The sequence below is a fragment of the Esox lucius genome, chromosome 24 (genome assembly GCF_011004845.1).
Source record: "Esox lucius isolate fEsoLuc1 chromosome 24, fEsoLuc1.pri, whole genome shotgun sequence".
NCBI classification, from domain to species: Eukaryota; Metazoa; Chordata; class Actinopteri; order Esociformes; family Esocidae; genus Esox; species Esox lucius.
The window spans coordinates 22,230,422-22,301,205 of record NC_047592.1 but is presented as its reverse complement, the minus strand read 5'-3'; the positions used below and the strand labels follow the sequence as shown (position 1 = coordinate 22,301,205).

At 43.2% G+C, this 70,784-nt stretch overlaps 5 protein-coding genes across 7 annotated transcripts in view; 3 read left to right on the top strand and 2 right to left on the bottom strand.

Annotated features, from left to right (window-relative positions):
• arhgef40 (Rho guanine nucleotide exchange factor (GEF) 40) overlaps positions 1-24,707 on the bottom strand; it is a 31,403-nt gene extending 6,696 nt beyond the window's left edge. Inside the window, exons 1-22 of the mRNA XM_013131590.4 lie at positions 24,439-24,707; positions 16,811-16,900; positions 16,552-16,659; positions 14,336-14,621; positions 12,878-14,183; positions 12,370-12,593; positions 12,049-12,243; positions 11,790-11,904; positions 9,903-9,996; positions 9,717-9,806; positions 9,122-9,238; positions 8,554-8,652; positions 8,193-8,344; positions 7,859-7,997; positions 6,305-6,424; positions 4,852-5,043; positions 4,534-4,719; positions 3,423-3,731; positions 2,686-3,101; positions 1,737-1,986; positions 1,522-1,611; positions 637-843 (exon numbers count right to left, since the gene is read on the bottom strand). Of these exons, the coding sequence (XP_012987044.3) occupies positions 637-843; positions 1,522-1,611; positions 1,737-1,986; positions 2,686-3,101; positions 3,423-3,731; positions 4,534-4,719; positions 4,852-5,043; positions 6,305-6,424; positions 7,859-7,997; positions 8,193-8,344; positions 8,554-8,652; positions 9,122-9,238; positions 9,717-9,806; positions 9,903-9,996; positions 11,790-11,904; positions 12,049-12,243; positions 12,370-12,593; positions 12,878-14,183; positions 14,336-14,621; positions 16,552-16,659; positions 16,811-16,900; positions 24,439-24,507 (4,854 nt within the window). The 5' untranslated portion in view covers positions 24,508-24,707. The remainder of the gene's footprint in view (positions 1-636; positions 844-1,521; positions 1,612-1,736; positions 1,987-2,685; positions 3,102-3,422; positions 3,732-4,533; positions 4,720-4,851; positions 5,044-6,304; positions 6,425-7,858; positions 7,998-8,192; positions 8,345-8,553; positions 8,653-9,121; positions 9,239-9,716; positions 9,807-9,902; positions 9,997-11,789; positions 11,905-12,048; positions 12,244-12,369; positions 12,594-12,877; positions 14,184-14,335; positions 14,622-16,551; positions 16,660-16,810; positions 16,901-24,438) is intronic.
• A 13,385-nt stretch (positions 24,708-38,092) lies between these two features.
• LOC105006142 lies at positions 38,093-41,013 on the top strand. The gene is made up of 5 exons (XM_034290680.1): positions 38,093-38,382; positions 38,681-38,755; positions 39,649-39,753; positions 39,971-40,099; positions 40,396-41,013. The coding sequence occupies exons 1-5, from the start codon at positions 38,172-38,174 to the stop codon at positions 40,677-40,679; spliced, it is 804 nt and encodes a 267-aa protein (XP_034146571.1). The 5' UTR covers positions 38,093-38,171; the 3' UTR covers positions 40,680-41,013.
• A 1,972-nt stretch (positions 41,014-42,985) lies between these two features.
• LOC105007130 (complement C1q-like protein 2) lies at positions 42,986-70,090 on the top strand. Of its 3 annotated transcripts, none has more exons than XM_034290295.1 (5): positions 42,986-43,051; positions 67,960-68,179; positions 68,955-69,059; positions 69,239-69,355; positions 69,578-70,090. In XM_034290295.1, exons 2-5 carry the CDS (start codon positions 67,969-67,971, stop codon positions 69,859-69,861), a joined length of 717 nt encoding a protein of 238 aa, XP_034146186.1. In that variant the 5' UTR covers positions 42,986-43,051; positions 67,960-67,968; the 3' UTR covers positions 69,862-70,090. The 3 variants fall into 3 exon arrangements, with proteins under 3 accessions (XP_034146186.1, XP_034146185.1, XP_019898909.2); XM_034290294.1 differs by lacking the exon at positions 42,986-43,051 and adding an exon at positions 67,375-67,469; XM_020043350.3 differs by lacking the exon at positions 42,986-43,051 and having other exon boundaries at positions 67,481-68,179; positions 68,960-69,059.
• Positions 43,062-44,200, top strand: LOC117593855 (complement C1q and tumor necrosis factor-related protein 9-like). The gene is made up of 3 exons (XM_034290296.1): positions 43,062-43,161; positions 43,379-43,507; positions 43,805-44,200. The coding sequence occupies exons 2-3, from the start codon at positions 43,474-43,476 to the stop codon at positions 44,086-44,088; spliced, it is 318 nt and encodes a 105-aa protein (XP_034146187.1). The 5' UTR covers positions 43,062-43,161; positions 43,379-43,473; the 3' UTR covers positions 44,089-44,200.
• Positions 49,469-51,442, bottom strand: LOC106023790 (complement C1q and tumor necrosis factor-related protein 9A-like). Its single transcript, XM_013131597.4, has 4 exons — positions 51,122-51,442; positions 50,468-50,572; positions 50,219-50,347; positions 49,469-49,903 (listed from the first exon to the last, which is right to left on the bottom strand). Exons 1-4 carry the CDS (start codon positions 51,330-51,332, stop codon positions 49,620-49,622), a joined length of 729 nt encoding a protein of 242 aa, XP_012987051.1. The 5' UTR covers positions 51,333-51,442; the 3' UTR covers positions 49,469-49,619.
• Positions 70,091-70,784: the final 694 nt, after the last annotated feature.

The following is a 70,784-nucleotide window of genomic DNA, read 5'->3' as shown; positions in this document are numbered from 1 at the left end:
TGGTCCCTACACTATTTCTACCCAATCTCCTGGGCAGAATTGCTTTATCTCTCAAGTTGAACGGACAATGTTTGCTAACAGAAACTTCCAATGTCTCCCCACAGCTTGTGGAAACAGCAAGTTCTCTTTTACACAAATGCTTTTTCCATCTACAACTGTCCTAAATTTGGTTTCTTCTTGACAGGTTTCACAGTACCTGCTGAGGAAAAGCATCCCCATAATATGATGCTGCCACCATCACGCTAAACTGTGGAGATGGTATTGTCAGGGACATAAGCAGTGTTGGCTTTGTGCCACACATTTAGGTTAAAACCTGACTTAAACTTCCATGCAACATTTCTCTATAACACATTTCCATTCCTAGGGAATGTTCAACATTTGGGATTTTGTTTTGGCCGCAATACATATTTGTAAAGGCTCTTTGGTCTTCATGTTTTGGTGGTTTGTAGAGTTATGAGGACAGTAATGATATTTCATTTAACGGCTGTGGTCCAGATTCAAACCCATGCTGCAGAAGTACATGTGCACTGCAGGCAGTGGCTTACATGACTGGACCTCATTAAACCACCAAACGGATATTTCTTTAAGCAAATGTACATGTATGCAGATGCACTTGGTAAACTGTTTGTTTCTAACCGGACATCCGATGATGAGATCACTGGCCCGGAGGTCCTCGCCATGGCGCTGGACCTGTCTCAGGACAGAGAGGGAGGAGTCGGAGGCAGGGTTGAGTCCTCCTAGCTCCTCCAGGGCATCGCAGTACTGCTCCAGTCTCAGTATAGGAGCCTGGAGGCAGTGAGGAAATGACAGGGGGGATTGGGGAGGGCTGGCGGGGAGTCTGAGCTGGGGAGTAGAGAGGGGAGAGGAAGAGAGAGAGAGCACTTCAGTCTCATTACCGTCAACAGCATGGCCATTACCGTCATCATTACTATGGCCATCAATGTTTTCTCCATCATTTTCGTGACCATCTGAAGAATTGAGTCATCTGCTGCCACCCTGTGGCCGTTTTTAAATATTGCCCCTGCTGGCATTAAACAGTGTTCCAAACTACAGTGAATATTCAACCCTCAGATCTGTATAATAATATCTATTTGATAATACTCCTTTCATGTTTCTCACTCTAAGCTGTGTTCAAACCTTTCCCTATGAGTGTGTATGTATTGTGGTATATTAAAAGACTGGTGATTGGTTTTTCATTTCATCCCACACTAATGGCTTACATGAGTATACATTATACAACTTATAATAAGAGCTTTAGAGTCAATACAATGCAGGCCTAATTGCCTATGTGGAACAACTGCAATCTGCCTTTATTTGTATACAATTATGTTGTTGCAATGGGCTAATGAACATGAGGCTTTCCAGCGGCGGCTGGTGGTAGTTTAAAAATGGGAGGACGTGCTTATAGTCATGGCCGGAATGGAATGAATTGAACTGTGCCAACATTAACCATTCACTCCTAGACGACACTCTGAGCTCTCCTCCACTCAAGGTTTGCTGTTGTACGGTACTGTTTCTTACTTTGAAAAAGTCTGCAGCTTGAGTGACCAACAGGGAGTCCTCTTCTGGTTTAGTCCTTATGTAGTGAGAGTACTGAAGAAACTCCTCCCGCTGTTCGTCGGATAGAGAGAGAGAGAAAGAGAGGACGAAGGGGTGGTACTCAATGTCTTCTTCAACTTCTACAATGCACTGCTCATGCTAAAACAGGCCTCTATCCAACTATGTGACTCACTCACGTATTTACTGAAAAGGTCCTGTTGGAGAAGGCTTTGCAGTAGAGCGCCCTCCATGGCTGGGAGGAGGAACTGTGAGTGGAAGGTGCTGAAGCTGGCCCAGTTGGGGAAGAGAAGGTCAGCTTTACCGCGGAGGGAGGAAGGAGTGTCTGGGCCCTCCAGAAGGGGAAGGTAGGTCTCCTCCACCCCCTTCAACATGGCTACATACTGCCTCTCTGAACTCAGCATCCTGCACCATAACAGGTAGAGCTTACTGAATGGAGGGAGACAGACAGAGACAGGTTTAAGGGGAAAAGAAAGAGAAACAGATAGGCAGGTTTTGGGGAATAAGTCAGAAAGACAGAGAAAGAGAGACAGAAAGGTTTAGGGGAAACAGACATAAACACCAGACAGGTTCAGGGGGAAAAAACAGAGAAACAGAGAGAGACAGACAGACAGGCAGACAGGGTTAGGGGGGAAAAACAGAGAGATGGGTAAATGGAAGGGAAGGTGGAGGGGAGGCAGAACCCGAAAAAAAGAGGGGGAAGTGGGAGAATGAAGGAGGCGATGAAGATCAAAGTCAGTAATGGGAAATGTATCTGTGATCAAATATTGACTTGCTAAATTATCTGAAAATTCACTTAAACCACCCAAACACAGACAACTTTTCACTTTCATGTCAGTATATATATTATTATATGATAATTAGTGCCGCTGGCTGAATTTCACAGACTGACTTTCTCTCTCTCTCTCTCTCTCTTGCGCACACAAAGTGTTTTCCTCTCACACAACCATACACACAGCCTCAAATGTACCCTCTCTCGCACACACACACACACACACACATACACACACTCACTCAATCCATTTTCCATACAGTATAATCTTGGTTATATTTCTCTCACTCTCTCCATCCCACGCTGTGTCTCAACAACACAGCCAACATGACGAACCCCCCCCCCCCGACACACACCTCTGTGCGGTGGTCGCCCCCTGCCTCTCCCCGCCCGTCTCCCTCTCGGCTCGGCTCAGGAGCACGTGTTGCCGTGGAGTCCCGGTGTAGTCCACCACCTCCTTGCTGCTCACCTCCACCCCTCTGATAAGCACTCCTCCTCCCCCCTGGACCCCGCCGCCTCCCACTCCTCCCGCCGCCCCCCCCACCCCTTCCCGCCAGCCCGGGACGGCGGTCGCCATCCCGGCGGTGATGACGGGTTCTGCGAGGGCCCGGCGGCCCAGCCAGTGGAGGGGGGAGCTGCGGCTGGCCGGCCCCCCCGGGGACTCCACGGGCCGGGGGACGGCTTGGCTGCGGCGGGGGGCGAGCAGGGCCTGGAGGTCAAAGCTGGGGTGGCGTTTCCTAGGGGGCTTGGGTGGTAGAGGGGCCTCCGTGGGCTGGAGGAGGAAGAAGGACAGGGAGAGAGACGGAGTGGGACAGGGAGAGAGACGGAGTGGGACAGGGAGAGAGACGGAGTGGGACAGGGAGAGAGACGGAGTGGGACAGGGAGAGAGACGGAGTGGGACAGGGAGAGAGACGGAGTGGGACAGGGAGAGAGACGGAGTGGGACAGGGAGAGAGACGGAGTGGGACAGGGAGAGAGACGGAGTGGGACAGGGAGAGACATCGCCATGGACAGTGAGACAGGGCTGGGGTGTGTTGTACATGTAGGGTTGTACAATGCTACAGAAGAGACACGGTGAGTCAACACACACTTACACTTTTCTTCACCGGATGCAGCAGATTCTGAAGAAACTTCCCTCCTGCTCCGCCTCCACCTCCACCTGTTCCCTCCTTTTTATTCCCTTTCTCCTCCCCGATCTTCAGTGTGGAACACGTCTGGGGCCGGAACAGAGAGGCCAGGGACCCCCATGACTGGAGGCCACCCTCACCTCCCCCCGCCCCCACACCCCAGTCCCCCTCTCCCTCAGGGCCCATCAGGTCCCACAGGCTGGAGGAGGAGGGGGTCTTGGGCCGGGCCTGGCCCTGGTTCTGGCCTCTCTCGGCCTGCAGCAACCTCGGTTTGACCTAAAGAAGGGGAACAGAGAGTTCAAGGTTCTACAACTTAATGTTAGATTGTTAGACAGGCCAACTGACTGATTAACTGACTGGATAACTATATGACTGACTGATTAACTGACTGGATAACTGTACGACTGACTGATTAACTGACTGGATAACTGTACGACTGACTGATTAACTGACTGAATAACTGTACGGCTGACTGATTAACTGACTGGATAACTGTACGACTGACTGATTAACTGACTGAATAACTGTACGGCTGACTGATTAACTGACTGGATAACTGTACGACTGACTGATTAACTGACTGAATAACTGTACGGCTGACTGATTAACTGACTGAATAACTGTACGACTGACTGATTAACTGACTGGATAACTGTACGACTGACTGATTAACTGACTAGATAACTGTACGACGGACTGATTAACTGACTGAATAACTGTACGGCTGACTGATTAACTGACTGGATAACTGTACGACTGACTGATTAACTGACTGGATAACTGTATGGCTGACTGATTAACTGACTGGATAACTATATGACTGACTGATTAACTGACTGGATAACTATATGACTGACTGATTAACTGACTGGATAACTATACGACTGACTGATTAACTGACTGGATAACTTTACGACTGACTGACTAACTGACTGGATAACTATATGACTGACTGATTAACTGACTGGATAAATGTACGACTGACTAACTGACTGGATAACTGTACGACTGACTGACTGGATAACTGTACGACTGACTGATTAATTGACTGATTCCCTTACCGACTTGACAGACTGACCTGGGCTACGGTACGTTGGTATCTCTCCAGGGTCTGGGACCACAGGTCCAGCAGAGCTCCCCCTCCCAGCTCAAGCGCCAAGGCCCGGGCGTCCTGGAAACGGGATGGAGGGATGGGAGGGAGGGAGGAAAGAGGAGAGGAGGGGGAGGGCGAGGTGGAGGAGATGATGTCGCACCACTGGTTGGCCTGGAGAGGGAAGAGATGAAGAGGGAGCGGTCGGTGAACAACAGTGTCCTGGATTATCCTGTCACTGCGCTCATTCAGGGTTTGCAGGTTAGGTTTAGGGTTGGTCCAAAATGTCCATGTGAATACATTTACCTCGGTCAGTGTGGACAGAAGCCTCTGTGTGTTGTCCAGGGTGGTCCAGCAGTCGGACAGACAGTGAGACATGTCTCGTAGTTTCTCTCGGACCGGAGGCACCCTAATATGTACCTCTCTCAGTCCCCCCCAGTCCAGCTCACACCAGCCCTCTAGATCTCCCAGGACAGCCAGGGTCTCCGCGTGCAGCTCCTACACACACACACACACACACACACGTACACAAATGCACACACACGTACACACACGCACACACGTATACACACGCACTCACACACACACACACACACACACACGTACACAAACGCACACACACATACACACACACAATTACTTAGCGATCCAAAGGGGGACAGCAAAGCTGACCTTAAAAAAAAAACTACCTTAACCAATGCTAAACCTCAACAGCCTAACAATAATGCCTAAACATAACCTAGCCCTTATGAGTAACCCTAGTGTCATGCCGGCCTCCCGAGGGGTGGCAGTGCCAATCTCTCAGCTGCGCTCCTCCTCGCCTGTGTATTAACCACTGGCAAGGGAACTATGGCAACAACACCCCTTTCCCGCACCTGTGTCTCGACGTGTTGATTACCTGTGATTTAAAATGCCTCGTTTCGGTTCACCCCTCGGGGGTTATTGTGTTTGTGGTTCATGTTCTTTCGGTTCACCCCTGGTGGGCTATTGTGTTTGTGGTTCATGTTGTTTCGGTAAAACGTCAGAAATGGTCAATCTTTTCTGATTCAAACACAGTTCGGGACATTTATGTCTGTTATATATGCGTCAGAAACTCTCACACAAAGGGAAATATACAGCAACACTACAGACTGCATGAGCATCCCTTCCTCTTAGAGAATATTAGTTTGGGTTAGCGCTAATCCGAAGTATGGAAAAGAACCTTAATAGAAACACTACTGACCTCCAAAATGAGGCCCGGTTCGCTTTGCGGCTCTAGACAAGACATTAAAGAAGCGTCCCTCTTCCTGTTCTCATAAAACTAGGATAGCTCCGGTGTCCAAGTCAATTCAATGGATGCCCATTCATGTGGTAGGATTACTATTTGTACAACAGGCAGTTGTATTGTTACATTATTAGATTCTTAAAAGTGCCTTAATTTCTTCACTCAGCCTGTCTGCCTTTCTTTCTATTTGTATTTTGCTATGGCTAGTGAACTTGGAACGATGTTTTGACATGGGTCTGGCTAAAGCTGTTGCTAGGGAATGTGCAACAGTGGTCAAGCTAAATGTTTCTCTCCGCTGGCGAAGTGGACATGTGGTGATATCGGCTCGGTCTTTAATAGCCCATATGCCACTCTTGGTCAGTTCATCTCTCGCCAAATCAGATGCCTTCGGCAATCTGCCGCGCTGGGGACCAGCCTAATCCTAGCTATTGGGCAAGCCGGCCCTGAGCGCACACGCACACACATATACACACACACACACACACACACACTTACGTTGGCCGACTCTCTGAAGGTCTTGAACTTCTGCTGTTTGAGCGAAAGTCTGCTGAGAGAGATGGGAGGTTCCTTGTAGTCCTCTAACTGATCCTGGATCTGCTCTATCTCCCTCTCACACTAATGGGGAGGGAGGGGGAGTCGTTAGGGAGGAGAGGGTGAATGAGGGATGATGAATAGTTGATCTTATTATTATTACGGTGTCAAACAACTTCCACGCTGTACAAACTAATCCTTCATACATAAACAAACATACAGTATCTGTATACACACAGTTGAACTCCTAAACTCCCTCTCTCTATGGACTGACTCATTCCGAAATAACAGTTAATCTGTACTTTAAGATACCCGGGACCCGTGGATCAATATTTGATGGTTATGTGACTGGCTTATGATTGATCTGTACCGAATGGAAGGGTTTATACCTTTGCCAGACTAAATCTGTGAGTATGGGCGACTAAATAACGTGTGAGTCAAAAGAAGGATCCAACATTCTGGATCAATCTCCTGTTCCAGCTGCATTGGTGTTGGAGTCGACACGTGGGATTTGAACGAACGCAGCGTCCATGCATCCATGCGTCCACATGCAGTATCCACCCAGGTCACCAGGGCTCTGTGGTCCGCATGTTAGAAACCACAAACCCAACGAGACTTCAGGGCCTCATTTGGAAGCGCCTCCGTTCCTATTCCCAGGGCTCCTTCCTAACTCTCTCCAAAGTCCGCTTGGCAATCGGATTCCACCCTTTCATCTACATTCCCAGCCCACGGATAACTTAAGACGGGGTCTAAAAACGCAGATGGGATGCTGTTGCCTGAAAGAAGTCATGTAACACAGGAATCTGATACACAACACATGTTAGGTTCAAGTTCACAATTCTCCAGCGTGATTTCCATGGGAAATGTCACAACTGTCACGGACCCAGCTGATTTCTTTCCAAGATTGCAGAGGGCTGCTGCTCTGCAGTTCCGTCAGCGGTGTTTGCCAACTCCCGAGTCTCCTCGTAAAACCTCAGCCTTTTGTCAAAGAAATCATAACACTGCTAATACATTATTAATGCTCCCACTTTAGATTTACAAAATGGGGTGAATTTCTGAAGCTCTCATCGCAGACCACGCATAACTCAACGCTTCCAATAGGGTTCGCCAATTTGTTGAGGTCTCGCGTTCCTCACAGCAGGACTTTATTTTCTAGGCTGCCTCACAAACTACATCAAAGAACTGGATATATCACTGGTCAATATTATATAGCATACATTTGAATTTTTTAAAGAGGGAACTATCCACCTATTCATGCTCTGCACTTCCCTCTGTTATACATCATACTGCTCAGCATATTAGCGTGGCCAGGAGCAGAGTCGCAGATATTTCAATGAGCGCCTTTCAAGACCGCGGTCTCACCCCAGCACAGGTTTTCTTCACGGTTCAGTATGGTCACCACGGGACCGACACAGCTTAGGGTTTTGGCAATATGCATGAACGCTTAACTGTTGTGGTGGAGCTGCACCCTATCACTGAATCCACCTTTAAATATATGCTGTATTGTCTCTCTCCCACCTTTTCCAGTTTGTCCACCATAGCAGCCAATCGGCTGAGGGCTTCCAGGTCGCTACCCCTCTGATTGGACACCCGGACAAGACGGTGGAGGGCGTCATCAACGCTGTCATAGAGGTTAGAGGTTGCAGCCAACGCAGCCCTGATGGGGCAAATTGTGCATAATTCATTTAGAAGGTCCAAATTTAAGACAATGTTTCACAACATTTAGCGTCCTACTAATATCAATGCAGGACTATGTTATTATGTTACGCGTTAGCATTCGCCCATAACATTTTAATTAAAAGTGTGCAGATTAAGAAATTGTAAGATGACAAAAAAGGGTAGATGGTGGTACCTGCAGTCCGGGGACTTCTGTGCTAATCCCGATGTGCCGTTGGTCAGCCCTGCCAGCCAGGCCCCGCCCCTCTGCTGCAGCTCAGTCAGCCGTTGGTCGATCAGGACGCTCGTCATTAACTGTCTGTGTTTTTCCACACACAGAGGAACAGACTGGAGAAGAGAGAGATGACACAGTTAACGTTCCCCATAACGTAAATAGCTCTTCCTCAGAACATATTGCATTTACTCCAAAGTTCCTCAAGTTCATGCAAATGTTCTCAAGGTTAATTCAAATCAAGGGTAAGAGGGCACAACAGCTTACTTAGTGGGCTATAACAGTGATAAAACACACAAATGTACCAGTACAGTAACTAGCGTACCTTGATAAAGTCTGGTAGTGGCGCTGTCTCCATAGATTGTAGTGCATCCATCAACAGTGAGAGGGCGCTCTCACAACATTCAGTCAGACTCTCCAAACTCTAACAGCAGGGAAGGCATGGGGGTAACACAGTAGAGTTAGTGTCCATTGAGTGGGCTGATTTTGGATTTAGAAAGCAATAAGGTTAATCGCAAGTTCAGTCCGTCCTTTTCATTTAGTCATATGATTTGCGTGTGTGTGTGTGTGTGTGTGTGTGTTTGTCTGTCTCTGTGTACGTGGGCACACGCGTGACATTAAATTCATTTGAGATCCGTGCGAAGAAGAGGGCAGTCATTCTGGCTCCTATTCCAAATGTCAGTAGTGGCATATTGATTTAGCCGCTTGTGGAATTTTAATGATTTACAACAAAAAGAAGAAGAAAAAAAAGTGGGCTACACTATATGATTGGAGGTCTTGGCATTCAAAGTGCTAAACTTGACATTCTGAGTGATTGACACATGCAGTGAACAGACCGCCACCTCCCTCCCTCACCCCTCCCTCACCCCTCCCTCCCACAATCACTCCCTCACCAGTCTGAAGGCCAGCCATTCAGAGTGGCAGTGTTTGTAGTCTCCGTCCATCTCCAGAGGCAGCTGCTGCCTGTCTAAATACTGCTGAAGGACCCCAGTCCCTCGCACGGTATGCGCCTGGAAAGGGAGGAAATAGAGGAAAGATCAGGAGACTCTTTCCTCATGAGCACTTTGATTCCGACAGCACTGTAGCTTCTGATACTGGGTCAAAAGCTACCGTGCATATCACAGCAGTAAGCTCACAGCAGTAAGCTCACAGCAGTAAGCTCACAGAGTCCAACTGAGCCGAGACAAACCAAGCCCTGGGAGTCGGTGACAAGCACGTCATAGTTTCTGGAACTGGATGTAGTGAATAGATAATATCCAAGCCACCCCAGCTTGGGTCAGCAGCGGTTCGTAAAATGTTGCCCTTCACCTCCTCTTTATATAGGCCATAGGAACACTTGTCTGTTAAGCACCCTGAATGTAGGAGATAATATGATAATATCTTCTATAAAAGCGTATGACAGTGCTCCTGTGAAGTAACAGGGTCAGAGGTCAAACTGAAGGATAACAATGATGAATGAGAGGACAGTGTGTGTGTGTGTGTTGTTACCTCTACTCCCTCCAGAGTGTGTGGAGATGACTCCTGTTGTTGCTCCTCCACCAGAATAAGGACAGAGCCAAGACCTCCTGGGACCACAGCCTAAAACGCACACACATTCATCACAAAACAACGTCAGCATACTAACCCACGTGTGTATGAACGTTCTCAGAACTTCAGCGTGTAACTCTTTCTCACCTGGAAGTGCTTCAGTGCAGCGAGGCAGAGAGGCGAGGGAGGAGACTGTCTGCTGTCTACTATAACAGTTAGGCCGCGCTCTTTAGCGGAAGGGCTAAATAAGCACGAGAGAGAGAGACGGGGGAGAGATGAGGGGGAGAGAGAGAGACGGGGGAGAGATGAGGGGAGAGAGAGAGAGACGGGGGAGAGATGAGGGGGAGAGAGAGAGAGACAGGGGAGAGAGAGAGACGGGGGAGAGAGAGAGACGGGGGAGAGAGGAGGGGAAGAGAGAGATGGGGGAGAGAGGAGGGGGAGAGAGAGAGACGGGGGAGAGATGAGGGGGAGAGAGAGAGACGGGGAGAGATGAGGGGGAGAGAGAGAGACAGGGGAGAGAGAGAGACGGGGGAGAGAGGAGGGGGAGAGAGAGACGGGGGAGAGAGGAGGGGGAAAGAGAGAGACAGGGGAGAGAGGAGGGGGAAAGAGAGAGACGGGGGAGAGAGAGAGAGACGGGGGAGAGATGAGGGGGAGAGAGAGACAGGGGAGAGAGAGAGACGGGGGAGAGAGGAGGGGGACAGAGGAGGGGGAGAGATGAGGGGGAGAGAGAGGAAGAGAGAGGAGGAGTGAATAACTTTGCTTCCATTTGCAGTCTCAATGATGAACTATAAAATCACTGTTATTAAAACCGCAATATAGAGTTTGTTACCCTGCCATTGAGTGTTAGATTTTTAAGTGCCCCCCTGACCAGACTGCCCATGGATCCCAACCCGACCCAGATCCATAGCCAACTTCCTGTCAGTGCCCTTCCATGGTCACATTCTGCTGACATAACTCAGACAATGACTTCCACATCAACTTGTGAAGTAAATTATACAATTTGTGGTCCAATTGGCACAAATTGTCACAAAATGGCCACGACACTCAAACATACAAATCCCTCAGATTGGTTTTGAAGAAATGAACCTCATTAACAACTGCACATTAAATTGATCTGTTTTTTCTTTTTGTATACAGTATGTGACAAGTCTCGAAACCAGAAATAAACAAATGCATTATCGTTTGGCTCTCCTATCCATTCTTTTGCGTCAAATTGCGCAAACTCCAAAATAACGTGGGATTCCACTTTACTTTCGGAGGATTGCTTGCTGCACACTTGTTGAATGGGGACACAGAGGGGTCACACCCTCAATCATTTCCACTCCCTCAGCTTTGGATAATGTGAATGTGCAAATGAAGGGCCGGGGTCAAAGGTCGGGTACGGAGAGGTCCGTTTGGGATTTAGCCTGTGATATGGTCCTCAGACTGTAGCGTTGTTGTTACATTAAATGGTCCTCAGACTGTAGCGTTGCTGTTACATTAAATGGTCCTCAGACTGTAGCGTTGTTGTTACATTAAATGGTGCTCAGACTGTAGCGTTGTTGTTACATTAAATGGTCCTCAGACTGTAGCGTTGTTGTTACATTAAATGGTCCTCAGACTGTAACGTTGTTGTTACTTTAAATGGTCCTCAGACTGTAGCGTTGTTGTTACATTAAATGGTCCTCAGACTGTAGCGTTGCTGTTACATTAAATGGTCCTCAGACTGTAATGTTGTTGTTACATTAAATGGTCCTCAGACTGTAGCGTTGTTGTTACATTAAATGGTCCTCAGACTGTAATGTTGTTGTTACTTTAAATGGTCCTCAGACTGTAGCGTTGTTGTTACATTAAATGGTCCTCAGACTGTAGCGTTGTTGTTACATTAAATGGTCCTCAGACTGTAACGTTGTTGTTACTTTAAATGGTCCTCAGACTGTAGCGTTGTTGTTACATTAAATGGTCCTCAGACTGTAGCGTTGTTGTTACATTAAATGGTCCTCAGACTGTAGCGTTGTTGTTACATGAAATGGTTCGACAGTGATGAAATGTTACCGTGTGATCCGGTGGTAGCAGGCCAAGACACAGCTCATCTCGACCTCGTGGTAACCATCCTCGGGGAGGTGCGCTTCCGTGACAACCACACCCCGGCCCAGCCGGTCAACCGTACCTACAGACAGCATGAGACAGAATGGTATAACAAGGAAGCCGGCACGACTCACGAGTAAAGAAAATCTGGTGTTATTTGGATGAAAGAAATGTAAGGATGGATGGATGAAGTGATGTAAAAGAGATGCAGAAAAAACAAGCTCACCTGTCAGCATCAGCTTCCCTGATTGGAGGAGCTCCGTGTCTAACTCCCTTAAAAGGGGCGGGACTTTAGATGATAGGCCGTTCGATAGCTCAGGAGCTGTCTCTGGCCCTGCCTCCTCTGTAGAGTGGTTAGATAAGGATGTGCCTGACTGGATCATTGCGTCAGGGGAGACTTCTGGTTGGGCAACCTCTATTTCTGTTGATAAGAGTAAGAATAGAAATGAGAGTAGTCTTGCCATCTACTTTTTATCAATATTGACTAAAGAAGGAAAATAATAGCAGAGACAAAGTCCAACCTGCACTTCTTTTCTCAGTTCCTTACCCTCACTGGTGGCTGTGACTTCTTGTTTCGGCTCCTCTGGCCTTTGAGCTAGCTCTGATTGGCTATCTGTCATGACTGGCAGGTTGGTTGATGGGGAGGGACCAAGGTCAGTACCACGCTGCTGTGTTTTATTTGTTTTGGCAGTTGCCGGGTCTCGTGCCTTCTGGTTGCTACGGCCACCAGATTTAGACTTCCCCTTTCCCCCTCGCCCTTTCCTCTTCCTCCTGAGCAAGTAGACAATGATGTCACTGTGATGTCACTCAATGATGTCACACTGTATCTTACTTAATGAGAGGGCGATTGTGGTCAGAAAAAGATTATCACTATTATTATCATTAAGATTATCATTATTAACATAAATGATGTTGTTACCTAGAAGGAAATTGGGTTGATGTGACCGTTCTTTGTGTGTGGATGTCAAATAAACCCCTTATAGACTGTAAAGGAATCGTACCAGCATGACAAGGTATAGTACAGCATTTAAAAGAGTGATGTGTTTACACTATACCTAGGTGCCCTGAAGCCCCCTGTTTTTACATCCTTTCCTCTGGAAGTCACTCCTGTCTTTCCATCTTCCCTCTCTCCATCCCTCTCTCCTGAAGCTGGGGCAGCCTTTGGGTCAGCATCAGTACCGGGTCGAGTGACGCAGCGTTCTGTCTCCCTCTGTTCTGATGTGTCAGCCGTTTGGTCTGTTACACAAGAGTCTTTAGTGGAATGTGACCTTATTTGGGTTTCAGATCCAACCACCAGTGGGTTGTCTGCATTCAAACCACTCCCTGGAAGATCAACCAATGGCTTTGTGACGTTATCCCCACTTCCGCGTTTGTCTAAAGTTGGAATGGTGTTGCTGTCTCCACTCAGTGGCTTGTCAGCGTCTTCGAACACAGAGTCGGAGTGAGAGCCACGATCCGATTCGCCTTCTAGAACGTGCGCTGTTTTGTGACTGGATCTGTCGGTCGCGACCAAACTGTCACTACTTCCTGAGCCCTTACTTTCACAGCTGTCCCTGCATGGCTGTGTTACCTTACCCCTACTGCCCTCGTTCTCTCTGCCCACTCCGGGCCTCCTCTCCTTGGATGGACCTTCAAAATACAGCCCCCGGCTTCCTGGGCATTCCAGATCTATTCCCAGTCCCTGTTTATCCCCTTCGTCCGAGTCCTGGAGTGATGGGGGGTATGACCCCGACTGTCTACTTTGGCCTAGGCTGTTGACCCTAGAAAGGGGGCGCGGTGGCAACCAGTCACCACGGGGGGGCACCGTATCGGTGTTTCTCTTACTCCCCAGGATGGCCCTACCGCCCCCGGTCGAGTCCAGGCGGCCGTAACCCCACACCTTCCCCCGGCGGAGCTTGATGGCCTTGCTTTTCCTGCACAGCGGCAGCGTCTTGGTCTTACAGATGCCGTGCATCTCCAGGTACCTCTGCCTGGGGTCGGCGCCCCCGTCAGGGCCGCCCCTCGGCTCCCGGAGCTCCGCGTAATCCCCGTCTCCGCCGGCCTGCCGTCGCCTCACCGACCCGTCCTCGCTGCACCGTCGGCGGGGCGCGGCCACCTCGGCGTCCACCCCGTCCGGAGGCAGGTCGTCGTCTTCCTCGTCCCAAGACAAGGAGTCCGGTTCCCCCGAGGAGGAGCCCCCCCAGCGGCCAGGCGCGGGAGCGCCGTCGGCGGGGCGGTCGGGGGCAGAGCCTGGGCGGTCGGCCATGGAGGGCAGGTCGTCCAGGGGGTTGTGGATGAACTTGGGGTACACCACCTCCTCCCAGGATATGCGGACCACCCCGTCGCAAGTACTGACGAGACACGTGTCTAAGCCTCCCCCTCCTGAGACAGAGAGGTGGGAGAGAAACACAGATAGGAGAGGGAGGCCCAGAAAAATCACACATTCTTTCTCAAATCTCCCCTCTCCATCTTTCCCCACATAAATCTATTACTCCCCTCAGACGCTTTCTTACGCCAACCCCTCCTTCCCTTACCATCTCTCTTGTAGCCCCTCTCTTTGTTCACACTGTGCAGCCACTCTGTAGTGAACACCAGGGGGTGCTGTGACTCGGGCACCAGGACCTCCTGGACGTTGCGGCCCCCGGGGGCCAAACACTTGAGGGCCAGACGGGGGCAGCGTGTGGAGAAGGGCACCACCTGCAGGTAGAAGTCGGTACTGCGCAGCAGCCTCCAGTCCAGGGTGGAGAGCTGAACGACCACCTTTTCTTCGAGACACAGGGGCCAGCCAGAGTGTAGGAACAGGCAGCCCAGATACTGGGACTGGTAGAGAGAGTGAGAGACGACGGAGATAGGTATGGAATAAGAAAAGGAAAAAGAAAAGGAGAGAGAAATGGAGAGAGGGAGAAGACAAAAATAATGAAAAACATAGAAAGAAGGTGAGGGATTAGAAAACCGAAAGGAAGGAGAGAAAATACATCCGCATCATATGGTTTTTGTCAGGATGTCTCTCTATTGGTGTTTGAAATGAGAGATACTGTACGACACGGTGGATGGTGTAATATAAAGACAATGAACCACAGCTGCTGAGACACCGAGACGCGGTCGAGCAGGCATGACAGAATCACAGGGGTCTCACACACAGGAACTCTCATTACATGGACGTTGCACGTAGGTCATTTGGCAGGCGCTCTTATCTGGCGAGACTTACAGTTAAGAGTCCGTGCGTTTGAGTACTTTCACGTGCTCGCCAACATAATGGCCTGAACCCTTACAGCCTCCCACGGGACGGTCAAAACCCCTTCACATGCACCGCAAACGGTCGTGTCTGAACCCCTACAGCCTCCCACGGGACGGTCAAAACCCCTTCACCTGCACCGCAAATCATGTCAGCTTGCCCCGTACGTACCTTATGTAAATGCCAGGGCCCACGTACCTTTCCATCTCAGCCCACTGCTTAGTTCTGAGACTGCGGACGGAATTCTGTCAGAATCTCCTGGCTGTTCTCATCCCCCAGTTAGCCCTCTCCCTCCTCCTCCGCTCGGATTCGCCCCACGATTCACAGGACTATTATCAAATGATTCCCGGTCGTGCTGCCCCGCTCGCTCTCCAAAACCATCTCTTTTGACATCACTCTCTCCCTCTCACTCTCTCCCTCTCACTCCTCTGTCTCCCTCTCTCTCTTCGCCCTGTTGTCATCAACTCCTTCTCACTCTCTCCATCTCTCCATTTATTTCTGTTTAGAATCCCTCCCATGCTGTTTGTTGACCCAATGAACTCCTAATGGTAACTCTAAGCCTGAATGTGGCCGTACTTACTGTAACCTAACTCCTGCATTCCTCACCGGGCCTGTCCATCCTCCTCTTCCCTTTTTCAACCTCTCTATCGACCCCCCTCCAATGACTCCATCAATGTACCCCAGTGTTCCCTCTCTCCTTCCCTCTCTACTTCCCTCTCTCCTTCCCTCCCTCCTTCCCTCCCTCCTTCCCTTCCTCCTTCCTTCCTTCCTTCCCTCCCTCCTTCCCTCCCTCCCTCCCTCCCTCCCTCCCTCCCTCCCTCCCTCCCTCCCTCCCTCCCTCCCTCCCTCCCTCCCTCCCTCTCTCCTTCCCTCTCTCCTTCCTTCCCTCCCTCCTTCCTTCCCTCCCTCCTTCCCTCTCTCATTCCCTCCCTCCCTCCCTCCCTCCTTCCCTGCCTCCTTCCCTCCCTCCCTCCCTCCCACCCACGTGTTCCAATCAGTCCTCCACAGAGTACAACACTCTCTCTCTCTCTCTCTCCCACTCTCTCTGGTCCACGTTTTCCCATTCAGGCAGTGAAATGACTCCAACACCCTGGACCTGCTCCCAACCCCCTCTCTCCTCCTCTTCACTCCGCTCCTCCTCCTTTACTCCCTCTCCCTTCTCCTCCCTACCTCCAGAGCACAGCAGTCACATATGGAAGGAATTATTGCCATGACTCACACTCCGACTCCCGTCCCCGGGTGCTACGCTAGCGACAATGAAAACAGAGACCACTCTGAGAGTGTGTGTGTGTGTGTGTGTGAGAGAGAGAAAGTAAAAATGTGGTGGATTGCTGGTGAGGTTCCTTAATTTGTGTGTGAAAGAATGTGTGCTTTGAGGTCTGTTTATTTGTGTGTGCGTGTGTGTGTGTATGTGTTGTTACGTAGTTTGGAGTGTCATATTTGTGTGTGCGTATGTGTTTTAATGTTGCTGGGAGTGGTAAGTGTATGTGTGTGTGTGTGTGTGTGTGTACTCACACATGCATGTTGCTGTAATTTATGTAGAAGGTGCTTAGCTGGGATGAAGTAGTCCAGTAGATATCTCAGACTGTCATGCTGATAAGTGGACTCCAATACAGAAAAAACCTATGAACACACAGACACACACAAACACACACACAAACACACACACACATGTGTACCAACACACCCAATCCAAATTTGAAAAGAACCATTTAGAAATAAGGACTTTAAGAAGGACTTTCTGTGTGTGTGTTTGTGCAATATAAGCACTGACCTGAGAGAGCAGAGGTGGGGCGGTACTCTCAAACGGGGGGTAGAGGGACGACAGAGCCCCTTGTACACAATCCTCCACTGCCTCCGAGCCCTGAGAGAGAGAGAGTTGTTGGAGTGTTACTGTTGCTGAAACATTGCAATTAATGTAACACCTCATACTCATTGCGTCGGCAATGATGGGCACATCTACTCACTGCAATAAGTCAAGTATTGAAACAAGCAACTTTTCAGTGAGAGGCGTTTAACCCGAATCCCAGAACTGTCTGGAGTGGCAACGATGAGTGACCCTGGAAGCAATTCGATGCTAACTGGTCCAATCTCAAGTGCTCTAACTGCTAACAGTCCCCACAGACCACCAGCATGGCTGAACAGTTAGTCTTAAGTCATGAGAAAACAAAAAGACTCTGAAAGGATTCAAATGAAATCGGAGCTCTACCTTGCTCTAAACATGGAGTATACAGTAGCAGAATAACTGACCACAGTGACTGAGTCAAGACGACCTGTGAACAGACTCAGTGAGCATGGCCTTTGTTGCTAAGACGACCTGTGAACAGACTCAGTGAGCATGGCCTTTGTTGCTAAGACGACCTGTGAACAGACTCAGTGAGCATGGCCTTTGTTGTCAAGACAACCTGTGAACAGACTCAGTGAGCATGGCCTTTGTTGCTAAGACGACCTGTGAACAGACTCAGATAGCATGGCCTTTGTTGCTAAGACGACCTGTGAACAGACTCAGTGAGCATGGCCTTTGTTGTCAAGAGGGGATGCATATACAGACCTGGCTCTGCAAACTGCCAATGACAAGGAAGCAGAGCTGCACTTCCTAATCTCAAGTCAAATATGACCTCCTTGAAGACCCAAACTTCCCACAGACCACACAGATCCGCAAAATATTTGATTTAGGAGATATTATACCCAAAACGTGCAATCCCAGCAGCAAGATCTGTGGCCTGTTGCCATGAGGGGCAACCAGTAGAGCACAAACATAACTAATAGTTATCTCTTCATTTATTTTCAAGGTTTAACTACTTTTACATAGTTACAGCATTGTACATAACTAACAGAACATTTGAAGTATCTTTACTCTTCCGACCGACTGGCTGACTGACTGACTGACTGGCTGAACGGCTAGGTTGACTGACTGGCTGACTGGTGTAGTCATGGTTTTCATTATAGGTACTGTATAGCAATTAGCTAGCCATCTGCAGTCTGTTGAATGTAGTGTTGCGATCCTATTTGACTTGTTGTTAGTTAGTAAAACTGTATATTGCGATGGACAAACTATACCTACAAGGACCATCTCTAATTACATAATGTAGTACACATAGCGTAGTGGTACTGTATCGCTATTATAGCCATCTACAGTAATCTCTTTCTAATTTAATGTATTGAATGTAGTGTAGCGATCCTGTTATACCTGTTGTTGGTTTGGATGTTAACTAATGTAGGGAACTAGTTTTGAGAACCGTGGAGTTTGACTAATTCGTCAATGCAGGAAACACAGACACCACATCTCTACAAACATATCATGTGCAACACCACCTGCTGTTTAAATAGCGTAGTGGTTAAAGACACAGTCTGTCACATAGGTCACCGCGGATCAAATCCAGCCAGGGCAACAGCATTCATCCCTTCTAATCGCAGGCCGGCTGAACTAGGCTTGTCTGGTTTCTTGTTTTTTTATAAACTTTTGTTAATAATTGGGCTTGTTTTGGCAACATTAATAAAGAAAGATGAAAATGTATCTTTGTAATAATTGAGAGGGCGCATAAGAGAGGCAGAGAGAGATAAAGCTAACGACAAACAGAGAGAGTGAAGGGTTAGCTCATATCCTGACAATGAAAGGCTGCTACATCTGTGCTTCTGTAAGAAAAAAAGCAGAAAATAAATTCCTTGTCTCGCTCACGTTGGTACGGACACGCGGGCTCACACACAGACACAACTTCCTGTTGCAATGTCTGGGGAGTGTCAGGCAATTCCTAGAGTTAGTGGGGACCCGAGGACTGCATTCCAAATGAACCTTACTCCCTCTGTAGGCCACTACTTTTCATCAGAGACCTATGGACCGTATCAAAACCTAGCAAAAGTAGTGCACTAGATTGGGAATAGGGAGCATTTCGAAAACGACCTTTGACCCCTGCATATCAGGCTAATTTACTGAGTCCGGCACATACCCAAAGACACACACACACACATTTTATACCAGGGGTGTAAATGTACACAAATTCGTATTGAACCACGATATGGGGGCTCCTCGTTTCCGTCTACACTGAGAACCCAAATATGTAGGAAAAAAAGAATAAAAAAGAATAAATACAATTTAAAAAAATAACATTACAAGAGGGATCGGAACGCTGGTTACGTTTTCGTTGCGGTGGATACTGTACACTCAAGCCACACTCTGATATTATCTCTCAACCCTGTTTCACATACACACTGAACAGTTGCCGCTATTCACACACACATTAGGTCTGCCATGGAGCTGGAGGGTGACAGAGCAACACACACTGTTTATTTTTGTACAGGCCTGTCGGCATGGCAACTTGCAACCTTCTATTTTCTCCTCCAGATCCCACACTCCCTCTCTTCTCTCTTTTCCTTTATCCGTGGTTCTTTTTTCACAATCTCTCAGTTCAACATTTCCCGCCGCTGTCCAAACTCCCATGCTCTTGCAGACGTTCTTTCTCTCCGACCCTTTCCCGCTCATCTGATAATAATTATAGTGTGATCCCCCTCACAGAAAGCATATTGTGAAGAGAGCTTAGAAGAAATACCAATTTTAATGGGTAGAGACAGACAGACACAGACAGTGAGTAAGGGATGGTCAAACCAGAATGTGGAAAAAGAGAGAAGAATGGCTGGCCAAAGAGCTTCTGCATGGAGAGAATGAAACGAGTAGAAAAAGGGAGGAGTAGGGAAAGAAAAACAATCTAAGAACGATGGTGAATATAGAGAAAGTACTGGAAATGGACCTTCTGCCCAGTGAAATGGACCTTCTGCCTTGTAAAATGGACCTTCTGCCCAGTGAAATTGCCCTTCTGCCTTGTAAAATGGACCTTCTGCCCAGTGAAATGGCCCTTCTGCCTTGTAAAATGGACCTTCTTCTTACTGAAATGGCCCGTCTGCCTACTGAAATTGACCTTCTGCCTAGTGAAATGGCCCTTCTGCCTTGTAAAATGCCCATTCTACCCAGTGAAATGGTTCTTCTGCCCAGTTAAATGGTTCTTCTGCCCAGTGAAATGGTTCTTCTGCCCAGTGAAATGGTTCTTCTGCCCAGTGAAATGGCCCTTCTGCCTTGTAAATGGACCTTCTGCCCAGTGTAAGGGCTCATCTGCCTTGTAAAATGGACCTTCTGCCCAGTGAAATGGCCCTTCTGCCTAGTGAAATGGCCCTTCTGCCTTGTAAAATGGACCTTCTGCCTTGTAAAATGGACCTTCTGCCTAGTGAAATAGCCCTTCTGCCTTGTATAATGGACCTTCGTCCTGCTGAAATGGCCCTTCTGCCCAGTGAAATGGACCTTCTGCCCAGTGAAATGGACCTTCTGCCCAATGAAATGGACCTTCTGCCCATTGATCTCTCTACAACTTAAACAGGCTGTCCAAGAGGTCAGCTGACAAAGGCTGTCAGGGGGAACAACTAGAATGGATGAGAGAGAAAATCAGAGAAAGAAAGAGAGACAGGGGGAGAAAGAGAGCTTTGGAAAACTCACACAAAAAAACTCTGTTGTACAAAATGACAGCTGCAAAACACTAGTCCTGAAACGAATTTAGCTGAGAGGTCAGCAGAGGTTGTCTGCGGTCAGATGCACAGAAGATCCTGTCCTGTCTGGACTCAATAAGATACAGAACCCCAATTCACTCTCTAAGCTGCAGAGCAAAAATCATTTGCCAAAGTGATTCTCTGTTTACCACTTTAACTAAAGTTCATGAATCGATAGTACAGCCTTACACTGGAGCAACTAGTCATCAATCCTAACCTGGTTCTAGATTGGCTGGTGCTGTCTTGCATGATGTCGCACACATTTTCAAAACAAGACAAACCAATCCGTCACCAGGCTTGGTCAGGTAGATTTTTTAGCAACACAATGGTGACTGAGAGAATATAATAAATGTTTAACAATCCCACAGCCAATAAGGCCGAACTACTTACACTCTGAGCAGAGGTAAATTGTATAGAATTGCAGCTGTATTACGAGGGCCACTGTGTTTACTCCAAAGTGATGTTGACTCTGGAGAAGCACCTTTCAGTTCTCTAATAGTACCTGTCCCGCTTCAAGCAATAACACCATTTATCTGCACTCTATTATATCGAAACTGGAGTTGCTTGCCCCTTAGTCTGCATGTGCTACTCCAGTTTGGCCGTCAAATTAAACATTTATGTTCTGTATGCAGGGCCGGTTCTAGGGATAAGCGACTGCTAGGGAGCCCCAACCGATAGGCGAGAGGGGGCCCTAAAATAACATTTTGCTTAGGGCCCCGAAAAGGCTAGAGTTGGCACTGTCTGTAAGAAATATGGTACAGCGGAATTATGAAGGACCCGACTGTGGATCTACAAACAAATAAACAGTAATGGTAAGCCTACTGTAGGTAATGAGACTACAATCACAAAGAGAGACACTGCAGTAGGAAAGAATTGACTGCAGGCTTCGAGCTGTAGGTGTGATGATGGAATGTTGAGTGGGGTGAAACACCAGGGCGTTCAGAGTTGGAAGTAGAGCCCTGGTGAGACTTCCTCTAATGAACTAGCCTAAATTGGACCCTGAAGACTGAAGGTCTATACAGTAACGTTGATTTGGACACAACAGAAGCTTTTCTCCAATCCAACACACAACAGCAAGCATTGACAGTGGCAGCATATTGTCTAGGGGGTAAAAAGCTGAGGAATGGGGCTGGTGAACCCCTTTTGTACAGCTTTACGGTTCTGTATCAGGCACTGTTCTGTGCACCCGATACAACAGCAAGACTGGGAAATGCCATGGCCTTCACAGTCCAGCGTTGCAGAAATTGGATGACAATCCTAAACAGCAATTCTCCCAATTCTGTATATATTGCAATTTGATACTGCCATGGAAACAAATGAACCAAACTGAATTTGTTAGAAGAAAAATGAAAGCACCCATCCTGTGCATGTTTGTAATTGCGTTTTTGTTTGTTGTTTCTCATGAAACATATCTGAAATGAAGGTTATATATGGTTCACATTATAATGTTTATGAATGGCTCTAAAGTACTATTGTTAGATCAGAGTCTCTGGTGCAGGAAACAAAAGGTGATTCGATTACCAAACTCAATTTACAAGCATAATTCCATGGTTCCCTCCCATTGAGACTTTCCCTTGTAGGTAAGTGGCTAGATTTTATCCGCTCTGTGCTCTGGTTCGCTGGGGCAGCCTAAGCTCTTTAATACAACTCTGATAGCCCAGTTGTGTGTTTCTGGGTCCATAAAACCGCACGGGCTGTCAATGGAAGATCCTACTCCTTTGAAACCCTCCACTCGTAAAGCTGTCGCAGTGTGGGGTACACAAAGAGAACCCTCTACTGCACTGTAACGCAGGACCACATTGTGCGCGTGTGCGTGCGTGTGTGTTTAATAGTCAGCGATTAGTCAGGAGGCCTCCGCTGCCTGGCGAGGACAGGAGGGTGTCATTCGTCCATAAGGCTTCCTGCCTTTCTCTGCATGCAGCACACAGGCCTGTGACGGAAGACAGCATCCAAACAGATGACTGGCAAAGAAAAAACAAAAGAGACAGAGAGAGCACGACTAAAGACGGAAAGAGGGAGAGAGATATGGTGAGAGAGAAAGAGACAGTGGGAGGGGGGGGGGGGGCTGAAGGGAGAGATCAATTGGGGGAAAAAACAAATGATGTAAACCAGATGTAGAGAGGGAAGAATATAGCCAGGCAGGGAGGGGGACAGGGAGATGGGATGGTGGTTTATAAGCCTCTGATTTCCTCCCCTGAATCTCCCTACTTGACACAAACAACACGGAGGAAAGCCGCTGACCCCAACAGATAGAAAGCTGCTCTACTGTTATTGGGACCGTTTCGTCCCCCCCCCCTCCTTCTCTGCCACTTCCTCTGTCTGCTCCTCCTCCTCTTTCCCGCCTCCATCCCATAGCCTCTCCCCGTTTTACTCCTTTCCACCTCTCCTCTTCATCTCGGCGTTTCGCCACAGTTTGTCTAGTAACGTTTCCCTCCCCCAGCCTTGTTTTCCAGGCATGTCCCTGAAGTGTTTCGAAATAACTGGAGACGAGGCTGGGAAATACTGTCCGGAGCTGAGGATTACGCTGAGGGCCCAGTGATGTGTGTGTGTTTGTGTGTGTGTGAGACAGAGATTGTGTGCACTGTATATTTGTATGTCTGTAATGTGTGATCTTGCATGCACGGAGGACCGTGCATGTGTGTGTGTATGTACAGTATGTGTTTAATAAACAGAAGGAATCAAAAGGAAAAAAGAGAACAGTCTAATCGCCTTCTGAGAGAGTGGTCTTTTCCCCTCCGTGTCTCCTTCAAACTTTCCTGTCAGAAACGGAGAAATAAAATCCTTCATGTTCTCACTCCCCTGCAGTCCCTCTGTGTCTTGCTCTTTTTTCCCTTCCTTTCTTTCATTCTCCCTCCCTCCCTTTCTTTAAGGTCCAGTGTGGAAAAAGCGGCATCAACCAAACCAAAGTCACCACTCTCCAAGTTCTCCTGAAATAAAGTCCCCACCCCTTTCTCTCTTTCCACCTTTCTTGTTCCCTTCTTTCTCACTCGTTATGTCTGTCAGCCTGTCTGTCTGCTTCTCTTCCCTAGAACTGCATGTCTCTCTACCCCTCTCCCTCACTCTCCTGTCTGCCAACCGGCTACACCCAGTTCACTGCATGAAAAGCAGTAAAAAGTGCTAATTCTGTCTATCTCTCTCTCTGTTTCTCACTTTTATTTCTCTCTCTCTTTCCCTCTCTCTCTGTGAATCTGATTATCTCTCTGTAAGTTGCCCACCCCTCCCTCCCCCAGTCTCCCTCCCCCTGCCTTGATCTCTGTCTCCCACTCACTCCCTGTCTCTCCCTGTCCATCAATCTGCCTGCCTGTATCTGTCTGGCTGTAAGAACTAATGGTAACAATCCAAGTTTGGTTGTAAGAGACCGAAGTAGTCTGACTGTTACAGAGAGAGCCATGGTACTGGCTGCTGTTCCTTTGCTTGCTGCTTTCAAATGATCCAGTCCTTAAATGGACCAAGGGATGACAAAATGGAGAAGACCACTCTCATCACTACCGATATGTTGCAAACCACTTAAACCTTTATACTGTGAGGAATTTCCCGTGTTTGTTTAGGTAGGGAAATGGGCTCACAGCCTAATTTATTTGCATAGAGAAGATGGGAGTTAAGGCTGAACTTATTACTGCTATGTCCAAAGCTACACTGTGCATAAACTAGCCTACTATTCCTAATACACTTCCTACATGGCAAAAGCAAAATATACACTATACAGTCTATTGGCCTATAGCTTCAATTACATAGTCAATAATACGTGCTAGGCTGTTGCTCTAATATATGTAATTTCGGATATGCAGTAAGCAGGCACGTCTGCAAACTCCGTCTGTTGATGCATTGGCTACTGTACGTAATGGGTTACTGTCTACAAAAGGGACTTACCATGGTATGACTCAGTCCGGGCTGCCTACATTGTCGTCTGTTTTTCCTGGAGCCGCTTCCTCCAACCATCCACCGCTACAGGGACAGACTTTCTCCACGCAAGGATATTTCCTTATCCCAGTGGCCCGTTAACTTCGTAGTCCGAGAACATGGAGTTAATTGTCTTGTCGGTTATTGGCAACTAAGAGTTCAGCTTCACAGTCAGCAACCGAGAGTAAAGCTATGTAGGTCCGACTCTACCGCTGTTTCCCAGGTCTGTTCTTCAGGCAAGCGTCTAAATGCGGATTGTGATTTTTTCCCCCCCTGTCTTTCAATGATACTCGGGTCCCACACCCCTCCCTCCATGTCTCTCCCTCCCTCCCTCTCTCCCTCCCTCTCTCCCCCCTCACCGCTCACAGAGTTAACAAGAGAGTTACAGTCTGACTTTCAACCGCCGGCGCTCCACTCAAACTTTCCATTTTTTTCACCAGTATAAAATAAATGAATAAACAATATAAATTGAGATGTTGTTATTCCACCCACATGTAATTACATTCACTGTGATGTTTATAGATGTTAATTTTAGATGTAGATTAAGACATTTGATATTTGTATGCCCGTTAAATGAACATATATTTTCTTGGTTTTTAAACCTACTAAAGCCTATTCTAGGCATTAAAACGCTATGAAAACTCGTGCATTCCAAGTTCTTGTAGATGCCAATAGCTTAAACGTTTAAGAGCACGTATGATCTTTTTTTAACATTTATTTCACAGAGAATAATGTTGTCAGGGACAACCAAATGTTTATACATTACACAAAATAATGTTCATATAAATGTATTTTGTACTTGGGCGATCAATGTAAGCTTACCATAAAATAGAAGAACCAAAGTTACGCAGCCGCAAAAATCATTTAGGCTAATCATTATCAAATGTAGAATGAGTTATTTACAGGAGTAGGATGAAATCACGTAAAATACCGTGAATGAATGAAGAAAAGTAGGTTATTGTACAAAATCTTAACTGGGAATTAACTTTCAAACCTACATATCGACATCATCTTTAATTATCTGTAGTACATATTGTTACACCTCTCCATTAACAACCACGCATTTGTAAAATATGCATTCTATTCATCTTTATACATGAATGAGAATATGAATAAGACTATGCATCTACCTTGCCTAGGCCAATTGATTTACTTTTTTTTACCCGCTCCCTGTCTGCGTTATACAATGTAACAGCGACCTCCTGTGTTCACCAGTATCCAGGACATAGGCCTTCAGTTAACAAACATCCATACATTGATGTAACATACATTAGACACAGGATTCATGAAGAACAAATGTATTTATGTACAATTGTATACATCCTTAAAGAGACAATGATAAAACAAGTCTCAATGTCTCATTCCTCATTGCCGACCTCATGCTCATGCTTCCGACCTGGACTAGGATTAAATAGACTGGTCACCCCTCTGAGCCTGGTTCCTCTCTAAGTTTCGGACCCTTTTTGGGGGTTTCCTAGCCACTGTGCTTAACACTGTTGTTACTTGCTCCTTGGGGTTTAAGGCCAAGTGTTTTGTAAAAGCACTTTGTGACAACTGCTGATATAAAAAGTAACTAAATCAATTTGATTGATTGATTGACTTGCATATTTGGTGTGGTTGATACATTCTGAAATAATGTACACTCCTCCATAAACCAAGTAATCTACAATTACAAAAATATTCTGCCCATTCTTCTTAACAACATTGAGGCAACTATTTGCATTAGCATTTTTGAGTATTTCCATCCAGTGTTTCACAAACACTAATATATTAAGAACATGTAATGACATTACTAGTGTACCAAAGGTACACTAACAGCAATCAGGGTACCGTTGGCTAGCACGTGGAGGTCTGTGCGACCCTCCAAGGATATTCCTCCCCAGACCATCACTAACCCACCGCCAAACCGCTCATGCTGGATGATGGTGCAAGCAACACAACATTCATGAGTCACACATGATCAGTGTGAACCTGCTCTCATCCGTGAAAAGAAAGGTGCGCCAATGGTGGACCTGACAATTCTGGTGTTCTCTCGCAAATACCAATCAAGCTACACGGTCCTGGGCTGTGAGCACAGGTCCCACTAGAGGACGTTGGGGTCCCATGCCACCCTCATGGAGTCTGTTTCTGACAGTTTGGTCAGAAACATGCACACCAATAGCCTGTTGGAAGTCGTTTTGCAGGGCTCTTACAGTGCTCCTCCTGTTCCTCCTTGCACAAAGGAGCAAATACCCTGTCCTAGTGCTGGGTTGTTGCCCTGTCCAGCTGTCCTTGTGTAACGGCCCATCTCCTGGTATCTCCTCCATGGTCTCAAGACTGTGCTGGGAGACACAGCAAACCTTCTTGTGACAGCATGTATGGATGTGCCGTCCTGGAGGAGCTGGACTGCCTGTGCAACCTGAATGGGTTGCAGGTACCGCCTCATGCTATCAGTTGTGACAAGGACACTGTCAAAATGCAAAAGTTGAGAAGAATCAGTCAGGAAGGATAAGAAGAGAGCAATTGTCTGTGGCCACCACCTGCAAAATCATTCCGTTTTGGGGGTTGTCTTGCTGTTGTCACTTTCATTTGCACCAAAACAGGTCACATTGATTCACAATCGCTTATGCTTCCTAACTAGACAGTTTGACATCCCTGAAATGTAATTAACTTGGTGTTGCACTGTGATGATTACGTTTTCCTTAAAACATTTTGAGCAGTGTATTTATTAGCCTTTAGCAAAAGTGGAATGAAAGCCTATAGGACACTTAAGAAAATGGCACAACAAAATTGCCCTCAAGCTTTAAAAAATGTTGCCTGTAGGCTATAAACATTCACAAAACCAGATCATCTCTCTTGAAAAGGAAGTTGGGGAAACACGCAACTGAAGTGAAAAGTGCTGTAATAAAAAAGAAAACTTAAATTGTTTTTATACCAAAGGAAATATTTATCAGTAAAAAAATACAAAAGCTTGTGAGAGGCAACACAGCACTTACAGTGGGGCAAAAAAGTATTTAGTCAGCCACCAATTGTGCAAGTTCTCCCACTTAAAAAGATGAGAGAGGCCTGTAATTTTCATCATAGGTACACTTCAACTATGAGAGACAAAATAAGAAAAAAATGACAGAAAATCACATTGTTGTCATGGTGCGGTGAGCAGCAGCGCCACGGTGCCATAGTTTCTCAGTTCCCATACCTCACAAACACATCCTGGACTGTCACATGTTTCCAATCTTCCACACCAGGTCCCAATTTGTATCATTTGTATGTGTATATATGTTTCCCCTCTGCTCCCCACATTGTGGATCATTGTTGCTGTTTGTTCATTTAATCGGTGAGTGTTGTTGAATGTACTGTTTGAATTTTAATTGTTAAGACGCATGTTGCACACTTTTATTTCATTCAGTCATTAGTATTGTTTTTCCGTTCGTGTTTGGTTTGTTCGTTGTTTTAATAAAACCCACGAACGAGATTACTGCCTGCGCCTGGTTCCTAACCAACACGACACCAACGACAGTCGTTACAGAATGATCCACCTAAAATGGAACCAGCAGGCTATGACGGAGGAGGATCACCTGTGGAATCGCCGCCTCCTCTTATGCATGCTCGGCACGTTCCTCTACCGAGACCTGGAGCGGAAAGCTCCCTTTACCGTGGAGCGTGTCGAGCGTGTGCTCGGGGAGGCGTGCAGACAACGGGCCATCACGAGCACAAAGGAGCTGCTGGCCAGGTACCCATTCCGTCTGCGGAGGGACATCTTCCCTTCATCTGAGAAAACACAGCAGTCGAGGACGAGGTGCCCAACGCTCGGTCCGAGGTCCCCCCAGGAAATGTTTAGGGGGGGGCTGAGTGGGTGCCCGAGGGAAGTCCCGACGGCGCCCCCTCTATGTCCGGTGCCTCCTCGACCCCGTGCAAGCTGGCCAGGCTGTAGGCTGGCCATTAGGCGCGCACCGCTTCCTGCTCTGCGGCCTTCCGCCGCCCCTGTCCCTGCGCCATGGCGCCGATCGCCCCCTGCTGCATTGGAGCAGCAGCCAGCGCCTCCTACCTACCTGCCAGCAGTGGCAGCCAGCGCCTCCTACCTGCCAGCAGCGGCAGCCAGCGCCTCCTGCTGCAGTGGAGCGGCAGCCAGCGCCTCCTGCTGCAGTGGAGCGGCAGCCAGCGCCCCCTGCTGCAGTGGAGCGGCAGCCAGCGCCTCCTACCTACCTGCCAGCAGTGGCAGCCAGCGCCTCCTACCTGCCAGCAGCGGCAGCCAGCGCCTCCTGCTGCAGTGGAGCGGCAGCCAGCGCCCCCTGCTGCAGTGGAGCGGCAGCCAGCGCCCCCTGCTGCAGTGGAGCGGCAGCCAGCGCCCCCTGCTGCAGTGGAGCGGCAGCCAGCGCCCCCTGCTGCAGTGGAGCGGCAGCCAGCGCCCCCTGCTGCAGTGGAGCGGCAGCCAGCGCCCCCTGCTGCAGTGGAGCGGCAGCCAGCGCCCCCTGCTGCAGTGGAGCGGCAGCCAGCGCCCCCTGCTGCAGTGGAGCGGCAGCCAGCGCCCCCTGCTGCAGTGGAGCGGCAGCCAGCGCCCCCTGCTGCAGTGGAGCGGCAGCCAGCGCCCCCTACGTGCCAGGTGTGGCATCCTGTGCCTCCCGAGGCCGAGGAGGAGTGGCCTCTGCCGCCGGAGGCCGAGGAGGAGTGGCCCGACGGCTCAGCCACCCTGGTTAGTCTCGGCTGTTCCGCCCCCTCGTTGGGTTTGTGCCGATGGGGGTTCTGCGCTGCCCCGCCCCCCCTCCCTTGGGCTGGGGTTCGTCTTGGCCCATCCAGTGGCCAGGCCTTTGGGGGGGGGTACTGTCATGGTGCGGTGAGCAGCAGCGCCACGGTGCCATAGTTTCTCAGTTCCCATAACTCACAAACACATCCCGGACTGTCACATGTTTCCAATCTTCCACACCAGGTCCCAATTTGTATCGTTTGTATGTGTATATATGTTTCCCCTCTGCTCCCCACATTGTGGATCATTGTTGCTGTTTGTTCATTTAATCGGTGAGTGTTGTTGAATGTACTGTTTGAATTTTAATTGTTAAGACGCATGTTGCACACTTTTATTTCATTCAGTCATTAGTATTGTTTTTCCGTTCGTGTTTGGTTTGTTCGTTGTTTTAATAAAACCCACGAACGAGATTACTGCCTGCGCCTGGTTCCTAACCAACACAACACCAACGACAGTCGTTGTAATTGTAGAATTTCTTATGAATTCTTGGTAAATTCCTCTTTAAAATAAGTATTTAGTCACCTACAAACAAGCACGAGTGGAGGACAGAGGAGCCTCCTAAAGAAGAAGTTACAGGTCTGTGAGAGCCAGAAATCTTGTTTGTAGGTGAACAAATAATTTATGGTGGAAAATAAGTATCAATAAATTCATTAAAAATCCTACAATGTGATTTTCTGGATTTATTTTTCTCATTTTGTCTCATCGTTGAAGTGTACCTATGATGAAAATTACAGGCCTCTCATCTTTTTAAGTGGGAGAACTTGCAAAATTGATGGCTGATTAAATAATTTTTTGCCCCACTGTATTTGCTTATCAACTTGACATTGCAGGCTCTAGCACATCTCATCCACTAGTGGCTAGTTCACGTTTACAAGGTATGTGAACACAGGCCAGACACATTTGTAAACATGACTTGCCAAGCAAAAGAGGCTCATTCAAATTTCTTTAATACCAAAAATTTATTCATTAGGTTTACATGTTCAGAATAAATGTAAAACTCAATACTTCAGAGAAGTATATTTAGAAGTCACCCTTATATGACTGGTATCAATTATGTGCAGGACATAAGGGATTTGAATGTAGGTCACATAAACCCATATCTTATCTGTTCCAGGGATAGAGTGCCAATGCATCATAACCGAATGTAAGAATATAGCCTACCCACAAAGAAAGCTGATAATGAAAGAAAGCCTTTATCGTGTGTGAGTCGAATTAGAAATATCTTCGAGAAAAACAATTGTCTTAAAAAAAGGTTATGGTGTAAGAGGGTAGCTCAGCCATTTCATTGTGGAAATATTTCAATTAAACTGAAATATGTATATATTTCCAAAATATGTTTATTCCAAGCGAGTGCTTGGACTCTATGACAAAATTTACAGAATTTGTTTTTGTACAGAAATGCAATTTCATTATGCAGAAAACATTATTACAATCCTATGTATACATCTCAAAAATGGATGGGATTGGAATCAATCCTGAACCGAACTGCAACCCCTCCCCACCCCGACCAGGCCTCGATATCCTGTCCATAAAAGTTACAAACAGGATTGGTGACAAAGCGCAGCCCTGGCGGAGGCCAACCCCCACCTGGAACGAGTCCGACTTACTACCAAGAACCCGAACACAGCTCTCACTTTGGACATACAGGGATTGGATAGCCCTCAGAAGGGACCTCCTCAACCCATACTCCCGCAGCACCTCCCATAGTATCTCCCGGGGGACCCGGTCATACGCCTTCTCCAGATCCACAAAACACATGTAGACTGGATGGGCATATTCCCAGGCCCCCTCCAGGATCCTTACAAGAGTAAAGAGTCCTTGCAATTACCTCCTCAGTTGAGGTCAACAGTGTTCCATCCTTACTGTACACAGCTTGGATAGTTCCCCGTTTTCCCCTCTTTATCCAGAAACACCTTGGTGCCGACCGAAAGTCCTTCTCCATGGCTTCCCCAAACTCCTCCCACACCCGCTGTTTTGCGTCTTTCACAGCAGAGGTCGCAGAACATCGGGTCTGTCAGTACACTGCAACCGTCTCCGGAGTCCTCCGGGATAACATATCCCGGAAGGCCTCCTTCTTCAGTCGGACGGCTTCCCTGACCACCGGTGTCCACCAGGGTGTTCGAGGGTTACCGCCCCTTGATGCACCTAAGACCTTTAGACCACAGCTCCCCGCTGCAGCTTCGGCAATGGAGGCTTTGAACATCGACCACTCAGGTTCAATGCCCCCAACCTCCACAGGGATGCCAGAATAGCTCCGCCGGAGTTGTGAGTTGAAGATCTTTTGGACAGGGGCCTCCTCCAGACGTACCTAGTTCACCCTAGCACTACCCGTTTGGGTTTTCCCGGTCTGTCCAGAGTCTTCCCCCACCCCCTGACCCAACTCACCACCAGATGGTGATCGGTTGACAGCTCCGCTCCTCTCTTTACCCGAGTGTCCAAAACATGCGGTCTCAGATCCGATGACACGATCACAAAATCAATCATCGACCTTCGGCCTAGGGTGCTCTGGTACCACGTACACTTATGAGCATCCTTATGTTCAAACATGGTGTTTGTTATAGATAATCCATGACTAGCACAGAACTCTAAAAACAAACGACCACTTGAGTTCAGATCAGGGAGGCCGTTCCTCCCTATCACGCCTCTCCAGGTGTCTCCATCATTGCCCACGTGTGCGTTGAAGTCCCCCAGCAGAAATATGGAGTCCCCTACTGGAGCCCCATACAGGACTCCATTCAGAGTCTCCAAGAAGGCCAAATACTCCGAACTGCTGTTCGGGGCATATGCACAAACAACAGTCAGAGACCCCCCCCCCCCACAACCCGTAGGCATAGGGAGGCGACCCTCTCATCCACTGGGGTAAACTCCAACATAGCGGCACTCAGCCGGGGGCTTGTGAGTATCCCAACCCCCGCTCGGTGCCTCACACCCTGGGCAATAAAGTCCATCCCCTATCCAGGAGTACGGTTCCAGAATCTGGCTTCTTCCCCCACAGAGAGGTGACATTCCACGTCCCCAGAGCCAGCCCCTGCCACCCGGGTCTGGTCCGTCGAGGCCCCTGGCCTTCACTGCCACCCATATGGCAGCGCACCCGACCCCAGCGGTTCCTCCCATGAGTGGTGGGCCCATAGGATGGAGAGGGGGGTGCCACGTTGCTTTTTCGGGCTATGCCCGACTGGGCTCCGTGTGAAACCCGGCCACCAGGCGCTCGCCGACGAGCCCTCCCTCTGGGCCTGGCTCCAGACGGGGGCCCCGGGCTTCCTCCGGGCAGGGTAACTCCTCCTCTTCCTCGTTTATACATAGGGGTTGTTTTGAACCATTCTTAGTCTGGCTCCTCCCCTGAGACCACTTTGCCATGGGAAACCAGGAGCACTACACAGCCCTCAGGTTCATAGGAACACACAAACCTCTCCACCACGATAAGGTGATGGCTCCCGGAGAGGTGATAATTATATAATTATAGGTTCTATAATTATATAATCATCATACATTAATTGGGAGTGTCCAGCCTTGCATAAAGATTAGAAACTTGGTCTGGCTTAACAATATAGGTATGTTTTAACACACCATGCCAAGATCACAAGACCTAACAAAAACTATTTGATTATTGATGGCCATTCTTTTTTGCTAGGACTAAAACAAAAATGTGCACCTCTTGGGGTCACAAACACTATGATACCACGACAAATTCTGCACAAGTGCTGACTGAAAGATGTCTCTAAGAACCATTACAGCCACAAGCTAAGCGAGAGTAGATGAATGATGTTGACCACATAATGTGAAATTCACATCCTCAACAATGACATTGAAAATAATATCAGGATTTTAAAGAAATCAAGCAATACATCTGTTTACTACCAAATAACAGCCCTCTATTAGTCCAAGGCGCTATCTAGCTGCATAGGGAAACACTACCGTTGGTCAGATTTTAACACTTGACCGTTCTTGACCGTTAATGCAAATATCCAATCAGTCAATAAAACTGCATCAACTCAATGCTTTTAGGCATGTAGACATGGTCAAGACGATCTGCTGAAGTTCAATCCATCAGAATGGGGAAGAAAGGTGATTTAAGTGGCTTTGAACGTTGCATGTTTGTTGGTGTCGGACAGGCTGGTTTGAGTAATTTTGAAAGTGCTGATCTACTGGAATTTTCCGGCTCAACCATCTCTAGGGAATACAGAGAATGGTTTGAAAAAGATAGAATATCCAGTGAGCGACAGTTCTCTGGGCTAATATGCCTTGTTGATGACAGAGTTCAGAGGAGAATGGTCAGACTGGTTCAAGCTGATGGAAAAGCAAGAGTAACTCAAATAATCCCTTGTTACAACCGAGGTATGTAGGAGAGCATCTCTGAATGCACAACACGTCGAAGCTTGAAGCAGATGGGCTACAGCAGCAGAAGACCACACCAGGTGCCACTCCTGTCTGCTAAGAACAGGATACTGAGGCTATAATCTGCACGGGCCCACCAAAATTAGACAATAGAAGATTGGAAAAATGTTGCCTGGTTTGATGAGTCTTGTTCTCTGCTGCGACATTCAGATGGTATGGTCAGAATTTGGCCAAAAAAAGCATCATCCTGTCTTGTATCAACGGTTCAGGCTCGAGGTAGCGGTGTAAGGGCCACATCCTACCTGAGTATTATTGCTGTCCATGTCCATCCCTTCATAACCACAGTGTACCCATCTTCTAATGTCTACTTCCAGCAAGGGGTCCAAACTGATACTAGCAAGGTTTACCTAATGAAGTGTACATGAACATGTTGACTATAGTCAGACAAATACATTTAGAACAAAATAACAGGGCAGAATTATTCTATTTTATTGCAACTTAATCAAACGGCAAATTATGTAAACTGGACTTTTTACCCCACTATCGGGGCAAAATGCCGCTCCCTATGGGGTAAAATGCCCGTTGGGGGATATTTTACCCCAAGTTAATATTATTTCCATATTTAGGTGTCAAAATCATTCTGTCAGTGTAATCTATTCCAGTGAAAGGAATTCAGTCTTGATCGCAGTATTTAAAGGACTGGTTTGCTGTTTTTTTAATACTTTTTTCTGATTATTTACCCTAATCCTGGACCGTGGAGACATTCTTTTTTGGAATTAATACAGTTTTGAGAGTTAAATTTTTTTTAAATGAAGCCTCTCCCATCTAAAATGAAAGTGAATGAAAGTGAAAAGAGAATTTCACAGAAATTTTGATTTTCTTTCAAAAACAAGGACATTTCTAAGTGACCCGTATATATTTATATATATACATTATGTAGTAAAAAGAACCAAGCTAGTGAATACAAATATCTAAACTCTGGTGAATTCCCAAATCACCTAGCAATTATTTATTGATCCATTACAAATGCAAAGTATTATAAAGCGGTACCTTACATATACTATATTTATTTATTGTTGGATTTCCATATTACAGACTATAAACTCTAAATAATCCCAGTACAGTCAAGGATTTTTGGTAACCTTTGATATGGGAAAAAGAACATGACACGTTTTCTTAGAAAACATTGTTATCTCACAGGAATATATCGTAATGACCGTATTATATTTATTTTTTTATTATTACCTTAAATCTCATGGCTAATGTTTAATCCTACACAGATATAAGAACTAACACTTTTTGAACTCCAACCCAGTTTATAGTAAAGTAGGAGCTGAATATATCATCCTGTAAAAGTTTAGGTTTGTAGAATGAGGGTATTGGTTCTGACCCTGTTGATGCTGTTCCTGTCCGGGACTCTCAGTGAAGATGGTGGGGAAGACAACCGCTGTCAGACAGACATGTGTAACATTCTTAAGAGTTTGAAAGCCATAGAAGCCAGATTGAATGCTACAGAGAACCAGATGGAAGAAATGAGAAACATACAAGATACTGTTGCTGTACTACAGAGAACTGCTGAAGGTAATCAAAATCCAACTCAAAACAATTTTTGTTAATGTAGTTAAATGTATAGAATGAGATTATACTAACAACCAATAGTACTGATTACCTTTCTTTGAATGTAAGAAAAATAACTCTGACTACATGTACATTAAGATAGCATAACCACAGTAAAAATATTAGATAAAAACATTGTCCTGGGAAAAGTTTCCCAGAAGAAATCAATAAAATCATGGGTGAAGGAAAGCCTTGCAAATGTTCTTTTATTTTTGGAAGACGAGCTTCAAACTCTAACCTAAAATATCTCTCTCCTTTAATAGTTCAAGCAGCCGAGATCAGAGCCATGGAGACCAGCAGTCACATTTTAATGGAGAGCATGAAGAGAGTTAATGAAGGTGATTTACACAACAATTCTTAGAATGATATGTGAATCGTGAATTCTGTTGGTCTGAAGAAAACACTTTTCAAAGTGGTGGATGTGTGTGTGTCACTGAGAGGGAGACACCAATGAGAGAGATAGAGAGAGACAGGGAGATGTGTGTATGAAAGACAATGTGTGTAAACATGGTACATGGAAACTTAATGTAAGGATGAGTATAGAGTTTTCTCATTACTGCCATTATGACAAACAGATGTATTTTTTTGCAGTAGCCTAATCTGTTATTGAATAAACAGTGTGATGTAAAAACAAGTTAAATAAACACTAATGGCACAAGGGATAATGATACTCACCATGGTATTGATTGAAGATGGTGGTATCTTGACAAAAATACCCTGAAATGAAACAAAAACATTCTGATGGCTCATCTTAGGGTGACCACATTTTCAAAACCCCAAACCGGGACCCTTGTGTAACTGCACGTTAATGCATGTGCACGTTAATGCACTTATGCACGCATGTTGGCCATCATGCATGCTTGTGGTTGGTGGAGAGGGGGGCGCTTTGATCTTTGATGAGAATTTTTGCTGTGCCTCGCAGTTCTATGCAGTTGTTTGTTTGGTTCTGACTCGTATGTGGAAACATTACAGTATTATTATTATTTTTATTTTAATTGTGCTGAAAACCAGGACAATTTTAGTGTTTTACAGATATGTTGTCGGGACCCGGGACACCCAGTTTGAAACAGCAAACCGAGACGTCTGGTCAACCTATCATTTGGCCCTCACCACTTTGCAACCCTGGCATTTGCAATACGTTTAAATAGTTACATCAGCTATGGTCAAACATGGCAAAAACCTACAAAGAATAGTTGTTGTTTATTTACTCATTCAAAATCCTGTGTTCCAGTACAGGAAAAAAGCTTCAAGTGTTTTCATTGTGGGCAAATGCCACAGAGTCCAACGTGGAGCAACAGCAACACCTTCTGGACGAACTGAAGAACAAGATTGAAGGTATAATGTAAAATAGGAACCTTTAGGGAAAAGCTGTCCAGAACTTAAAAATGCACTCTCAATAACCTCTGGTGATGTATACCAGTTGGTAAGGTTGTTCCAGGACTTCTGTGGTGCTTCATAAGGATCACTGTTGTGTACTGAGCTTACCCTTTTCAGTTGCGCTGATGATTCCTCGACTAGACCCTTCATGACCAGATCCAGCTCTTCACTTGGCGAAAGGTCTGGGCCGCTGATAGAGTTTATAATAGAAGATTGTCATGCCCAAAAGCTCTCAAGCCGGTCATCACAGTAAGCAAACATTTCCAGAAAGCCTGCTCAAAACCAGCCCAAAATGCCTGAAAACGAGGCCAACATTTGTTGGAGCCCAGCATTGACTATGTTACAAGTGACCCCCCACCCCTCCCCGGGAACAAAACGTAAGATATGGTATTGACGCATGTGAAGCTGTAGCTGACGTCTGACTGTGATGACAGCATAGAAACACACGATATAGCACATAAAGACAGAAATGGTGTGGCCGCGGTGAAGTTCAGAAGTAGCCCAAAAATAGTGCCAAATACCTCTGTTTCGTAGTCCTAGTTATCTTTACACCTCTTACGAATGTTGCCAAATGTTTATTCTTGTAATGTTGCCCCCAGTGTAGGACAGATCGTGACTGGCAATGATTTCAGGCCTTCACTTTTAACGAGTGTCCACCAGTAAAGACATTAGGATTTCGAGACTTTTACCCCGTTACCCTCCTTCTTTTTCAACACCCCCCATTATCTACCCATTTTATTCACCCCCCCATGTTTATTCAGCCTCAGCGTATACCAGTAAAATGCTTTTATTTTTTAAGTGCAAAAAATACCGTATTTCACAATGAATATGTCACAAATAAATAGATGTACAATCGTTAAAGTTGTGTAAACGAGTTCAATGAGAAAATGCTAGTATTTGCTCGTTCCTCAAAACAAAAATTGACAGACGTTTTTCTTGAAAGTCACTTCTTTTTTGCCTAAAAAAAACCAAATATCGACCTTAAAACATGCCAGTCTATTGCACTTTTTTCTGATTATTTAGCCTAATCCTGGACCGTGGAAACATTCTTTTTTGGAATTAATCCAGTTTTGAGAGTTAAATTTTTTTTAAATGAAGCCTCTCCCGTCTAAAATTAAAGTGAATGAAAGTGAAAAGAGAATTTCACAGAAATGTTGATTTTCTTTTAAAAACAAGGACATTTCTAAGTGACCCATATATATTTATATATATACATTATGTAGTAAAAAGAACCAAGTTAGTGAATACAAATATCTAAACTCTGGTGAATTCCCAAATCACCTAGCAATTATTTATTGATCCATTACAAATGCGAAGTATTATAAAGCGGTACCTTACATACACTATCTTTATTTATTGTTGGATTTCCAGATTACAGACTATAAACTCTAAATAATCCCAGTATAGTCAAGGATTTTTGGTAACCTTTGATATGGGAAAAAAGAACATGACACGTTTTCTTAGAAAACATTGTTATCTCACAGGAATATATCGTAATGACTGTATTATCTTTATTTTTTTACTACTACCTTAAATCTCATGGCTAATGTTTAATCCTACACTGATATAAGAACTAACACTTTTTGAACTCCAACACAGTTTACAGTAAAGTAGAAGCTGAATATATCATCCTGTAAAAGTTTAGGTTTGTAGAATGAGGGTAGTGGTTCTGACCCTGTTGATGCTGTTCCTGTCCGGGACTCTCAGTGAAGATGATGGGGAAGACAACCGCTGTCTGACAGACATGTGTAACATTCTTAAGAGTTTGAAAGCCATAGAAGCCAGACTGAATGCTACAGAGAACCAGATGGAAGAAATGAGAAACATACAAGATACTGTTGCTGTACTACAGAGAACTGCTGAAGGTAATAAAAATCCAACTCAAAACTATTTTTGTTAATGTAGTTAAATGTATAGAATGAGATTAGACTAACAACCAATAGTACTGATTACCTTTCTTTGAATGTAAGAAAAATAACTCTGACTACATGTACATTAAGAACATAACCACAGTAAAAATATTAGATAAAAACATTGTCCTGTGAAAATTTCCCAGAAGAAATCAATAAAACCATGGGTGAAGGAAAGCCTTGCAAATGTTCTTTTTTATTTTTGGAAGACGAGCTTCAAACTCTAACCTAAAATATCTCTCTCCTTTAATAGTTCAAGCAGGCGAGATCAAAGCCACGGAGACCAGCAGTTACATTTTAATGGAGAGCATGAAGAGAGTTAATGAAGGTGATTTACACAACAGTTTTTAGAATGATATGAGAATCGTGAATTCTGTTGGTCTGAAGAAAACACTTTTCAAAGTGGTGGATGTGTGTGTGTCACTGAGAGGGAGACACCAATGAGAGAGATAGAGAGAGACAGGGAGATGTGTGTATGAAAGACAATGTGTGTAAACATGGTACATGGAAACTTAATGTAAGGATGACTATAGAGTTTTCTCATTACTGCCATTATGACAAACACATGTATTTTTTTGCAGTAGCCTAATCTGTTATTGAATAAACAGTGTGATGTAAAAACAAGTTAAATAAACACTAATGGCACAAGGGATAATGATACTCACCATGGTATTGATTGAAGATGGTGGTATCTTGACAAAAATACCCTGAAATGAAACAAAAACATTCTGATGGCTCATCTTAGGGTGACCACATTTTCAAAACCCCAAACCGGGACCCTTGTGTAACTGCACGTTAATGCATGTGCACGTTAATGCACTTATGCACGCATGTTGGCCATCATGCATGCTTGTGGTTGGTGGAGAGGGGGGCGCTTTGATCTTTGATGAGAATTTTTGCTGTGCCTCGCAGTTCTATGCAGTTGTTTGTTTGGTTCTGACTCGTATGTGGAAACATTACAGTATTATTATTATTTTTATTTTAATTGTCCTGAAAACCAGGACAATTTTAGTGTTATACAGATATGTTGTCGGGACCCGGGACACCCAGTTTGAAACAGCAAACCGAGACGTCTGGTCAACCTATCATTTGGCCCTCACCACTTTGCAACCCTGGCATTTGCAATATGTTTAAATAGTTACATCAGCTATGGTCAAACATGGCAAAAACCTACAAAGAATAGTTGTTGTTTATTTACTCATTCAAAATCCTGTGTTCCAGTACAGGAAAAAAAGCTTCAAGTGTTTTCATTGTGGGCAAATGCCACAGAGTTCAACGTGGAGCAACAGCAACACCTTCTGGACGAACTGAAGAACAAGATTGAAGGTATAATGTAAAATAGCCTACAATTAACGTAGGCGATGTCTTAACTGAGTTCAAACTACTGAAACAGTGCGGAGAATACAGTATACATGCCCTATTTTTCATTTCAAATAGACAAATTAATTTACAGACACAGGGAATTTCCTTTGTGAATTCTTTGTATTCCATCCTAATCTGTATCTGAAAAGACCTTGATTATCTCTCCAACTCTTTCTCATAGACAAACCGAAGATCGCGTTTTTGGCTGCACTAGCAGGAAATGGCCATATAAAATCCTCTGACAGAGAGACCAACTTGGCGTTCAGAAATGTTTTGATGAACATTGGCAATGCCTACAATTCTGCCTCAGGTATGAGTTTTGAATGAGTGTCTCCAACCTAATAACACCTCCCTTTCCAATGTAACTGGTGTAGACATTAATGGCTGTGTGTGGTGTTATTTTGAGGGGACAGCAAATGTACACTGTTATATAAGCTGTACACTCACTACTTTACATTGTAGCAAAATGTCATTTCTTCAGTGTTGTCACATAAAAAGATATAATCAAATATTTGCAAAAATGTGAGGGGTGTACTCACTTTTGTGAGGTACTGTATGTCATTTTAGTTGCTTCTGCCCTCACCTCTCCCCGCTCCTCTGATATAGGTGTCTTCTGCGCACCAGTGAGAGGAGTCTACTACTTCAGCTTCTCGTCATTTGGGTTCAATGGGCGCAACGTCTGCGTAAGTCTGTTCAAGAATAGTGCGCGGATGTTGTCTGCATGTGATCATCATTCAGCGGCCGACAGCTCTGACAGTGCAAGCAATGGAGGGACACTGCATTTAGAACAAGGGGCTCAAGTGTACATGACCCTGCATGCACGTTCTCACATATTTGCGGACGACCAAAACCGCAGCACATTTAGAGGGTTCCTGCTTTTTAGGACATGAGGATATATGACTCTTGAGGAATGCTGTTTAATGTTTTAATAAATATGAGAGACTATAAAATGATTCCCTAATATATGGCTATGAAATGTGTAAAATAAAACATGTGAAATTACCAATTAATATATGCATTTAAAATATTATACTAAATGTTTGTGGGTATCATTACTATACACTATATACTGCACATCACTTATTTTTACTAATCTTTAAAAAGTGAAATTGGCAGTTAGGTTGGTTCATTATTTGTTATGGTTCTATGACCCGAATGGTACCTGAACCCCTACCAGTTACTTCTGCACGTTCAGTTTAAATAAATGGATCACAGTCAATCTGATTACTGTTACTACCTGATTATCATTGTGACACTAACTGCTTCCATACCTCCAGCCTTATGCATTGTTCTAAAAGATACAGTATCATATTTCTATAATTTCATGTTGCATCTAAGAGGTGGCCTTTTAGAAATGCTCAGTTGGTCAATATTTGCAGTTTTTAATTCCACAACTTCTAGGAATTAGCCTCATTAGCATCATCCAAATTCACATATTGAATCTGTGCGTCCCAACTCCCAAGCAACAAAAGCTGCATTTCAAGCGGAAACTAACTCTAGAGACTCTTACCCGTGTAAGTGCCCTCTGTTTCAGATACAAGCTCCATCAAAATATCTCTCAGCTTTCTCTGTTTGATTTTGTCTTTCGTAGGAACCTTTAGGGAAAAGCTGTCCAGAACTTAAAAATGCACTCTCAATAACCTCTGGTGATGTGTACCAGTTGGTAAGGTTGTTCCAGGACTTCTGTGGTGCTTCATAAGGATCACTGTTGTGTACTGAGCTTACCCTTTTCAGTTGCTCTGATGATTCCTTGACTAGACCCTTCATGACTAGATCCAGCTCTTCACCTGGCGAAAGGTCTGGGCCGCTGATAGAGTTTATAATAGAAGATTGTCATGCCCAAAAGCTCTCAAGCCGGTCATCACAGTAAGCAAACATTTCCAGAAAGCCTGCTCAAAACCAGCCCAAAATGCCTGAAAACGAGGCCAACATTTGTTGGAGCCCAGCATTGACTATGTTACAAGTGACCCCCCACCCCTCCCCGGGAACAAAACGTAAGATATGGTATTGACGCATGTGAAGCTGTAGCTGACGTCTGACTGTGATGACAGCATAGAAACACACGATATAGCACATAAAGACAGAAATGGTGTGGCCGCGGTGAAGTTCAGAAGTAGCCCAAAAATAGTGCCAAATACCTCTGTTTCGTAGTCCTAGTTATCTTTACACCTCTTACGAATGTTGCCAAATGTTTATTCTTGTAATGTTGCCCCCAGTGTAGGACAGATCGTGACTGGCAATGATTTCAGGCCTTCACTTTTAACGAGTGTCCACCAGTAAAGACATTAGGATTTCGAGACTTTTACCCCGTTACCCTCCTTCTTTTTCAACACCCCCCATTATCTACCCATTTTATTCACCCCCCCCATGTTTATTCAGCCTCAGCGTATACCAGTAAAATGCTTTTATTTTTTAAGTGCAAAAAATACCGTATTTCACAATGAATATGTCACAAATAAATAGATGTACAATCGTTAAAGTTGTGTAAACGAGTTCAATGAGAAAATGCTAGTATTTGTTCGTTCCTCAAAACAAACATTGACAGACGTTTTTCTTGAAAGTCACTTCTTTTTTGCCTAAAAAAACCAAATATCGACCTTAAAACATGCCAGTCTATTGCACTTTTTTCTGATTATTTAGCCTAATCCTGGACCGTGGAAACATTCTTTTTTGGAATTAATCCAGTTTTGAGAGTTACATTTTTTTTAAATGAAGCCTCTCCCGTCTAAAATTAAAGTGAATGAAAGTGAAAAGAGAATTTCACAGAAATGTTGATTTTCTTTCAAAAACAAGGACATTTCTAAGTAACCCATATATATTTATATATATACATTATGTAGTAAAAAGAACCAAGCTAGTGAATACAAATATCTAAACTCTGGTGAATTCCCAAATCACCTAGCAATTATTTATTGATCCATTACAAATGCGAAGTATTATAAAGCGGTACCTTACATACACTATCTTTATTTATTGTTGGATTTCCAGATTACAGACTATAAACTCTAAATAATCCCAGTACAGTCAAGGATTTTTGGTAACCTTTGATATGGGAAAAAAGAACATGACACGTTTTCTTAGAAAACATTGTTATCTCACAGGAATATATCGTAATGACTGTATTATCTTTATTTTTTTACTATTACCTTAAATCTCATGGCTAATGTTTAATCCTACACTGATATAAGAACTAACACTTTTTGAACTCCAACACAGTTTACAGTAAAGTAGAAGCTGAATATATCATCCTGTAAAAGTTTAGGTTTGTACAGGAAAAAAAGCTTCAAGTGTTTTCATTGTGGGCAAATGCCACAGAGTTCAACGTGGAGCAACAGCAACACCTTCTGGACGAACTGAAGAACAAGATTGAAGGTATAATGTAAAATAGCCTACAATTAACGTAGGCGATGTCTTAACTGAGTTCAAACTACTGAAACAGTGCGGAGAATACAGTATACATGCCCTATTTTTCATTTCAAATAGACAAATTAATTTACAGACACAGGGAATTTCCTTTGTGAATTCTTTGTATTCCATCCTAATCTGTATCTGAAAAGACCTTGATTATCTTTCCAACTCTTTCTCATAGACAAACCGAAGATCGCGTTTTTGGCTGCACTAGCAGGAAATGGCCATATAACATCCTCTGACAGAGAGACCAACTTGGCGTTCAGAAATGTCTTGATGAACATTGGCAATGCCTACAATTCTGCCTCAGGTATGAGTTTTGAATGAGTGTCTCCAACCTAATAACACCTCCCTTTCCAATGTAACTGGTGTAGACATTAATGGCTGTGTGTGGTGTTATTTTGAGGGGACAGCAAATGTACACTGTTATACAAGCTGTACACTCACTACTTTACATTGTAGCAAAATGTCATTTCTTCAGTGTTGTCACATAAAAAAGATATAATCAAATATTTGCAAAAATGTGAGGGGTGTACTCACTTTTGTGAGGTACTGTATGTCATTTTAGTTGCTTCTGCCCTCACCTCTCCCCGCTCCTCTGATATAGGTGTCTTCAGCGCACCAGTGAGAGGAGTCTACTACTTCAGCTTCTCGTCATTTGGGTTCAATGGGCGCAACGTCTGCGTAAGTCTGTTCAAGAATAGTGCGCGGATGTTGTCTGCATGTGATCATCATTCAGCGGCCGACAGCTCTGACAGTGCAGGCAATGGAGGGACACTGCATTTAGAACAAGAGGCTCAAGTGTACATGACCCTGCATGCACGTTCTCACATATTTGCGGACGACCAAAACCGCAGCACATTTAGAGGGTTCCTGCTTTTTAGGACATGAGGATATATGACTCTTGAGGAATGCTGTTTAATGTTTTAATAAATATGAGAGACTATAAAATGATTCCCTAATATATGGCTATGAAATGTGTAAAATAAAACATGTGAAATTACCAATTAATATATGCATTTAAAATATTCTACTAAATGTTTGTGGGTATCATTACTATACACTATATACTGCACATCACTTATTTTTACTAATCTTTAAAAAGTGAAATTGGCACTTAGTTTGGTTCATTATTTGTTATGGTTCTATGACCCGAATGGTACCTGAACCCCTACCAGTTACTTCTGCACGTTCAGTTTAAATAAATGGATCACAGTCAATCTGATTACTGTTACTACCTGATTATCATTGTGACACTAACTGCTTCCATACCTCCAGCCTTATGCATTGTTCTAAAAGATACAGTATCATATTTCTATAATTTCATGTTGCATCTAAGAGGTGGCCTTTTAGAAATGCTCAGTTGGTCAATATTTGCAGTTTTTAATTCCACAACTTCTAGGAATTAGCCTCATTAGCATCATCCAAATTCACATATTGAATCTGTGCGTCCCAACTCCCAAGCAACAAAAGCTGCATTTCAAGCGGAAACTAACTCTAGAGACTCTTACCCGTGTAAGTGCCCTCTGTTTCAGATACAAGCTCCATCAAAATATCTCTCAGCTTTCTCTGTTTGATTTTGTCTTTCGTAGGAACCTTTAGGGAAAAGCTGTCCAGAACTTAAAAATGCACTCTCAATAACCTCTGGTGATGTATACCAGTTGGTAAGGTTGTTCCAGGACTTCTGTGGTGCTGCATAAGGATCACTGTTGTGTACTGAGCTTACCCTTTTCAGTTGCGCTGATGATTCCTCGACTAGACCCTTCATGACCAGATCCAGCTCTTCACTTGGCGAAAGGTCTGGGCCGCTGATAGAGTTTATAATAGAAGATTGTCATGCCCAAAAGCTCTCAAGCCGGTCATCACAGTAAGCAAACATTTCCAGAAAGCCTGCTCAAAACCAGCCCAAAATGCCTGAAAACGAGGCCAACATTTGTTGGAGCCCAGCATTGACTATGTTACAAGTGACCCCCCACCCCTCCCCGGGAACAAAACGTAAGATATGGTATTGACGCATGTGAAGCTGTAGCTGACGTCTGACTGTGATGACAGCATAGAAACACACGATATAGCACATAAAGACAGAAATGGTGTGGCCGCGGTGAAGTTCAGAAGTAGCCCAAAAATAGTGCCAAATACCTCTGTTTCGTAGTCCTAGTTATCTTTACACCTCTTACGAATGTTGCCAAATGTTTATTCTTGTAATGTTGCCCCCAGTGTAGGACAGATCGTGACTGGCAATGATTTCAGGCCTTCACTTTTAACGAGTGTCCACCAGTAAAGACATTAGGATTTCGAGACTTTTACCCCGTTACCCTCCTTCTTTTTCAACACCCCCCATTATCTACCCATTTTATTCACCCCCCCATGTTTATTCAGCCTCAGCGTATACCAGTAAAATGCTTTTATTTTTTAAGTGCAAAAAATACCGTATTTCACAATGAATATGTCACAAATAAATAGATGTACAATCGTTAAAGTTGTGTAAACGAGTTCAATGAGAAAATGCTAGTATTTGTTCGTTCCTCAAAACAAAAATTGACAGACGTTTTTCTTGAAAGTCACTTCTTTTTTGCCTAAAAAAACCTAATATCGACCTTAAAACATGCCAGTCTATTGCATGCTGTGGCAACTCAAAAACAAACACAAAGACAATGTTAAGCTTAATTTAACTAAGAATAAGGTGTTGGAGTGATGTCTGCTGGAAATGGGGCCTGTTTAGATTTGATCAAACATTTCTTTTTCAAAAAGTGATGGTGCTCTTTTTGACATCATTAATGTCCTGACTTTACTTTGTGTTCAGTTCAATGCCACGGTGAATAACAGTACTGATTTCCTTTCAAAACAGCAAAAGTTTGTACATTATTCCAAACTTTTGGCTGCCAATGTGTGATGGTTTCTAGGTCTGGGGCGCCCTCTACTGACGCACGGGGGATCTGCCGGTCTGGCTCCCCTGTTTTCTGAAACCACGGTTCTCCACAGCTCCCTGACAGTGCTAATCACTGATAATAATCACCTGTGTTTTCACAGATATAATGGCTGGCAGCAGTCCAGGACGCTGTGGGTAAATGATCTCTGTGTACGACCTATCGACAGCAGACGGAAACTCTACGTCCTCTCTGTCGTGGGTTTTGTGGACTCATTTATGCTGTGCATTGATAATTTAAGTTGATCGCAAACGGACCTGAGAATAAGACACCATATAGCAAGGTTAGGGCGATCTAGGCATTTCCTTTTGTTTCTCTGTTCCACGGCATTGTCAGTTATTGCATTTCGTTTAGTTGAGAAATAAAGGAACTAAACGCACCCTTCTGCATTCGACTCCTTCAACCTCTACCATCACACAATGTATATAAAACTATTTAACAGAGTAACAAGAAAATTGTACCAATATTAATAATAATCGATTAAATGTTAGGACACATTACTAAAAATGGTATTGTGACTAAAGGTGCCAAAAAATCTAGTGAAAATTTCTACTTGAAGGTTCAGGCACAGCAAAGTAACAATAGAAAATAAATAGTCAATTTGAATTAAACCTTTACAGAATACTAACCTCACAGCAATGCACCAATAGAAAGGTTAATGTAAAAGAAAATGTAATCGGTCTTGAGTCCAAATTTCTATAAAAGTTTTTTTATATTTTACATGTGAATGGGATAAATTATATACAGCCACCTAGTATGGCCGCACTCCGAAGAATCAAAGAATCTAGGTACGACAGACCACCTAGTATGACCACACTCTGAAGAATCAAAGAATCTAGGTACGACAGACCACCTAGTATGACCGCACTCTGAAGAATCAAATAATCTAGGTACGACAGACCACCTAGTATGACCGCACTCTGAAGAATCAAAGAATCTAGGTACGACAGACCACCTAGTATTACGCACTCCGAAGAATCAAAGAATCTAAGTACGACAGACCACCTAGTATGACCGCACTCTGAAGAATCAAAGAATCTAGGTACGACAGACCACCTAGAATGACCGCACTCTGAAGAATCTAAGAATCTAGGTACGACAGACCACCTAGTATGATCGCACTCTGAAGAATCAAAGAATCTAGGTACGACAGACCACCTAGTATGACCGCACTCTGAAGAATCAAAGAATCTAGGTACGACAGACCACCTAGTATGACCGCACTCTGAAGAATCAAAGAATCTAGGTACGACAGACCACCTAGTATGACCGCACTCTGAAGAATCAAAGAATCTAGGTACGACAGACCACCTAGTATGACCGCACTCCGAAGAATCAAAGAATCTAGCTACGACAGACCACCTAGTATGAACGCACTCCGAAGAATCAAAGAATCTAGGTACGACAGACCACCTAGTATGACCGCACTCTGAAGAATCAAAGAATCTAGGTACGACAGATCACCTAGTATGACCGCACTCTGAAGATTCAAAGAATCTAGGTACGACAGACCACCTAGTATGACCGCACTCCGAGTAATCAAAGAATCTAGGTACGACAGACCACCTAGTATGACCGCACTCCGAAGAATCAAAGAATCACTGGCCAGCCCCCTACTCATATTACTCACACATTGAACACAGAACAGATGCCAGGTCATTCTCTGGTCAAGCTAAGATCTCTTCAACAGATAAACAAAGGACCCAATGGTCTGTTAATTACTCATTTACCTGGGTCACAGCATACTAAATGAAACCACCATAGAAATGAATATAACTCATAAACTGCCAATGTAATATAACATGCTAATAACATCAAAACATCATATATTGCTTCTCAATAAAAAATCTATCACACTAAAAATAAATAAAACATTTTAACAAAATAAATACACCCTAATAAGATATCATTTCTTTTTAAACTATATAAAGTGGAGAGTCAGGTAGCAGTAATTGAGACTCAAGTGTTTGTGTTTGTGTGTCTGTAAATCAGTCCAGTTAATGCCTTTCGCCGGTCAGCTCTTGCCCCCCCATGTGTTGCCACATTTCATTGACTGTAAACCGCCCAATCACCCGCGGACTACACAATAAAAACACCCGAATGCTATTTTGTTAAATAGCGTAATGGTTAGAGATGTAGTGGTTGCCTCCCGTCACAGTCAATGCAAATGATGCCTTAGGATTTCTTCAGGACAGACCTTCAGTAGCTACGTTTAGGAAGCCTCAAATGAAACTGTTTACGGTTATATTGCAGCTATTTCTGGTGGATTTTCAAATAATGCATTAGGATTTCTTCAGGATAGACAAAAACTTTGCTGGTTGCGTCTTTTCAGTTGATGAAAAAGTCAGTTATCATCACCTACAGTGGATATAAAAAGTCTACACACCCCTGTTAAAATGCCAGGTTTTTGTGATGTAAAAGAATTAGACAAAGATAAATCCTGGCTTAACTTTCTCCACTTTTAATGTGACCTATAATGTGAACAATTCAATTGAAAAACCAACTAAAATCTTTAAGAGGGAAAAATGCAATCTTATCTGTAAATTGACATGCCCAAGCCCATTTTTGCCCACACGCTATCATTAAAAATAGCCCAACTGTGTGGGAAACATCTAGCCCCATCTAGCTATAATGTTCCCCCCTCTTGACAACATTGGTGGAATTGATGGTCCATGACAAGTCCTCAGCTATGTGAAGGCAGGGGAAAGAAAAACTGCTGACATTCTACTGTAGATCTGTTGATGTAGATCAGGGCATGTTCCCTTGTCTACTTCCTAAGGTCAACAATGCAGACCCTGTGGTCTAGTGTTAATGTAGAAATATATAATCCCTCTCCCCACTGTCCACCAGGGTTCGATTCCTTGTTCCAACCCATAATCTGTCACATCTGTTCTGAGCGGACTACTTTAAAGACTCACCTGCCAAATCTCAGAATGCTGGAGGTATGGAAGCAGTTAGTGTCATAATGATAATCAGGTAGTAACAGTAATCAGATTGACTGTGATCCATTTAATCTGAACGTGCAGAAGTAACTGGTAGGGGTTCAGGTACCATTCGGGTCATAGAACCATAACAAATAATGAACCAACCTAACTGGCAATTTCCCCTTTTAAAGAGTAGTAAAAAGAGTTGATATGCAGTATATAGTGTATAGTAATGATATTCATAAACATTTAATATCATTATTAAAATGTATATATTCAGTGGTCATTTCACATTTTTTATTTTAAATGTATATATTCATTGGTAATTTTGCATGTTTTATTTTACACATTTCATAGCCCCATATTAAGGAATCATTTAATAGTCTCTCATATTTATTAAAACACTAGACAGCATTCCTCAAGAGTCAAAAATCTTTTATTTCTGACAACTCACAAACTAAAAAAAAAAATTGTTCAGATAAAATCCGTACCAGGTGGGTCAAATGTAGTGTACTACATTAAGCAGTGTGCCGTTAGAGAGACACAAGCTGTGTTTTTATGGGATATATCCTCATGTCCTAAAAAGCAGGAACCCTCTAAATGTGCTGCGGTTTTCGGCGCTCGCAAATATGTGAGAACCTACATGCAGGGTCATGTACACGTGAGCCCCTTGTTCTAAATGCAGTGTCCCTCCATTGCCTGCACTGTCAGAGGTGTCGGGCTCTGAATGATGATCACATGCAGACAACATCCGCTCACTATTCTTGAACAGACTTACGCAGACGTTGCGACCACTGAACCCAAATGACGAGAAGCTGAAGTAGTAGACTCCTCTCACTGGTGCGCTGAAGACACCTATATCAGAGGAGCAGGGAGAGGTGAGGGCAGAAGCAACTAAGATGACATACAGTATCTCACAAAAGTGAGTACACCCCTCACATTTTTGCAAATATTTGATTATATCTATTTATGTGACAACACTGAAGAAATGACACTTTGCTACAATGTAAAGTAGTGAGTGTACAGCTTGTATAACAGTGTACATTTGCTGTCCCCTCAAAATAACACCACACACAGCCATTAATGTCTACACCAGTTACATTGGAAAGGGAGGTGTTATTAGGTTGGAGACACTCATTTGGCCACGCTGATAGTGTTATAACTCATTACCTGAGGCAGAATTGTAGGCATTGCCAATGTTCATCAAGACATTTCTGAACGCCAAGTTGGTCTCTCTGTCAGAGGATGTTATATGGCCATATCCTGCTAGTGCAGCCAAAAACGCGATCTTTGGTTTGTCTATGAGAAAGAGTTGGAGAGTAAAGTAGGGCATGTATACTGTATTCTTCGCACTGTTTCGGTAGTTTGAACTCAGTTAAGACATTGCCTACGTTAATTGTAGGCTATTTTACATTATACCTTCAATCTTGTTCTTCAGTTCGTCCAGAAGGTGTTGCTGTTGCTTCATGTTGAACTCTGTGGCATTTGCCCGCAATGAAAACACTTGAAGCTTTTTTCCCTGTACTGGAACACAGGATTTTGAATGAGTAAATAAATAACAACTATTCTTTGTAGGTTTTTGCAATTCTGTCATGTTTGACTGAAACTGATATAACTATTTAAACATATTGCAAATGTCAGGGATGCAAAGTGGTGAGGGCCAAAGAACACTTGCACAAGTGCCAGGACATTTGTTTCATTTCAGGGTATTTTTGTCAAGATACCACCATCTTACTAATAATCAATACCATGGTAAGTATAATTATCCATTAGTGTTTGTTTAACTTGTTTTTACATCACACTGTTTATTCAATAACAGATTAGGCTACTGCAAAAACATACAAAAAAGGCTTACCCATGGTTTTAATTATTTAAAGAATGGTTTAAAAGCGTAAATGTTTTAACAGGACAATGTGTTTTATCTAATATTTTACCGTGGCTAGCTAGTACATGTAGTCACAGTTGTGTTAACTTACATTAAAAAAAAACAATCAATGCTATTAGTTGTTAGCTTAATCTCATTCTACACATACAACTACATTAACAAAAAAAAAAATATTGGATTTTGATTACCTTCATCAGTTCTCTGTAGTACAGCAACAGCATCTTGTATGTTTCTCATTTCTTCCATCTGGTTCTCTGTAGCATTCAATCTGGCTTCTATGGCTTTCAAACTCTTAAGAATGTTACACATGTCTGTCTGACAGCGGTTGTCTTCCCCACCATCTTCACTGAGAGTCCCGGACAGGAACAGCATCAACAGGGTCAGAACCACTACCCTCATTCTACAAACCTAAACTTTTACAGGATGATATATTCAGCTTCTACTTTACTGTAAACTGTGTTGGAGTTCAAAAAGAGTGTGTTCTTATATCAGAGTACGATTAAACATTAGCCATGAGATTTAAGGAAATAATCTGAAAAAAGATAATGACGGTAAATACGATATATTCCTCTGAGATAACGATGTTTTCTAAGAACACGTGTCATGTGATTTATTCCCATTTCAAAGGTTACCAAAAATCCTGTACTGGGATTATTCAGAGTTCATGGTCTGTAATCTGGAAACCCAACAACAAACAAAGCTATTGTATATCATGAGAACCTCATTGCTGCTATACCTGTATTCCAGTTGCACATGCCACCTTGCACCATCAATTTGCCTGCACTGCACATTTATAATTGCCATTGTACTTGCATTTTTCAGTTGTTAAATACACGTCTACCTCAGGGACCTCATGGCTTCTATCCCTGCATTTCAGTAGCACATACTACCTTACACCTCCAACTTGTAAATGTCCTGCCATCTTCTATTTGCACTTCTGGTTAGATGATAACTGCATTTCATTGTACTGTACTCATACTGTTCAATGACAATAAAGTTGAATCCAATGAAATCTAATAAGGTAATGCTTTAAAATAATGCTACATTTGTAATGGGTCAATAAATATTTGATAGGTGCTTTGGGAATTTACCCAGAGTTTAGATTTTTTTATTAGCTGGCTACTTTTTATTACATATACATGAAAAGATATTCAACTCTTCTGACCTTTTCAGTAAATGAATAGTCAATATGAAGACCAAAACAATTAACTTTATCAGTTGTGATGGCAATTTCATCGATCAGAACTCTTAAATGAGGAAGTACAGAGACAAAATTCTCTTGGCACAATTAAGTTTAATTATTTGCAAATAAGAAGTGCAGATTAATGAGTAACCATTTCATCTGCTGATACCAGTCAATGATGCCCCCTAGGCAAATACCGGATCTCCCACATTCCTTTTCTAATTTGAACAAGGGGACTCAGTCCTTAAATCAGTGAGAATACATCGGTTAGAGAAATTTCCACAACAATCCATCCTCTTGGTACCAAATCAACCCTTGGTATCAATCCTTAAACAGTTTACTCATTAGGATGTAGACTGCAACAAAACAGTACTCTTTAACAACATGACCCAGTCAATATCATTACCCTAATGATTAGAGAACGGAACACATGAACCATTTCTTGGCAGACCATTGTAACAGAACATAAAAGTCAGATGTATATTCCAAGGTGTTGTCCTTCATAGCTCAAATGCAGGTTACAATGACACAGCTCTAGTTGTCTCCATACTAGCTGCTTTATCAGCCAGGTCAGGAGAATCTGTGTGCTCTCCTTTGTGAATGCCAAGATGACCAGTTTTATCAAAGGGCTCTATAGCTGCAGGCCGGGTCGGAAGTGTTGGTTACTAGTACCAGAAAATTCACTTTTCCCTCAGTGACTTCAATTCACTCTGCCTAACCTTTAAACACCGAAGCCCTCCTGTAGTGTGTGTCGTCCACCCCAGGTTCCTCTCTCAGCTTCCTGGACAGCAGATGAGATGTACCTGGTAGGGATCCAACCAGCATGGCATGATGATGTGCAGTTGGTCTTCTGCGCCCCAGAAAATGTTGTCCAGAACCGGAGCTTTCCTTAGCCTCCATCCTCTCGGTTGGAGGTTGCCTTCTCCATCTCATGGCAGAATCATCAGGACTCGAATTAGTCCAGCTGTCAGGAACGAGGCATCACTGTAGACATGTGGCACCCCAGGGTAAAGTCCGCTCGTAGCTGGACAGTCTGTGTGTGTGTGTGAAATCCATCTCATCTCAGCCCACCTCACAGTTGTCCTTTAAGCCAAACTCAGTCTCTCTCTGGGTCCAACCAGTCTTATTGCTGAATCCCTTCCAAGTGTCCTGTACCTGTCAGTGAATTCTCCTTGAGAAGATTAGTTGCAACTGCACAGTACACCATCAGAAATATGTCCATTACATTAGTTTGTTGCATCTTGCTAATGCACTAGAATCCAGTCCTACCAAACATTCAAACCTATATTTCCAATGTCTTTCTGCTTCCTTTGTCTAAATAGATAAGAACAGTTGTGAACAGTAACAGTATCGTTAAAACATTTAACATTTCTGGGGCTTCTGTTCTGCTAGTGTAGCAAAATGCCACTCTTTTCTATAGTTGGTTTAACAACTAACAAATAACAAAACTACAAAAACAACAGAAGAACAAAATTTTTCCATTTCCCATTACTGTTCCAATTACTCATCAGTTAAGATAGTTTGCTTACATTGAAGTATCATTCTCAAAGAGTAGTTCATGAACAATTCTCAGTTCACCTAACCAGATCTCAGTTGGTATATCATTATATCTGATTATGTTGTCTCAGAACTACAATCAAATTAAACCATTGTTTCACATAAATGATCAAATACCTTATTCCAAATCAAAACATTTCACACCATCTTGAAGGTCAGCTAACATAACTGTTATTTAGCCTAATTTCTCTACAAGATGAAACTCAGTGTGAAGTCTCTTCTTATTATCCTAGCACATTAAAGACACTCTGTAATCCTGTCAGAAATCAGCCCCCCCCCCCTTATGCCCTATCTTCCCAGAGCTCACCCTGGAGTGGGGGATGGTTTACTGACCTAAGGATAACAGACCCCAGTCTTGAAGAATGGTCCCCTTATCAATTAGGGACACATTCCTTTAATCAGTGAGAATACATTGGTTAGAGAAATTTGCACAACAGAGTATGGTTATTTTTTTCAAACAATACATGGACAATCACATGGAAATGGAAAATGTGTTAATATTATCTGGTAAGGGTTACTATGTTCCAGAACAACAGGGGTGAAGGATTTCCTATTTTTATGGGAATTTTAGTAAAAATATACAGTCAGACCAATCAATGATGAATTGAGAAGCAACAGGTGATTTTTTATTTATTTATTAGCCTTGGTGGAAAAAGCCTATGGAACACTGAATAAAATTGCAAAAATAAAAGGCAGAGACTATTTCCACCCAGGTGTCCGTACCCAACAATGACATTTGCCCCCAGGGTAGAACAGCCCATTTATCTATTTACACCCGGGGGTGAAACTAAAGGCTACACTATTTGCACCCAGGTGTCTGGGTGTACACAGTTAGAGCTAGCTAGCAAGCACTAACACTACTAGTTATCAAAATAACTGTACAGTCGTGAACAAACGTTTTGAGAATGACATTAATAATAATATTTACAAAGTCTGCTACCTTAGTGTCTTTAGATATTTTTGCCAGATGTTACTATAGTATACTGAAGTATAATTACAAGCACTTCATAAGTGTCAAAGACTTTTATTCACAATTACCTTAAGTTTATGCAGAGTCAATATTTGCAGTGTTGACACTTCTTTTTCAAGACCTCTGCAATCCGTCCTGGCATGATGTCAATTAACTTCTGGCCCACATCCTGACTGATGGCAACCCATTCTTGCATAATCAATGCTGGGAGTTTGTCAGAATTTGTGGGTTTTTGTTTTCCACAAATTCCACTGTTGGCATGACACTGGACTGATGGTAGCGCTCACCTTGTCTCCTCCGGACTACCTTTTGCAGAATATCAGTCTGTCCCTGATGTTTTCCTGGAGAGAAGTGGCTTTCTTTGCTGCCCTCCTTGACACCAGGCCATCCTCCAGATGTCTTAGCCTCCCTGTGCGTGCAGATGCACTCACACCTGCCTGCTGCCATTCCTGAGCAAGCTCTGCACTGGTGGTGCCCCGATTCCACAGCTGAATCAACTTTAGGAGAGGGTTCTTGGGGGCCCTGAAGCCTTCTTCACAGCAATTGAACCTCTCTCCTTGAAGTTTTTGATGATCTGATAAATGTTTGATTTAGGTGCATCTTACTAACAGCAATATCCTTGCCTGTGAAGCCCTTTTTGTGCAAAGCAACATGTTTCCTTGCAGGTTATCATGGTTAAAATAAGAAGAAAAATGATTACAAGCACCACCCTCCATTTCAAGCCTTCAGTCTGTTATGCTAACTCAATCAGCATGACAGAGTGATCTCCAGCCTTGTCCTCGTCAACACTTTCCCCTGTGTTAATGAGAGAATCACTGACATGATGTCAGCTGGTCCTTTTGTGGCAGGACTGAAATGCAGTGGAAATGTTTTTTTGGGGGATTAACTACATTTTCATGGCAAAGAGGGACTTTGCAATTAGTTGCAATTAATGTGATCACTCTTCATAACATTCTGGAGTATATGCAAATTGCCTTCATTAAAACTGAGACAGCTGACTTTGTGAAAATGTATATTTGTGTCATTGCCAAAACTTTTGGCCACGACTAGATGCTTTCATCATTGCTGTCTAACGTTTGTTAAATTACTTGGCTAACATCTAACATTTGCAAAATTATCTGGGCATAGCTAACCATAAAAGTTTTAAAATTTGATCATTTTAGTTTAATTATACAAAGAGCGAGAAAACAAAACGTTGTTGAAAATGTTATATTTTGGGTTTAATTTAATCTACCTTTTAAATTGAATCCTCCTTTGGCACCTGCAACCATACATATCAACTTCTGTATTTTTTTAGATGAGATCAAATTCAACTTTATTTTCATTGAACAAGTACAGTACAATGAAATGCAGTAAAAGCTGTGGCCCCTGTGATGGTCAAACTCACAACCTTAAGATTACAAGACTGATGCTCTACCTACTGTGCTAAGGAGCCAGCTGCCAGAGCTGAGTGACCAACATCTTTTGGCGTCTGCTGTCATGGGTGTAAATAGCCAATTAGCTACCGTGTGGCTATTCTCATCCGGGTGAAAATTCTCTTCACTCTTTAATGAAATTTTGCCTGTAGACTATAAACATTTACTAGGCAGATCATCCCTCTTGAAAAAATAGGTCATAGAGACTGAGATGAAAAGTTTCGTTTTTGAAGTGAAATGTATTCCAATTCTTGCTTGATATAGGATTTCAGCTGCTCAACACTTTGGTCCTTTGCTGTATTTTTCATAATTTATTTAAAGGCTATCTTTTCATAATGCGCCAAATGGTGTCAGTGCGTGACAGGTCTGCACTACAGGTAGGCCAGTTTATGTTGTAATAAATGCAGAATGTGGTTTGGCATTGTCTTGCTGAAATAAGCAAGGCCTTCCCTGGATGTCGTCTGGATGATGTTGTCCAAAACCTGTTTATTGTTCAGCATTAATGATGCCTTCACAGATGTGCAAGTCACCATTGCCATGTGCACTAATGCACCCCCATACCATCACAGATGCTGGCTTTTGTACTGTGCGCTGTTAACAAGCCGGATTGTCCCTCTCCTCTTTTGTCCAGAGGATGTGGCGTCCATGATTTCCAAAAAGATTTAAAAATTTTGGACAGTTTTCACTTGCGCATCTTATACAAGCTTGGGCCCAGAGAAGTCGGCTGTGTTTCCGGATCATGTTCATAGGTGGTTTCTTCTTTGCATGGTAGAGTTTTAACTTGCATTTGTGGATGCTGTGAGGTACTGGGTTCACTGAAAATGGTTTTAAGAAGTGTTCCTGAGCCCATGCAGTGATTTCCACTACATAATCGTGTCTGTTTTTAATACAGTCCCCCCTGTGGGCCCAAAGATCACGGCCATCCAATATTGGTTTTCAGCTTTGTCCCTATCGTACAGAGATTTCTCCGGATTCTCTGAGTCTTTTAATTATGTTATGTATCAAAGATGATGAGATGCCCAAACTCGTTGTTTTTATGTTTTTGCTCTATTTGCCTGCGTAGTCTATCACAGATTGGTGAACCCCCGATCTTAATTTCTGAAAGACTCATCTTCTCTGGGATGTTGCCAATGACCCTCATTAGTTGTGAGTTTCCACCAGGTATTTTTTGTGCATTACAAAATGTTTCCATTCTTTTGTTGCCCCTACCCATGTCTTAGTTTCAACATTTTATATTTTGTCTTTGCACTATTTTCTATTGAATACAGCATTTAAATGATTTGCACATCATTGCATTCTGTTTTTCTTTACATCTTACACAGTGTTCCTTTACTTTTTTGGAAACAGGGTTGTAATTGAAAAAAACAATCTTTATTATAACAAAGGACTAAAATGTTTTTTTCCTCAGTCGGAAAAGGGTGGCCTGCTCACTTCAGGTTGGTGGAGAGTGCCTGCCTCAAGTGGAGGAGTTTAAGTATCTAGGGGTCTTGTTCACGAGTGAGGGAAGGATGGAACGGGAGATTGACAGACGGATCGGTGCAGCTTCTGCAGTAATGCGGTTGATGTATCGGTCTGTCGTGGTGAAGAAAGAGCTGAGCCGCAAGGCGAAGCTCTCGATTTACCGGTCAATCTACGTTCCTACTCTCACCTATGGTCATGAGCTTTGGGTCATGACCGAAAGGACAAGATCCCGGATACAGGCAGCCGAAATGAGCTTTCTCCGCAGGGTGGCTGGGCGTTCCCTTAGAGATAGGGTGAGAAGCTCGGTCACCCGGGAGGAGCTCAGAGTAGAGCCGCTGCTCCTCCACATCGAGAGGGGTCAGCTGAGGTGGCTTGGGCATCTGTTTCGGATGCCTCCGGAACGCCTTCCTGGGAAGGTGTTCCGGTCCCGTCCCACCGGGAGGAGACCCCGGGGAAGACCTAGGACACGCTGGAGGGACTATGTCTCCCGGCTGGCCTGGGAACGCCTCGGTGTCCCCCCGGAAGAGCTGGAGGAAGTGTCTGGGGAGAGGGAAGTCTGGGCATCCCTGCTTAGACTGCTGCCCCCGCGACCCGGCCCCGGATAAGCGGAAGAAGACTAAAATGTTTAACATTAAAACTTGTGAGAGGCAACTCAATACCTATTTGCGTATCAACTTGAACTTGCCCTTGACATAGTGGGCTGTAGCACGTCTAAGAGACTAGTGGCTAACTGACGTTTATAAAGGGATGTGACATGAACCTAGGACAGACGCATTTGTAAAGAGGGTGGAATGCCAGACACATTCACATTTCTTTACAACCAGAAATGTATTTATTTGGTTTACATGTTCAGACACAATGTAAAACTCAATACTTCACTTTGAATATTTTACTCAATACTTTTAGTTCAGAGGAGCTGCCACACACCCATACTGCCGCTGTCCTTGAATATATTCAAAGAGGACATGGTATCAACATTTGTGCAGGAGTTTTGAATGTAGGTCAAGACAAGGGGTCTCATGTATCAATCGTGCGTGTATCAATTTAGCAGTAAATGTATCAGTTTAGCAGTAAAACGACCACTCACCCACTATGTGACATAGTAACAAAAATAATGGACCAGTGAGGGGAGCAGAGGAGAAACACACATAGTGATGACATAATTGGGACCTGGTGTGCGTGAAGGTGGGAGAAAAGACCATGAATGAGTCCGGGGGGAGTTCGTGGAGTGACGGGAACTGGGAGTGCACGGCAAGATGGCGCTGATCCTCACCGTACCGTGACACTACCGATTATTTTTGACTATTTTATTTCAATATAAAACCAATAAATGTGCACTTGTGTTTTTCTGACTATTTCACATTATTACTCATGTAAGTGTCTCAATTTATTTTGGGGGAATACATCCTTCATGTAGCTGAGGGTCTGCAGAATCCCAGAATATAAAGCACTTCCTTCTACTATAAAGGAGGTCCATTTTAGAAGCCCAAATGTCAATATAGTGACAGGCGGATTTTAAAACCCTGGCTGTCAGAGGTTAATACATTTTAACTTGACGGGAATGTGTGAGTATCTCCACGCAGATTTCAACCCATGCGTATGTATAACCTAGCAGTTGAATTGGAGAAATACCATGACATTACGGAAAACTGGTAGAGGAATGTCAGCTGAAACACATGGGAACTATCTATAGAAATATGAATAGCCTACAGAAATGTGCAAACTGTTCCCTGCAACATCGTAGGCTTATGGGCTACGGATGTAGCAAGCGTCCAAAGCTTACAACTTGTAGCTGATCTAAAAACTATCAGAACTAATAGGTTGTAAAACATAGCCCTTTCAGTGGGCATATCCATACAGTTTGAAAACAAGACGAACAATAGCCCCATGTGCATGTAGCAACACATTCAACATTGCATATTTTACCATACACTACAATATGCCGATTTATTTAAAGAATGATCACTTTTACGACCTAGAGGTTCTTTGTGTTTTTGAATGAGCTACAGAGTTATCACACATGATGGATTACAATTTGTAATTTGAAAAAATTGACTATACATTTCAGAAATTACATTTATTTAAAATTCTCACTGAATGAAAATTAATAGAACTTAAATTAGGTATGCTTATTCACCATAAATCGAATAAAACAGCCAATAGGCCTACTCAAAATAAATGCTATAGGCTATTGCTATGCTGCTAAATTAAAAGTGCACTTCACTAAAATGGAACAATCTTTTTAACACAAGGTCTTTCCAAGAGTCATTGATCTTTAAAACTTCTGAAATACTTTTATATACTTTAATGGCAAAATTCTCTAGGCTACTATTTCTCTTAACAGATCTTGCGTTTGCAAGACTGCCTCGGCTGTCATGACCCGTTACAGTCCCAAAACCATACGGAACGCTGCCGCAGAGCCCCACAACCCCACCCTGGTATGCCACTGCAGAGTCTTGTTCTGTAGCCAAAATAACAGCTAAGTCCTAGGCCCACATGACTGGAAATGGGCTTGATCAATTCACTTTAAGTTTATGTCTGTATTGATATGTTTCTTGAATTTGAAGTTTACATTTTATGATTAGCCTAATGGAAAATGATCAGTTACTGCAACCATCCCACAGCGACATGTTGGTGTCCACATCTAGGACTTTTGCACTCAGATCTCCCCAATGATGCCAGCCATTTGCTAGTCAATGTGGAAAATATCTGTCCCACTTTTCCCACCTCCTGTAGCTTGGACACTGGTTAGGAGTGCAGCAAATTGCTTTCTCGCATCCACCTTGACTGATCTCTGACCACTTTTTTTTATTAACAACAGCCACGTCTTGCAATGCAGAATATTCATGTCTGCTTGTCGGGTTACTTGATACGATTCGAAAAAATTACACGTTTTTAGATTTGATATCAGATAGTTACCATTATGGGAAATATATTTTCTTGTACGTTTTTTCTCACCGGTCTCCACCTTGCTTCATGTATTGACTGAAATGAAATAGTCAATAGGGCTAATTTGGATACCTTATATGAGTAATTGTAGGAGTTCTTTGGGTGGAGACAGTAAGCTCATTCAGTTACGCTGAAGTATAGGATGGGTCTGATTTATCAACGGAAGCATGCATATGTGTTGCGTATACCAGTTTCATAAATCCCAATAATCTTGTGTACACACAACTTGTAGGATTTCCACATACACCAGAAACATACACAAGATTGATACATGAGGCCCCTGGGCCGGTTTTAGGCATAAGTGTCGCTTAGGGCCCCTGACAGCTAGGGGTCACCCTATGGACACATTTTGCTTATGGCCCCCAAAAGGCTAGAGCCAGCCTTGGTCAAGACACATCATAAACATATATATTTTCTGTTCCTGGGATAGAGTGCCAATGCATCACTCCCGAATGTAAGAACATAGCCAATATTCAAGAATGGAAAATTAGGAAATATTATTGCATGACAATAAAAGGTCACCTGTTGTCTCCACACTGTCCTATCCTCAAGAAGTCTGACAATGAAAAAAGGCCAATTGGGAATATCTCAGGGTGAAACAATTGTTTCCAGGTATCATAAAAAAATGGTCTGCTTGCAAAGGGACTGCTTAGCCTGAATTGTGGTCTCATACACACACAAAAGATATTTGGAAATATTTTAATAACTGAAATGTATCTATACCTAATATATTAGGACAATGTACTGTATTAATTAAATATAAATACAAAATATATGTACATTTTATGTAGCCCTTCTTTGTTTATACAGTATATGTAAATGTGTGACTTGTAGTTAGATGGATGTAAATAGCAAATATGTACATGCATGTACATATATCTTAATTAAATATTTTTATTCCAAGCAAGCACTTGGAATCTATGACAGTTATTTAAAAAATTAAATACACTCCCAGAAAAGTTGGCATTTTTTGGATATTTGAATATCTAAGAAATGTCCAGACCACTGGCAATCTACACAGGACAGGTTCCTCCATTAGTCCATGGCATTAGCTAACTGGATAACAGCTACAAGAGTAGCCTAGAGTAGCTAGTTAAAACAAAGTACAGGAGCCACTGACAAATGTGACTTCCCCACGCAGAAGCAATAGTGGAAACTGGTAAATGTGTACCAAAGATTGTCCTTCTGGATAAGGGGATTTATGTTGACTGGGATAGTTATATAGTACATATAAAAATGCTTTTGTTTATTATTAACAATTTCTCTGCAGTACTAATGTACGAGCTAGCCTTCGCGGTATGCTTACTCTGGCATGTAGCTGCTACTGTATGGTGCAAAATTATTTCAGGTGTTATTTTAGGTGAAAAGCTAATTGGAGCCACATTGTCATCCACACAGGGGCTAATTATATAAAGGCAACGAGAGGCCATGTTGCCCATGCAATAGGTTGTAGCATGCAGAACTGCTGGAAAAGTCCCATATGAGAAAATAACCCTGTTTCCCAGGTTCCCAAGAGGACATCTGTTGTTCCATCTGATTCAGAATGAAACCACTGAGCTAGACTAGAAGACATGCTCTCATGGACAGTGTCTAACCTGCACACTGCTGTGACATTCACCCCCAGCAGCTGATGTATGACCTGGTGCCTCGAAATAAACAGGGTGTCAATGTGTTTGCTAAGAAGCCACTTTATGGCAAAACAAAATGAGAGAGGCCAGCACAACCTCACAGCACAGGTCCTCATCCAAGTCTGCATCCAGAAACATCTACAACACTTTACAGTACCAGGATCCAACACAACATTGGTCTGTCACGCTTCAGTATTCAGGGACTTGTCCTCTCATGAGACTAACATTACTAAGGCCTGCCATTTAAATGCATGAAAAATTGTAGTATGAACACTATACTCAAAAAGATAGAAGTGTGAATGAAGATAGTTAACATAGTATTGAGTACATTTAGTGACTCTGAGCCTGTTGGTATGGAATCCCATGCTATGAAACAGATGCGTTTGATGGTAAGTGGATAAACCGTGCGTGGTTGGGGTTTCATCCTTGATAAGTCTTCAGGCCTTCACCAGGCACTGCTTCAAATAGATTTCCTGGATAGGAGGAAAATCTCCAAGTGAATGCTAAATAAATTCATACTTTACACATGATGTACACTTAAAAAAATTCTTCATGGGCTTAGAAAATATGACCCCAAAACATGATTTCAACAATATTGAAAATTAAAACTATTGAGCCACAATTACCTGCTACATTTGTCATATATCTGATAGGACATAATACTTTAATAAAATAGAAATGTGATTTAATTGAGTCAATTCTTTTTAATATTTTAAGTTCTCCCAATAAAGTGCAATGTGTTCTAAGAGGACTGTGGGTATTCCCACATTTGTAGATTTTAAGATGATTTTACAAATGTTGTAAAAGACAACTACATATATACTGTAGATATTACGAAGCTTGTAGCGTAATAAAAATAAATGGACCATAATGAGCGGATATCAAAACCCTCAGGAAAATGCTCAGTCAATGATAAGATCACTGATTTCCACCATTGGTATTTACACAGACAAAGGCAAAAATTATTGGGAGGGTAGGTTAGTGTGCACAAACATATTTGCTAAAGCTGGTCCAGTGTACTGGCATATTCCAATATGAAGGCAAAATCACAAGAGATCACTAACTAAATCATTAAGTTGGTCCACTTCGATAGAGGCTGACTGAAATGATACTCAACCCTTATTTCTTTAGTTTTTTCTGTATAATGTTGCCAATCAATGATCGACAACGACATAAAATAATTGTTTGCCTGACTGGTCCAGTGTACTGGTATTTGTGCTGCTAATATATAAAAAGCAATAAGGATTTCTTATTTTGTACTAATCAGCTGGCAAAGATGTTGGAATTTGTATTTACTGCCAGTCAGATTAAATGGGGTGTACTTTGCCCTCCAAAGGCATGCGAGGGCAAAGTACCCGGATGGGCTGCTCTCATGAATGACTAAGCTGCTCCCTGCACCAGAACTGTTTTTAAAGACAATTGTTTCTCTCTGATATATATTTCCACTCATAAGGGATAAAGGCATTCTTTCATTGTAAGCTCTCTTTTTTTATGTACTCCTGGATTATTTTAATGCCAAAATACTGAATGTCATGGATTGTGTTGCACAATTGATCAAAAATCCCTAGAAGATACAGTTCAACATCTTAAAGCTTCCACATGTTGTCTCGACACATTCTATAACAACGGACCTACAGCAAATTGTTAATAGATCTCTGCAATCCAGCATTTTCCCAATGTCTCTAAAAAGAGCTGCCATTAAGCCCCTATTAAAAAAAGAGAACACTGGATGTATCTATAATGAACAACTATAGACCTGTATCAAATCTCCCTTTTATAGCCAATATCATTGAGAAGGTTGTCTTCAATCAACTCAGCAATTTTGTGACCTCAAGCGGTCTCTTAGACAAATTTCAGTCAGGTTTCTGACCTCACCACAGTACTGAAATGGTCCTGATTAAAGTTTTTAATTATATACAGCTGAATACTGATTCCAATAAAATAAGAGTTCTGGTTCTATTAGATCTCTCCTGGACAGTCCTTAATTGGTTCAAATCTTATCTAGATGGCCAGAGTTACTTAGTCACCATTGGTAATCATGAATCTGATAGGGTGGCTATGACATGCAGAGGTCCACAGGGGTCAGTTCTCGGACCACTTCTGTGCAATCTCGATATGCTACCTCTGGGCCAAATTCTACAGAACAACAACATTAACTACCACAGCCATGCCGATGATACTGAAATATATATGTCTCTCGAACCGTATGACAACAGCTCAATAGACTCTGTGTCACTGTATAGAGCACATAAATACCTGGATGAACCAACATTGTCTACAATTAAACCAAGATAAAACCCAGATTGTGTTTGGCAACAAACATAAAAGAACAACTATTAGTAAAGAGCTGGATTATCTGACACTGAAATCCAGGGACCAAGTGTGTAATTGTCACAACAGGTGGTGTAGTGCAGTGTTGCTTAAACAAGGAACCAGGTGCAGGCAGGGGTAGTTGGTATGGATTCTTTAATTTTAAAAGAAATAAACAAAACACCGAGCACAAAAACACACAAAGCAAAGGGCTGACTAAAGCAGCAAAAAATGACAATATGAAATGGTACAAGTACTTACAATAACGGCCGGCCACACCCACCCACACACACACACACACACACACACACACACACACACACACACACACACACACACACACACACACACACACACACACACACACACACACACACACACACACACACACACACACACACACACACACACACACACACACACACACGACATCCAAACACGACAAGAACAATGATCCACAATGTGGGGAGCAGAGGGGAAACATATATACACATACAAATGATACAAATTGGGACCTGGTGTGGAAGATTGGAAACATGTGACAGTCCGGGATGTGTTTGTGAGGTATGGGAACTGAGAAACTATGGCACGGTGGCGCTGCTGCTCACCGCACCATGACAGTAATCTTGGTGTTCTGATAGACTCAGACCTCACATTTAACAGTCACATCAAAGCGTTCACCAAAACAACATTCTACCATCTTAAAAATATGTTTTAATGCTATTGCATTTTTATATTTTTTCTTTTTCTTTGTAAAGCACATTGAATTGCCTCTATGTATGAATTGCGCTACATAAATTAACTTGCTTGCTTGCTTTGTGGGTAGGACAGTGTGGGGATAACAGATTTCCTTTTGTTGTCTTATCACACAATCTCATTTCCTTATTTTTTATTGTTGGACTGTTGAATGTTGGCTATGTTCTTACATTTGCGTGTGATGCATAGGCACTCTATCCCAGGAACAGTGTGGAGTTTTGAGTTTTACATTTTATCTGAACATGTAAACCTAATGAATACATTTTTGGTAGTAAAGAAATTTGAATGTGTCTCTTTTGCTTGGAATGTCACCATGTTTACAAATGCTTCTGTCCTGTGTTCACATACATTTGTCCTGTGTTCACATACCTTTATCCTGTGTTTACATACCTTTGTCCTGTGTTCACATACCTTTGTCCTGTGTTCACACACCTTTGTCCTGTGTTCACATACCTTTGTCCTGTGTTCACATACCTTATAAACGTGAACTCGCCACATTCAATGATGAGATGTGGATGAGATGTGCTAGAGCCTGCAAAGTCATGGGCAAGTTCAAGATGATGTGCAAATAAGTAGTGTGTTGCCTCTCACAATCTTTTGTATTTTTTACTGTCAAATATTTTTGTCCTTCTGTATATAAGTGATTTAATGTTTTTTATATTACAGCAGTTTTTATCTCATTTGCGAGTCTCTCCAACCTGCTTTTTCAAAAGGGATAATCTGCTTTTGTGAACGTTCATAGTCTATGGGCAATGTTTTTAATTCAAGTGTGTGGATAATTTAGTTTTGTTAATTTTGTTAGGCCATTCTCTTCAGTGTTGTACAGTGAGGGAAAAAAGTATTTGATTCCCTGCTGATTTTGTACGTTTGCCCATTGGCAAAGAAATGATCAGGCTATAATTTTAATGGTAGGTTTATTTGAACAGTGAGAGACTGTTCAAATATCAAATATCAAAAATATCAAAAATGTTTTAAAATTATTTCCATTTTAATGACTGAAATAAGTATTTGATCCCCTCTCAATCAGAAAGATTTCTGGCTCCCAGGTGTCTTAAAGGGAGTGCTCCTAATCTCAGCTTGTTACCTTTATAAAAGACATCTGTCCACAGAAGCAATCAATCAATCAGATTCAAAACTCTCCAACATGGCCAAGACCAAAGAGCTGTCCGAGGATGTCAGGGACAAGATTGTAGACCTACACAAGGCTGGAATGGGCTACAAGACCATCGCCAAGCAGCTTGGTGAGAAGTTGACAACAGTTGGTGCGATTATTCGCAAATGGAAGAAACACAAAAGAACTGTCAATCTCCCTCGGTCTGGGGCTCCATGCAAGATCTCAAATCGTGGAGTTGAAATGATCATGAGAACGGTGAGGAATCAGTCCAGAACTACACGGGAGGCTCTTGTCTGTTGAGCTCAAGGCAGCTGGGACCATAGTCACCAAGAAAACGATTGGTAACACACTATACTGTGAAGGACTGAAATCCTGCAGCGCCTGCAAGGTCCCCCTGCTCAAGAAAGCACATGTACAGGCCCGTCTGAAGTTTGCCAATGAACATCTGAATGATTCAAAGGAGAACTGGGTTAAAGTATTGTGGTCAGATGAGACCAAAATTGAACTCTTTGGCATCAACTCAACTCGCTGTGATTGGAGGAGGAGGAATGCTGCCTATGACCCCAAGAACACCATCCCCACCGTCAAACACGGAGGTAGAAACATTTTGCTTTGGGGGTGTTTTTCTTCTAAGGGGACAGGACAACTTCACCCCATCAAAGGGACGATGGACGGGGCCATGTACCATCAAATCTTGGGTGAGAACCTCCTTCCCTCAGCCAGGGCATTGAAAATGGGTTGTGGATGGATATTCAAGCATGGCAATGACCCAAAACACACAGCCAAGGCAACAAAGGAGTGGCTCAACAAGAAGCACATTAAGGTCCTGGAGTTGCTTAGTCAGTCTCCAGACCTTAATCCCATAGAAAATCAGTGGAGGGAGCTGAAGGTTCGAGTTGCCAAACGTCAGCCTTGAAAGTTAATACAGGTAATAAGTGGAGAACAGGAGGGCTTCTTAAAGAAAAACTAACAGGTCTGTAAGAGCCGGAAGTCTTACTGGTTGGTAGGTGATCAAATACTTATGTCATGCAATAAAGTACAATGTGATTTTCTGTTTTATTTTCCGTCTCACAGTTGAAGTGTACCTATGATAAAAATTATAGACCTCTACATGCTTTGTATACTTGTTCTCCCCACTGTATATGGTGCGAAAAAATACTATCTTGGATGAAACAGCAGAGGAAAGAATAAAGGTAAATGTTGTATTCTTCATACTGACCATTTATTTTTCTGGAAATGTAAGAAGAGTTGAATATCTTCTCTTGTATATGTATTAGAAAGTATCCAGCAAGTATCTAAACTCTGGTTAATTCCCAAACCACCTTTCAATTATTTATAAACCCATTACAAATGTTTATTATTATACCGTGGTACCTTATATACACTAGCTTTGTTGTTGGATTCCCAGATTACAGACCATGAACTCTGAATAATCCCAGTACAGTCAAGGATTTTTGGTAACCTTTGATATGGGAAAAAATAACATGACACATTTTCTAAGAGAACAATGTTATCTCACAGGAATATATCATAATGATATAAATGATCTTTTTTTCTAGATTGTTTGCTTAAATGTTATGGCTAATGTTTAATCCTACACTGATATAAGAACATACTATTTTTGAACTCCAACACAGTTTACAGTAAAGTAGAAGCTGAATATATCATCCTGTAAAAGTTTAGGTTTGTAGAATGAGGGTAGTGGTTCTGACCCTGTTGATGCTGTTCCTGTCCGGGACTCTCAGTGAAGATGGTGGGGAAGACAACCGCTGTCAGACAGACATGTGTAACATTCTTAAGAGTTTGAAAGCCATAGAAGCCAGACTGAATGCTACAGAGAACCAGATGGAAGTAATGAGAAACATACAAGATGCTGTTGCTGTACTACAGAGAACTGATGAAGGTAATCAAAATCCAATATTTTTTTTGTTTTGTTAATGTAGTTATATGTGTAGAATGAGATTTAACTAACGACTAATAGTACTGATTACGTTTCTTTGAATGTAAGCTAAAATAACTCTGGCTACATACTCCGGCTGTACATTAAGCTAGCATTAATAGAAATATACACTATGCACTTAATTCATGGCAGTGCGGATTGAGACATGAAAGGATGGGTATAGTGTTTTCTTTTTACTGACATAATGACAAAAATATTGTGTTATTGTGTAAAATAATAGTGTGAAGTTAAATATGTAAAATATACACTAATGTCACAAGGGATTATTATATTTGCCATGGTTGTAATGAGTAGGGCAGGTTGTTTACGTGTTGTCCTGCCCTCTTGTGGTCCTTGTGTGATGTTGTCTTGTCCATACCCTAGTTAATTAGGTTGATGTCTAACACCGGTGCTTCACTCCCAGCTGTCTTGTGTTAGTCTCGTTATCTTTGTATTTAGTTGGCTCCCTTCGTGTGTGTTATGTGGATCATTATTTAATGTCACTGAGTTTGTTTGGGGAGTCGTTACTGTTATATTAACTATGTTGGATGTATAAGAAGCGGTGTTTTATTTCTATCAGTTAAAAGTTATAGTTTCTGTTTGTTGTTTCGTTGTTGTTTTTTTTGACAATGGTAGTGAATATTAGTAAGATGTTTGTATCTTGACAAAAAAAAGACCCTGAAATGAAAACCTTTTCTTCGTTGTTGTTTATTTATTAATTATAAATCATGTTTTCCAGAACAGGAAAGAAAGCTTCAAGTCTTTTCATTCTGGGCCAATGTCACACAGTTGAAATTAGAGCAAGAACAACACATGCTGGATGTACTGAAGCAACAGAATGAAGGTAGAACGTAAAACAGGCTTCAACGTGGGGAATGTATCAATTGAGCTCCAACTTACTAGCGCAGAATAGATGGCCAAATACATGTTTAGAAGCAGGGAAATCCCTTTGTGAATCCTTTGTAATCCAGCTTGATCTGCATCTGAAAAGACCCTGATTGTTTCTCCAAATGTTTCTCATAGACAAACCGAAGATTGCTCTAGCAGGGAATTGTCATATATCGGCCCCTGAGAAGGAGACCATCTTACCATTCAGCAATGTCTATACCAATGTTGGCAATGCCTACAACTCTGAATCAGGTAATGAGTTCAAAGACTATCAGTGTTGCCAAATGACTGTCTCCATCCTAATAACACCTCAGTTTTCAATGTACATCATGTAAGGATTGGCGAAAGGGAATTTCCATATATCAGCAATTTGCAAAATGTCACAAGCCTTAAATAGGATATCCATAGAAACCTTTATTTTCCATCTAATATGTAATTTAAGTGGCTTCATCTCGCCCCGGTCCTCTGATATAGGTGTCTTCAGCGCACCAGTGAGAGGAGTCTACTACTTCAGCTTCTTGTCATTTGCGTACAATGGGCACAACGCCTGCATAAGTCTGTTCAAGAATAGTGAGCGGATGTTGTCTGCATGTGATCATCATTCAGCAGCCGACAGCTCTGACAGCGCAGGCAACGGAAGGACACTGCATTTAGAACAAGGGGATCAAGTGTACATCACCCTGCATGCACGTTCCCACATATTTGCGGACAACCAAAACCGGAGCACATTTAGAGGGTTCCTGCTTTTTAGGACATGAGGATATATCCCATAAAAACACAGCTTGTGTCTCTAATGGCACACTGCTTAATGTAGTACACTACAATTGACCCACCTGGGACGGATTTTGTCTGAACAGTGATTTTCTTGAAAACTACAGTTGGTGAGTTCTGAAGAGAGGAAAAGGTTTTGGACACCTGAGGAATGTTCTCTAATGTCATACATAAATATGGTCATATCAATTGTGTATAATAAAACATGTGAATTTACCATTGAATATATACATTATTATTTTTCTTGCATAAATTAGTAATAATCCCTTTGAGACTTAATGTAGTTTAAACAAATCAGTCACAGAAAAAACACCTGACACCATTGATTATTAGCACAGATAGAAACCTGACACAAATACTTTCAGAAAATATTTTTTCTGCTATCCCAGTATGGCACTTAATACAGTTGTGCTCAAAAGTTTGCATACCCATAGAGAATTGGTAATATATGTACCATTTGTAAAGAAGACATGAGTGAGCAGGCAAAACACAGCTTTTTTATCTTATGGGATTCATATTCAACTGTGTTATAACAGAATGGCAGAATCATAAAACATTACATGGCAACATTTTATTTTTACTGACCCATGTTCAAAAGTCTGCATACCCTTAGTTCTTAATACTGTGTATACTGTGTCTTGCATGAACCGCACATTTGAGATCTCCCCAGTGTGGCTCAGTAATATTACAGTCAGGAGACTGTGATGCCTACCTTTTTCTGCTGTAACCACTGGAGGGTCAATGTGGCCTTGTGCTTAGGGTCACTGATGTGCTGGAAAGTCCATGAGTGTCCCATGTGCAGCTTTCGTGCAGAAGAATGCAAATTGTCTGCCAGTATTTTCTGATAACATGCTGCATTCATCTTGCCATACATTTTCACAAGATTGCCTGTACCTTTAGAGCTCACACA

Excerpts from the sequence above, each read along its gene's own strand:
- LOC105006142 (XM_034290680.1), top strand. The coding sequence starts at position 38,172 with ATGAGGGTAGTGGTTCTGACCCTGTTGATGCTGTTCCTGTCCGGGACT. Across the intron at positions 39,754-39,970 it reads ACTGAAGAACAAGATTGAAG|ACAAACCGAAGATCGCGTTT; the intron begins GTATAATGTAAA and ends TCTTTCTCATAG. Across the intron at positions 40,100-40,395 it reads TGCCTACAATTCTGCCTCAG|GTGTCTTCTGCGCACCAGTG; the intron begins GTATGAGTTTTG and ends CCTCTGATATAG.
- LOC117593855 (XM_034290296.1), top strand. The coding sequence starts at position 43,474 with ATGAACATTGGCAATGCCTACAATTCTGCCTCAG. Across the intron at positions 43,508-43,804 it reads TGCCTACAATTCTGCCTCAG|GTGTCTTCAGCGCACCAGTG; the intron begins GTATGAGTTTTG and ends CCTCTGATATAG.
- LOC106023790 (XM_013131597.4), bottom strand. The coding sequence starts at position 51,332 with ATGAGGGTAGTGGTTCTGACCCTGTTGATGCTGTTCCTGTCCGGGACT. Across the intron at positions 50,573-51,121 it reads ACTACAGAGAACTGATGAAG|TACAGGGAAAAAAGCTTCAA; the intron begins GTAATCAAAATC and ends CCTGTGTTCCAG. Across the intron at positions 50,348-50,467 it reads ACTGAAGAACAAGATTGAAG|ACAAACCAAAGATCGCGTTT; the intron begins GTATAATGTAAA and ends TCTTTCTCATAG.
- LOC105007130 (XM_034290294.1), top strand. The coding sequence starts at position 67,419 with ATGGTGCGAAAAAATACTATCTTGGATGAAACAGCAGAGGAAAGAATA. Across the intron at positions 67,470-67,959 it reads CAGCAGAGGAAAGAATAAAG|GTTTGTAGAATGAGGGTAGT; the intron begins GTAAATGTTGTA and ends GTAAAAGTTTAG. Across the intron at positions 68,180-68,954 it reads ACTACAGAGAACTGATGAAG|AACAGGAAAGAAAGCTTCAA; the intron begins GTAATCAAAATC and ends CATGTTTTCCAG.